Source organism: Numenius arquata, chromosome 16, assembly GCF_964106895.1.
Source record: "Numenius arquata chromosome 16, bNumArq3.hap1.1, whole genome shotgun sequence".
NCBI classification, from domain to species: Eukaryota; Metazoa; Chordata; class Aves; order Charadriiformes; family Scolopacidae; genus Numenius; species Numenius arquata.
This window is the reverse complement of record NC_133591.1, coordinates 14,352,339-14,421,843: the sequence shown is the minus strand read 5'-3', so window position 1 is coordinate 14,421,843 and position 69,505 is coordinate 14,352,339. Positions and strand designations below refer to the sequence as shown.

The 69,505-nt window shown below is 53.9% G+C and overlaps 1 protein-coding gene across 1 annotated transcript; it reads left to right on the top strand.

Annotated features, from left to right (window-relative positions):
- The first annotated feature begins 27,289 nt into the window (after nt 1-27,289).
- NOS1 (nitric oxide synthase 1) lies at nt 27,290-67,514 on the top strand. The gene is made up of 29 exons (XM_074159751.1): nt 27,290-28,017; nt 34,995-35,013; nt 35,531-35,533; nt 37,718-37,804; nt 43,451-43,588; nt 44,038-44,183; nt 44,555-44,717; nt 45,939-46,030; nt 46,686-46,827; nt 47,391-47,530; nt 47,968-48,142; nt 49,054-49,155; nt 49,930-50,124; nt 51,344-51,429; nt 54,398-54,542; nt 55,402-55,506; nt 55,956-56,014; nt 59,113-59,229; nt 59,481-59,655; nt 60,176-60,314; nt 61,102-61,180; nt 61,698-61,891; nt 62,532-62,701; nt 62,969-63,179; nt 63,935-64,022; nt 64,324-64,445; nt 64,990-65,138; nt 66,321-66,515; nt 67,392-67,514. Exons 1-29 carry the CDS (start codon nt 27,290-27,292, stop codon nt 67,512-67,514), a joined length of 4,287 nt encoding a protein of 1,428 aa, XP_074015852.1.
- The last annotated feature ends 1,991 nt before the right edge of the window (nt 67,515-69,505 follow it).

The following is a 69,505-nucleotide window of genomic DNA, read 5'->3' as shown; positions in this document are numbered from 1 at the left end:
CCGCCCCTCACACATCTGGGTCCCCACCCCTGCATCTCCCAGCCCTGTCCTGGCCTCCCCTCCACTCTCCCTGCCCTCCCCCTCCAGCCACATCCCATCTCCTGCCCCCGGAGGGGCTGGGAAATTGGGAAATGGCCAAAATGAAACAAGTTCTCCCCTCCCCTCCTGGGTGACAATTTCAACCCCGCAGGAGCTCGGTGGCCGCCAGCCGGCTCCCGCATCCACACCGGCCCCCAGGAGCCCCCCCAGCAGGGACCTCCAGCCCCTGCCTCCCATTGTAATTAGCGCAAGCGTTTCCCTTATTATTGTTATTATTGTATTTTATTTTTTTTTTTTTAATTCTGTTTTTTCTCTGCGAGGAAAAGGCTGGTGCTATTTATTCGCAGGAATTGCAGTCGGTTGCCTTGTTTCAGTAGCGCTGCAGCTCTCTCCGAGTTAATAAGAGCATCTCTGGAAGAGAAAAATTGAGCAACTCGGTAGCAGGCAGTGTCTTCCTCGCCCAGCGAGGGTGTTTATCCTCCTCGTGTTGTTTCAGAGGAATAAATTTGCCAGACAGCAATGATATTAGCCTCGTCTCAAAGACTTTATCAATTTGCAGTTGTCTCTTCGATGATAGTTTTTTATTGAACTGTCTGAGATGATTTCCAAAGAGAGGACTGCAATTTAAACTATTAAGTAATTTGGGAGAGCAATTAGTGTTAATCTGGAAACTCCCTGTGTTGCTCCCGAATAAATCAACCTCTCTGTGAGAGCCATGCTGAAAGAGCCTGGGCTGATTTATGTAAAGGGAGGGGGTGGTGGGACTTTTGGCCAGGAAAACAACAAGTTTCTTGCCTGGAAAACTTTAATAATTTAATAGGATGGTTCAGGGGGCAGAGAAGACACCCCCACCCCCGCTTCCTCCCTTGCTGCACCCTCCCATGGGATCGGACCCGACCTACGTCTGCCCAGAGCACCACGCTGCATGTTCTACCACCTGTAGAAACACTGTGTGGTCCCATCAGGTGGAGCTGGTGGAGATGAAGCCTCTTCCTCCTCTGTCTTGTTCTCTGTTGGCTTCTGCTCAAAACCAACCCGCAAAAAAAAAAAAGAAAAAAAGTGTGAGGTCTCCAAATTACCTGTACAAGCAGCCCCTGTGCTCTGCCTTGCACCCTGCCTACTCTGCCTCCACCATGGGTGCTCTTGCTCAAGGCAGGGCCAGTCAGAGGTGGTCCCTCAGGGCCATGACCCCGCCAAGTTTCAAATAAATCCAAGGATGAAAAATCCCTCATGTTTGACCACCTTTGTGGGGCACATTTTTCCCTCCCTAATAGCAAGTTGGAATTTCACATGTTCCAGCTTGTGCTGTTGCATCTCATCCTGCCTCTGGTGACCTCCCACTGACTTCTCCCCACCTTCCAGTTAGGTGATTGCAGACAGCCATTAGGGCTCTTCTTCCCCTCTTCTTCTTCGGGTTAAGCCCAATTCTTGCAGCCTCCCCTTGTGCATTGTGTGCTCCTGCTCTGGTCCTTGGTCAGGTTGGTGGGCTCCACTGGACTTCCAGGTGTGTCCGTGTCTATCTTATCCTGGGGACCCCAGAACTGGGCACCCTCCAGACTTACAAGTATCAAATAGAGGGGAATAATACAGCCCAGGGAAGCAGTTGGCTTTAGCCAAGCTGAACCATGGTTCTTCTTGTCCACCAGCATCTCCAGACCCTTTTCTCCAAAGCTGCTTTGCAGCTATTTGGACCCAACCTGTCCTGTTACTTGGGGTTATCCCATTCCAGGGGCAGGACTTGGTGTTTGACTTTGAATTCCCTGAGCTCCCTTCGGGCTGTTTCTCCAGCACATCGTGGTCCCTCTGGATAGCAGCCCTGCCTTCCAGCATGTCAACTGCTCCCCCCTATCTGATATCATCTGAAAATGAGCTGAGAGTGCACCCTGTCCTCAATTGACCTGCTTATCCACAATTTGGCCACAAGGACACTACAGGAGACTCTGTGAAAGGTCTTGCTCAAGTGAAGTTACAGAGCTTGCACTGCTCTGCCTTGATCCACAGAGCCCATGATCTCACCCTGGAAGGTGGTCTGGTCCATTGGCTGTGATTTACGCCCGACAAATCCTTGCTGGCAGTTCCCAGTGACTTTCTTGTCCATCATGAGTGGAAACAGCTTCCAGGAGGGTTTGCTCCATCCCCTTCTCAGTCAAGCTGAGCAGCCTGTGGTTCCCTAGATAATCGGTGGGTAATGATGGGTGGACAATGGGTGACATCTGTCTTTTTCCTGTCCTCAGAAAACTCCTGCTGTCATTCAGCGACAGAAGCAGCCTCGGGGAAGGGCAGACCCAGAGGGCAAAAGGCAGCTCTGCCAGAGAGGAGAGGACATCACAGTCCTCCTTTCCCTGTCCTTGCCTTTCTCCTCAAGGTGATCCCAGGGAAGATATTTCTGTTTGCAGGGAGCATGAGGACAGGTTGTGAACGGCATCTTGGAGAGCCTCCACCTCTCCTGGCAGTTGCTTCTGTTTGGAGATACTGCTATTTTCTGGTGGCTACCGTTTCCCCAGTCAAATACCTTCGTAATCCACTAAGGGACCTCACATCTCCCTTTCTTTCTTCTTTTTTTTTCTTTTTCTAAAACAATTAGCTTGGCTCAAGCCCTCTGCAATACATCAATTAATACAAGCTGCGGCAGTAAATTAAAGGGAAACAGGAACAACTATGCTGGGATTAGGTCACTGAAACTATAAACTTTGGAACAAATCAGATTTCCTTGGGAAGGGAAATGGACAGCGGTGATATGTCAAGACGTGAGATGAGACAGGCTCAGAAACAACTTTCCAGAGTCTCCTGACTTGGCCGCTGGATGCCAGAACTTCTTCCCTAGGGGGAAGTTTTGGGCTGCCAGACCCAGTTGCTGCTGATAAATGCTTGGATTGCCAAACAAACAAACAAGAGGAGAGAGAAGATGGAAAAAGAGGGTGTGGGGGAAGCTGCACAGCCGCTTTGGGCGGTGTATGGTGTGTAGTTGTATCACGACTTGCTGGCAGCCAGGTTTCCTGGGTCAGGCCCCGTATCCCCTCCTCTGATGCTCTCGGACGTTGTACATGGCTGTTAGAAGGTGAGGTTTCTTCATTCCCAGCTCACCAAGGAACGTCTCTGTCCTGCTCAGCGGTGATGGGGAGGGAGCAGGGTGGGAAGGGTGATGGTGCTCAGGGGTCCCTGCAGAATGACTAGAGGAAGGCAGAGCACTCGCACCTCAGTGCCAGCTCAGCCTGCAGTCAAAAGGGGCCAAAAAATCCTCCCAAAAGCCAAGGTGATTGGTACAACAGCAACTTCTGCACGGAGGGAGTGAGACCATCCTTGTGCGGGTGCTCAGGCAAGGCATCAGCAGTCTCTTCCCCTGCCCATCCTCTGCATCCCCCTGCCGGTACCTGGGACAGACAGACTGCCAGACACAGGTCATCTGTCATCCCCCTCTCCAGGGAGGATCCACTTGTGTTCCCAGCGACCTGAGGTTGGTGGAAGGCCAGAAGCGGGGGTTCACGTCCTCCTGGGGTGCTCTCACCAGCAGGGATGATCACAGCCCGTATGTTCTCATTAGCCGCATAAACGCCTCATCCCTGTCAGCCTCTTACTCAGTTCTTGGCTTCAGCGAGATGCTGCAAACTGAATTACACGCTGCATGCGTGAGCGAAACTTTTCCTACTCTCAGCTCTGCATCATCCCTCCCTTCTCTCTTCTCACAGCGTCTCCCTTCACCCCGTGCTTTGTCCCCCCCCCCGGGGCTGGTCGTGCAAAACCCCATGAGGTCCCCACCGCCTTCGCAGGAACGTCCCTCTCGCCCTGTGAGCACAAACCCCCGCTCGCTGCCGCTGTTTGAGCACCCCAGCACTTAACCCCTGCCCACGCAGCTTCGTTAGCAGCGGTGTGAAGGCCACTGCATCCCTTCACCTCCAGACGAAAGTCTTGCTAATGGTGGAAACATCTGCTGGTGGAGTTGGAGCGGCGTGGGAGCTGCGGGGACAGGGACACAGTGCTCACTCTGGAAAAAATAACCCCCCGTGGCCTTTTATTTCCTCCAGCACTAATGATGTTTCTCAGCCATCCTGGTTCGCTTGGAACATCAAAGTCGAGAGCCAACGCTTTGGGCTCCTCGTGGTGTCAGAGAGGAGAGGTTTGTCTGGAGGTGTGGCTGTGGGTGGGATCCAACACCTTCCAGGGCTCCCACCCCTCTCTGGAGAAGGACCATAGGGGGCTATGGTCCCAGGGGACCATGGGCCATCTGGACATTTCCAGTACTCCCACCCCTCTCCGGAGAAGGACTGTAGGGGGTGAAGGTTGCAGGGGATCACGGAGCACCTGGACATCTTCAAGGCTGCACCCTAGAGGAGTCGGCTGCCTGGGCAAGAGCTCCTTGTAGCAGATGTATGATGGAGTAAGGTCGAGTAGATGGTGTGTGATGGAGTAAGGTAATGGTGAGAGTCTTGCCAAACTTAACCAAATTTCTTGCTTTTGGTTAAACCAAAGCTGTGCCACCTCCCCCTGCTCTAAGGGAAGGCAAACCAGGCAACTCCTGCCCGTCTTTTGCACTCCTCCTTCCCGAGGTAGCACCTGGAGGGATGCCACTGAGACAATCCCTGTCCTCTTCATCAGTCATTGGAGGCTTTAGTGTGTTTTGCAATGCTCCTGCTTGCCTCCCTGCCTGGGGCCAGGCTGCCCTGCCAAGCACGATGCCAGCTCCAGGCGGTGTGGGAAAAGCTGGCTTGGCCATCCTCAGCCTCTCATCTCTGCCGGCTGCTGTTGGGGACAGCATTTGGTTTCTCTCCATGTGTGAACTGCTGCAGTAATGAAAGGCTGGGAGTGGATTTGTGGCAAGAGGCAGATGTTCATCCATGTGAACTCACAGAGGTAGTTTCATACACAGGGTTGCACCCAGTTCAGTGCCTTTTCACCCTTCCTTCTACTGACTGGGGACAGGGGTGGAAGAATCAACAAGATTTCAGCATCACTGAAAGCAAAACGTGGTCTTAGCTGTTCTGGTGGCCCCTCATAACTTCTCTTCTTTCTTGATCTTCTCCTCTTCCGAGTTATTTTTCTCCTAAGCCCTCTACCCTCTTAATGATCCCACAAAACATGTTACCATGTAACGTGATGCCAATCAAAAACCTCCATGTTCATGTAGACTCCAAGACTGATGTCAGGAGGACCTTCAGCCAACGTACATGAGCATCTTGGTACTGGTTCAGGTGCAGCAGGCAGTGTACGTCCCATTAAGGCTGTAGCAGAACTTGCATCACTCCAGTGTCTCAGTTGTGTTTCTGAAGGTAATATCCCCAGTCCCCTCGTGGGAACCAACACGAACCATTGAGTGAGAATGAATCAGGGTGGAAGAGGTCAAGACAGCAAAGGAAAGTGGGATTTGTAGCTGGAGAGCCTGGGATAATGTCTGTTGAAACATCTGCCAGCAGTGCCCACGTTCACACCAATGAAGCCTCAATCTTTGGCTCCCCTCGATCTTTCCTTCTCCGTGTCCACCTGTACCTTGGGTTTCTGCGGCTGCTCGGGGTTTTCTGGGGTCCTCGAGCCTGTTGTGGGGAGTGGAGACGACTGCGGCGAGAGAGGGAGGTTCAGACACTGGCTAATCCTGTTAGGAAGCCAGTGGTTATTGCAGGGCTTCCAATGGGACTTGCTAAATGAACCATAATTCTGTAATGAGATTTCCTTTTCCCGGCCAGACTAAATGTTCTCGGGCACTGGGAATAAAAGGTCGGGGGCGGGGGGGAAGAAAAAAATCAAGAGAGAGAAAGGAAAAAAAGGGGAGGGGGAAGCCTGTCTCAGGCTCCATCTATCTTGATCCTATCAAAGATTTGAAGAGCTCTCAGATGTGCCCGGTTATTGCAGCTCACTTCTGGGCCCCGTGAGTGCAGCTCAGGGCAACAGGCTGCCCTGGCCTCCTCTGCAGGGGGTTGATAGGACCCCGAAAGCCAGAAAAACACATTTGAGGTTGTGATATCGCTCCGAAATTCAGAGAAGGCGAGAGAGACTTCTTTACAAACCAGCAGGACGCTGGGGAGGGAAGGGGAAACAGGCTGCGGGGCTGGCGAGGAGAAAACAGACCCTAGAAAGACAGCGATTTCTCGGTAGGAAGCTGAATTACACCAAGAAACGTCAACAGGGTGTTTTTTGCTCTGACTTCTGGCTACAAGGGGGAAAACCCAGCAGTCTCTGGGGTATATTTGCCGGCAGAGTCTGCAGGGGAGGGATGCTTTGGGCTGGGGCATCTCAGCACTGGTCCCATCCCAGTTCAGGAGTGGGACACCAGTGTCACTGTGGCCCCCGTGCTTTGGTGGGGTGAAATCAGGGCAGAGATGAGTCTGGCCCATGGTCTTTGCAATCAGCAGGGTCTTGAGGTGAAAACCTGTGGTGGAAGCTGCCATTAGCTCAAAGACCGTCCACTGTTCATGCTGGACCATTGGCCCCATGGGGACAGCTGCTCCTCCCAGGCCAGCCTGGCAGGGACAGCCATGTTAAACACCCCCTCACCCCCCCAAATCCATAGGACAACATGTTTCTGATTCAAACGACTCCTCTTGCTCCCGGTGAGGGGCTTTGGGAAGCACTGGTGTGACTCCTCGCCCCCCCCCACAAGGCTGCTGAGCCCCGAGGGGTAACATCGGTGGCAGAAGTGACGTTTGGGTCACACAGGGGACATCCCTGGGTGTGAGGTTGGTGCCATCTCACAGGCAGGGTCAGCCACCGGTAATGCACTGGGTGCAATCACAGCTTCTGCTAATGCCCCATCCCTCTCCTCCTCCTCCACCAGCTTGCTTGCAGGCCTTCCCAAATTCCCCAAACAGGCCTCATTCCACCCTGGGATGAGAAGCCAGGCCCCCCCCAAGGAAGGGCTGGGCTCTTTGCCCCGCTGTGGTCCCTCTGCTGGGGAGCAGTTTGGGACTGGGAGCTTTTGATGCAGCCCAAGGAGCAGGGAGAGATCTGCCTGCTGCGACGCGGTGTCTTGCAACAGCTCTTTTCTTGCTTGATCTTGCTTGTTTTGGGTTTGTTTTTTTTTTTTCTTTTCTTTCTGGTCTTTCTTTTTTTTAAGCGTCTGAGTCCCTAATTTATTGCTGTCTAAATGGCAAACAGAAGGTTTGGGTTTGCCAAGTCCCGGCCTGGGCTTCTCCGGCCATGGCTGGTGCTTTGGGGCAAGCATTTTCCAGCCTTTCCCTGCTTGAGGGATTCCTGACGGTCCTTTAACCTCGCGGTGAAACCCCTCAGCCCCGTCTCTCGCCTGGCAGGCAGGTGAGAAAAAAGAGAAGTGATTTTTATTTTGCTTTGAAATTTGGTCCCAGGGGTGCTGCAAATGCCTTGGCTGACACTGGCCCCTTCCGTGCCTCGGTTTCCCCATTTGTAAAACGGGGATTGGTGGGATGGGTGGTTGTTTTCCAGCGTTTCACGGGGTAGTGTTTCACAGGGCCAAAGTGGCCTCTTTATTCGTTAGGCTGTTTTTCTTGTTTACTATGTTTTTAAACTCAAAGCCCTCCCTCGGGCTGCGTGGATGGGTGCCTCCCGCTCCTAACGCGGAGCCTGTTTCCAGGACATCAGCTGCTCTTGCTGCGAACACCCTCAAAAGAGGACGGGAAAATAACATTATTAAAAAATAATATAAAAATCCCAGTCTTTTGGATGCCAGCTCTCCTGGTGTCTTCCGAGCACCTCTCCTCCCTCCCAGCCCACAACCGTTCCATACTGGTCGCAGCAGGAAATGTTGCGGGGCTGGAGATGAGTGTGATGGGGCTGGGTCTGTCCTGCTCCACCAGCCGTGGGGGTAAAGCCCGTGGGTCTCCATCCTCCTGCCTGGGCTCTTCTCCAGTATTTACTGGAGTATTTACTCCAGTATTTACTGCGGGGGTGAGAGAGGGATTCAACCCATCTGACAGCGGTGACAGCCTTCTTTGGGGAAGTCTGGAGGAGTTGCAGCCACAACCCAACTTCCTTCACCAAAGGGCTTCTGCCAGTGGCCTGACGGCAAAGGGACCATTCCCTGTGCTGAAGTGGCCGGTGAAGGACCCCGAGGGTGGTGCCGCTCCTGCTGGGACCTCCCTTCCCACCTCGCAAGGTGGGGGGGGACCCATCACCCGCAGGTTCGGAGCTGGGCTGGGAGCAAAAGCTCAACCAGATGGAGCTGGAGAGCTGCAGAGAGGCGAGTCCCACAGCCGTGACCCCCCCGGGGCCAGCAGACGGATTACCAACCGGCTCTGCACAAAGCGCTAGGGAAAGGCGAGGATATCCGCAAGCTTGTTAGGAAAAGCCCGAAAGCCCACAGCTCCGGCAAAACCCTAGGTCAGATGTTAATGTCGCAGCAATCAATTTAATCCAGACTTAACCGAGTCGTCTCACAAGAGCCAAAGCGCGTTAAGACACAGCAGGGAATGCAGGAGCCTGGAAATAACAGCAGTTGGGGCCCCTCCAGCTTTTCCCTGGCATGGAGAGACAGGATTTCCTGGGATTTTACCTCCTCCCTCTACAAACGGGGCTGGGCGGTGGGACTAGAAAGGTCTTTCCCATCAGGAAACCTCTCCTTGCCTGGGACTTAACCATGGCCCAGCCCGGGAGAGTAACTCCAGCGAGAGAGTGAGAAAAACATATTTTAGCCTCCAAAGCAGCTGGTTTGGGGGTTTGTGGGCAGCGATGCCACCCTTGGTGGAGTTACCATCACCCGCCAGAGGTATGGAGAAGTGGAAATCCTCCAGCTTTTAAACACAGCCACAATTTCCCTTCTCCAACAGCAACCAAACGCTAGAAGGTTTGGGGGGGTTGGTTTTCTTTTTGAGGGTACTTTTGGTACCACTTTCCTAAGGAAACAGGGTTCACCCGGCTAGGATCTGGTTTATCCATCCACCTCATCCTAACAAATCCAGCTGATTTCAACCAAATTTAAATTTAATTTAATTTTAATGAGGCTGAGACCTCAAATATAGGATGGTTTTGTGAGTTGCATGAAAAGGGGTCCCAGGTGGCTGGAATGAGCGGGATGCTGAGCAGGGGGCTGGGATTTGGGCTGAAATCCATGCGGAACCGGTGATCCCACAAGGAAACGTCAGGGATATTCTCAACCCCAGGCAAAGTCTCCATCAAATGTATTAGAGCTGACATCAGCCCCGCTCGGGGATGGGGTCCTCGGTGCTAATGAAGCTCTCACAGGTGACGCCCTTGAGCTGCTCAGCCCCGGTTCCCTCTCATTAGTGGGGTCAGCCCCCTGTGAGCCAGGATTCGGCCATGGGGAGCCTCCTGCAGCCTGGAGGTAGGTGACTCACCAAGGTTGAGCTGCCTCTGGAGGTAGTCAAAAAGCTGTAAATTGCTTTTTTTAAAAACAAAACCGAACCAAAAAGCTGTGAACTCAGGGCCTGGCATGTTCAGTCCTGCTGTTGAAGCTCTCCCAGCCCCGGCCGTACTCGCTGGCTCAAAGCAAAGTGGTTTGGGGAAGGGTTTGCTTCACTGTGGTTTAGCCAGGAGAAGCTGTTTAATACCTTTAAATTACAGCAGCGTTTCAATATCCCATTAAAGTCACTCCAGAAATAAATCTAAATTCCTGGCATAGCTTTTGCAAACTTCTCCCCAGTCGGTGGGAAGGCTGAGTGCCGTCTTTCTTTTGTTTGGTTTGTGGAAGAAAAGGGAGGGGGGGTGCGTGGTGGAAACAGAGCTCTGTCTCTCGACTTCTTGTTTTTCTCCCATTTTTTTTTTGGGGGGGGGAGCTGCTGACTCACACATTTGGGCTGGGAGAAATCCTCGGTCACCGTTTGGCTGGGGCCAAAGGGTGCTGATTCAGAGGTGGGTGACCGACATCTTTGTGTCCCCCTACACTTGCACATCCCCCAAGGGGTTGTTTTTGTTTTTTGGGGGGGGGTGGGGGTGGTGTTGCTGGGGCTGTGAGTAATTCGGGGGCTGTGAGTAATTTGGGGGCTGGGATCAGCCTTCTGTGTTATCGCCTCCCCCTTGGTCTTGCAGCTGGGGCTGTGTCGCTTTGCTGCTCCTTCCAGGCTGGAAGAAGCCGGGGTCGATGTGATGGAGGGGCTGCACGGCTCGTGGCGTGCCCCAAATATTCATTTAAGTGGGTTTGGAGTGGGGGGGGAACCAGGGATGCTGTAGCATCCCTCCCCACCCATGCTGCAGGGAGGCACACGAGGGGCTTTGCTGGTGGGTAGCAGAGTATTTCTGGTGGTGGGTCGGTGGGGTTTTTTTTTTTCTTCCTTTTTTTTTTTTTTTTTAGAAATTAAGAACTCGACAGCAGCTGTTTCTCTGCTTTTGGGTTTGCTTTGTGTTCTTTTTTGCTGTGAATGCTTTGCAGATTTGCCTTATCAGGCTTCTCAGCCTGCTCCAAGCCCTCCGCTCTCCTCCCCGGCCCTATTTACCCAGGGCGCCGCCTGACGCAGGGCCCTTTCCTGTGTTTGTCACCACCCACCCCAAGGTCCTCCGGTGATAACTTCTCATTTAAGATTAGGGATCTGGGTCTTTTCGAAAGAGTCTTTAACCTACGGTGCTCTGAAATGTGTCACTTAATAGGGGAAAAAAAAAAAAAGTCAAATCTCTAAATATACTGTTTAAGGTTGACGCAAAAGTGATTTTTCTAGTTTGTAATTACCCCAATAATTGATCCAAAGGTGAAAAGGTACCATTCGGGGGCCGGATCCCACTAGAAAGGAATGGGCTTGAAATAGGGACTCAGATGGCATAAAATCCTGAGAACTGGCTGGTTTTAGCTGGCTTTAATGATGTCGATTCTGCTGATTTCAGTGGAGTCGTGTAGCTCTGCCGCTGCCGAGCATCTGCCCCCAAACTTACAGCTGCGGGTGGATGGCTCAGGCACTTGTGTTTCAAAACAGTGTTTGCATCTGAATAACCCAGAAGTGACTCGAACCCCTTTCAGCTTGTGAAGCAAGGTCTTAAATCAGAGTTCTTTTAACTCTGTCTAAATTAGAACCTGGATTTGCAAAAAAAAGTCCTTGAACTTTGGTGTGTTTCTTAGCTCTCCAACATGCCCTTAAAATGATAATGAAAGCAATTTTGATTTTGATGGAAAGGTGGAAGGGCTTGGGCTGGAGGAAACATGCTACCGTGACTTTTTAAAAGTAGGGGGTTCACATTTTGAAGTACAAGCTAAAAGCAATGCAAAGGAAGACAGACAGGTGCTTCTCTGCCCTGTAATAGCGATGAAACATTAATTCATCCCCCTGGAATTTCTTGTTTGTGTGCTCCCATAATTTCATTTCTTTGGTGTCTGTATGAAGCTTGAGTTAGTTGAATGCCAGAAGCCAAATACTCGTCGACTAATATCTTTTTATTAGATTTTGTGTGTGTGTGCGTGCCCACGCGTACGTGTGAGAGAGATATCACCCTTTATAACCCACTTTATACCCTTGGAGGCTGTGAGATCTGCTCCGAAAGAATGTTTCCAGCAGCATGTTTCGAATTCTAACCCCCGGTGTAAGGAGGTTTAAGACATATATTTGGCTTTTGGTGTGATTTACAGGTGTCTTGTTGGAAGGGAGGGTGGTTTTGGGGAAAAGCTGAGGTTGGTGTTTGTGCTGGAAGATTTCATGTTGCAGTTCTCTGCCTGGTAGCTCAGGACTCGTTACAGCTCCTGAAAGCGAGGAGCAAAGTGTCTCCCCCCAAATATGTCCTGGAGCTTGTGGGCTGGTGGGGCTGGGAGCTGGCACGGGGATGCTTCTGAAAGCGAGCTCCCTTGGCCGTGTCCTCACAGGTTTTAAAGACACTTTGGATTTGATCACACCTAAATCTTTTCCCCGTGCACCTTGCAGAGGGGAACATGCCAAGGAGCCCGTGGTGTGGGTGTACTTGACACACAGGGAGGACGGAGGCAGTGGGACTCCTTGCAGGTCCCACCCGGGGTCTGCCATGGGCCATACGGGCACGGGTCCCTCTATTTGTGCCCCCAGCAAACACTTCGCCTGCGGCCAACCCAGCAGAGAGTGCAAAGCTCCAGCTCAGCTGGGGACTTCCCAGGCCCTCCTGCTCTGCTCGGGGAGAGGACAAGAGTGAAGGCTCACTGCCACCTCTAGGCAAGCACCAGCATCAGCACTCGCTCTAAACTGGAGCACAGACAGACAATCCTGGGATTTGTCCCAAATCACCGCAGTCTCTGTGCCAGACCCCCCTATCAGCTGGTGTGTGTGTGTGTGTGCAGTTACATAGCCTCCTTAAGCTTTAGTATAAATATGTTTAGCCGTTTCTTTATTCCCCGGGCAGTAATCCCTCGAACACATTTCGAGTTGCATAGAAATAGCAGCCGAATAACTCCCGAGCCACGGCTGCCGGGGATATTGTGAGTGTGTGTGTGTGTGTGTGTGATCTCTGCCGAGGCCACGGTTTCCTAAGGATCTTAGAGAGCCGAGCATCCTGAGCGGCACGTTCCCGCCGGCGGGCTGCGAGCCCCAGCAGCAGAGCCGGCTACTGGCCACCCACCCCTCCGAGAGAGACCCATTGCCAGCTCCTGACCTCCCCGCTGGAGCCCACGGAGCCGGTGGCTCCCCGAAAGAGAGGTGGGTGAGGATGAACAGCAGCAGGAGAGAGGGGGAAAAGAACCCAGATTCGGAGCCCGGGGGTTTGGGGAGGGAAAGGAAACTTGGGTGAGCATTAGCTGCTGTGTTTATATTTATATATCTAGCATATGGCCAGGAGCAAGCAGCGCTGAGCTGATTTCAGAAGAGAGGGGGAACCGGGGAGCAGCTGTGCAAGGGGCAGGGAGGAGGATATTCCCTCTCCCAAGCAGTTTTGGGGGATAACTTGCTCGGTAGCGCCGCTTGCATTTGCTCCCGGCTGTGAGAAGTGGGGGAAAAGCAACTTCCATGGACGAGGCTGGCTCAGAAGGGCATGGGGGGGTCGCTTCTCCAGAGCTGGGGTGTCTTCTCCAGGGCTCTCGGCTACCCGAGTAGGATGAGGCAGGATTACAGGAACGTGCTCCCTATGGAGAAATCCTGGCCACAAATGCTCTTTGCTGGAGGATTGGTGCAAATGTCTGGTGTCGCACCAGGAGCTGAGTGGGGACGGGCTCCCTGAGCTGGAGAGGGTCTCGCTCCACCTTCCCCACTCGCAGACCAACATCTACCTGTCTCAGTAGTTGTTTATGAACCTCCGAGCCTTCCTCTCCAGCTGGCTTATGGCTACCAGCCAGAGGGAAAGGCTACCTGGGGCTCAGGGGGATGCATAGGACAGGCCAGCAGCTCCCTTCTCATGCTGACACTTTGTTTCTGGCTTGCCCGGATTTACGGGCTCCAGCAAAATGAACATTGTCCCATTAAGTTTTCTGCAGGTGGGGAAGGTGCTGCCGTGTCCTGGTGAGGACGTGGCCCCCCCGGGTGCGCACAGCTCATCAGGTTGTCTTAAGCTCTGGGCTAGTGGAGAGGGCTGGGGTCCAGCCAAGGGTGGTGGGGTGGGTGAGGTGCCCTGGAAAGCTGTGTCCCCGAGTCGTGCAGGGACTCCCACTCATCAGCACCCCACCAGTCAGGGCTTGGCTTCCCCAGGTTGGTTTTGCCTCCTGCAGCTCTGCCTCGCCAGCAGGAGGGGAGAAGAGCAGCGAGGTGCTGGTGGCCGGAGCTCGTGTCCTTTGTCAGGGTGGCTTTGGCACTGTAGAGTCCCCCCTAACACCACGCGAGTTCCATTACACCCACCAGCCTGGTGTGAGCCAGACCCCCAACTCACCCCCGTCCATCTGCACCCCCGAACAAGGGGGGACTGGACCAGTTTCGCTGATAATCACCAGCACGCACGGCCCTGCAGCACTGAGGCCGTGCTCGGAGATGTGAGCCCTAAAAAGAGAAGGGTTTGGACTTTTCTTGGCACAGGCTGAGGCTGACGATTTTCCACCTGCGACTGGGTCATGAAGCCCTTCTTTGCTGGTGTGCACCTACTCATCCCTCCACGGGGCAGGTTTCCCTGCCCAACGGATCACAGCAGATGTCGTTGGGTAGCTAACTGTTAGATTATTCCTCCTGCATCTAAATAGGCATAATTATGTCTTCATTAGCCCCAGACGGTGCGCTACAGCTTGATGTATGAGTAGTGTGAGGAGGGGGGGAGTGCGGGGAAAGCAGCCCCAGCCCCAATTCCGCTGCTGCGTTTGCCTGTCCTCTCCCCTTCGCCACCTCTGCAAAACTCCCCGCGTGCCGGGGAGGAACAGGGCTGCTCGGTTTCCTCTTCCCTGTGGGAAGTTTTGTAATTGAATCTCCTGCTGTGCTGTGCTTTATTTGCCTGCCTCCGGAGAGGCAGCGGGGCAGGCGGCCGGGGCTGCCCGGGGCGGTGGGCTCCCGGAGCTGCCGGGCATCCGCGGGCTGCACATGGTCACCGGGCTGAAGCCACCTCTCCGTGCTCCTGTGGGAGCTGCCTCCCGGGCTCCGGAGGAGGCTGTGAGCAGGTGAACCTCGCGCTCCTGCCCGAGAACCCGCTTGGTTTTATATAATATTATATATCTATAATTGTGTGTTTGTTGTTGCCATGGGAATGAGCACAATTGCAAAGGCTGGAGACTGATGTCAAGCCTCGGTCTGCACTGGGCCTTACTGGGGGCAAGTAAAGAGTCAGAAGGGGAAGTGGGCTGAGGGGGAGCCCCTTTGCTCTCTTCCCCACTCTGCAGGCCGGGCTGGGCTCTGCCAGAGAGGTACAGGCAGCTGGGAGAGGGGCAGGGATGTCCCAACCTGCAGCATTGCCTGGGGGCACTGGGGGGATGCTGGGGGCACTGGGGGATCCCAGTGGAACTGGTGCCGTCTGCCCTGGGCACAGAGAGGGCAGCAGGAGGGGGTCGTCTGCTGTCAGGGAAAGAGGGGGGCTTTTCTGCAGCCCTCAGAGCACAACCCAGCTGGGAGCAGAAATGTGGGGGGCTGCAGCTTTGGGGGTACAGAAGCAGTTGCCACTGGAGCGGGGCTGGGCAAGGGGACTGGGGCAGGCAGAGCCCCCGCTCCCTCGGGGCAAGCTGAGGAGCTTCTCAGCAACAAGTGGGGGCCGGGGGGGTGTCTCTCGGCTCTTTAATTGGTAGGGGAGCTGGGGGGGTGGGGTGGGGGTGATGCTCCCCGGCAAAGGGAGGGAGGGGGAAGAAAAGCCAGGCTGGAAATGAGGTTATATAAAAGATGTATGATTTGGAGAGCAGAGTGTCTCCTAATGAGGGCTGCACCGGCTCGCTCCACACCCATAAAAACCCTGGTTGGACGTCAAAGCGGATTCGTTTCGGTGATGCTGGGATAAAGGGGCGCAGCGAGGACTGGCTCCCTCCCTGCCAGCCCAGCCGAGCCCGGAGCCGCCGGGAGGGATGGGGACAGGGACGGGGACGGCTCCTCTCCGCCGCACGGTAAGTGAGGCGGCAGACGGGTTGTCCTTCCCCCCGCTACTTCCCGCCTCCCCCCACCCCACCCCCCCCACCCCCCCATCCCAGCCCCGCTTCTCCGGGAAACTTTGCGGCGGGGCAGGGGGTGCGGGACCGGCCGCGGAGCGCGGAGCCCCGCGGGACCGTGCGCTCCCTCGGGCGCTCGTCGGAAGAGCTTCCCGCCGCCGCGGGGCACCGGGGCTGAGCCGCTCCGCCGTGCCCTTGGCCGGGGTGGAGGCGGGGGTGACGGCAACGGCGGATTCTCAGCAACGGCGGATTCTCAGCCCCGCCGGTGCGGGCAGCCGGGCTCTGCCTCCCGGCTGCGGGAGCCCGGGGCTCGGCGGAGGTGGCCGAGCGGGGAGGGGAGCGAAGGACACGCGTGGGATCTGCCGGGCTAAAGCCGCTTTGCTGGAGCGGCCAGCGAGGCCGTGGGTGGCCGCGGGTCCCACCCGGTGTCGTCGTCCCCGTGTGTGTCCCGTCCCCCCCACCCCGGGCCGTGCTGTCCGCCGGGTCGCCGCGGTCGGTGTGTCGCCCCCCCCCCCCCCCCTTGCTCCACCCGCCCCTCCGCGCCCCGGGGGTCCGCTGCAAACTTCCTCCGCCGCCTCCGTGCTCGGCTTCCCCCCCGCGTCCCTCGGGCTGGGGGGGCGCTGAGCCAGCTGCGGGGAGCGGAGCGAAGCTGGCTGTTATCTCCCTCCCCCGCAACTCTTTGCAGCAAGTTTGTATGGGGGGGGTGGGGGGGGTGTGGTGTCGGGGGGCTGCTTGCACGGGCGGGCAGTTTACCGGAGGGGGGTTTGGAACAGCGTGCCCGGGGAGGGGGGCAGTTTGCCGGTGTGCTCCGGGGAGGGCAGGGGGCCAATTTGTCCAGGGAAGGCAGGCGGGCGGCGTGCCCGGGACAGCCGGCAGTTTGCCCGGGGAGGGAAGGGACAGGGGCTGGGGCAGGGCGGGGGGGGGGGGCCGGATGAAATCTCTCCGGGGAGGGGAAGGGGCGGGGGATCGGGGAGGGGGCAGTTTGCCCAGGGAGGGGGCGGTTTTCCCCGGGGAGGGGGCGGTTTTTCCCGGGTGTGGGGGGTAGCTTCCCGGGGGGGGCGGGCAGGGCAGGGCTGCCCCCCCTCGTGTGCCCCCCCCCGCCAGCAGCGGGCGGTGCTGGAGCTGTCCCAGGTGCTGAACACCGCCCGACCGGAGCCCCGGGGTCCCCCCCCCCGCGACAGCTCGGGCACCGGCGGGGGGGCTCGGGGCTGCAGGGGACGCCACCGCCACTCCAGTGCAGGGTTTAGGAGGTGACCCCTGTGATCCCTGCTGCTTCCCTTGTCCCACGGGGTCGGGATGTCCCTGGGGTGTCCCCGGGCTACCGGGGTGGGGGCAAGATCCCCACCCAGCCCAGGGTGGGGAAGAGACACCCCGGCGCGGCTCCAGCCCCCGAGTGAAGCCCTGGGATGTCCCGCTTACGGCCGGTTCCTGTCCTTCAGGGAGAGCCGGGGGTCAGGCCGGATCGTGCCCCTTCCCTCTCCCCACCCAAGCACCAAGGACCTCGACAGACCCCTCCGGAGGCGCCTGAAACGCAGGCGGGAGTTGCTGTCGCAGGGATCAAAGGAGATGAACCCTCCTTGCCCTGCCTGTGGTCTTGGTTTGCAGTAGATAGTAGAAATCTTTTGGTTTTTACCGGCAAAGCAGAAGAAAAGAGACCTCTGTACGTGCACATCTGGAGTGTCTGGTGCTGGGGTGGGTGTGTGTGACCCCCATCCAGCTCCAGTCCCGCAGAGCTTCTCCTTGCCTCGGCTCTGCGCTCCCTGAGCATGCTGACTCCACAGCCCAGGTGCAGACATTTTCTTCCAACGCTTCCAAGTTATGACTGTCAGGAGGAAATTCTGGCAGGCAACTTGACAATTATCGGCTGAGCCCCCGAGGAGCTGATCCGCCTCTCGCTGAAATGGAAGGGAAGTGTCTCCTTCCTTCCCGTGGGAGCCCAGGCTGGCTGGACTGGGAGACAGGGGGAGATTTCAGGGGGACAGTGGCAGTGGTTGAGGGGTTGGATTGCTTTAAATGCTTTAAACACCAGCTCCTCTTCCTCTTCTACGGCCCCAAATGCTGATGGCTGAGGCAGACAGCAGAACAGGATCTGCAGGGCTGATCACACAAAAGCTGTGGGGAGGCTTTAGGGGCTGGGGGGGGGGGGGGGCTGTTCAAAATACCGCTCTCCCAGAGATTTCTACCTGCCCATCTTGGCTGGCTCTGCTTTTTCTGTTAAAGGTCTTAGGTAGGGAAGTCTTATTTTAAAGAGTGTGGGGTTGCAGCAGCAATTTCTTCCTCCCTCTATTTTCTTCAGGCTCCTGTTACCCAGAATATTGTCTTAAAGATGCTACAAACTCAGCCAGATACTCCCCAGCTCTAAAATGTGCGTATGTTTGCAAACAAACTCCCTGTACAGAGTCTGTTCTTACGCAGACATGGGTTTTGGGGGCAATATTTCTCTAATCAGATACCTGCACTTGGAGAAGCATTACGTTCCCTCGTGAGCAAAGGAGAGTGACAAGTCCTTGTGCCCTTTGAATTCTGTTTATTCCCTCCGTCTGGCGATCGGGAGCGAGTACCGGAGAGGCCATTTTAGGCAGAGGGGTTTGGGCTGAATCCTCACTTGCAATTGATGTTGTGTGTCTGCTGACGGAAGGGCTCAGTCCTCCCTGACCCTCAAGGATATTTTGGCCCTGGCAGATGTGTTTTCTTTTTTTTTCCCTGCTTTGCTCGTGTATTTTGTGTTTTAGTGTATCTGTACAAAGGCTTAGGAAATCTGCCAGATTGCCTAAATCAGTGCCTGAAAACAACTATATATAGTAACTGATAAGTCACGTGAGCTCGGCTCACATAGATTAGCATTTACCTTTCCTGAGTAAATGAGAATATTGTTTGATACTTGTTGATACCATCAATTTTTACTAGAGAAATAAAACCCTGATAGCAAGGGACTGGTTTTGAGAGGAGGCTCCAAATGAAGCTAAAATGCCTTTGCTCTATTCACGCTGTTCTGATTGTGCATTAAATCCAATCTATATATGTGACCTGATCTCTTGTACGTAGCCAAAAATAAACATATTGTGTCCCGAAGAGGGAAGGATCTGTAAGCCACTGTCTGGCTGAAGCCGGATGAAAGCGTGTTTGCTTCCAGCCGCTTATTCCAAATTAACTCGGCGATGGGCTGTGTGCGGTACCTGACCCCGTGTACCTCGGGCAGCCACCCTACAGGGCAGCCAGCGGAGCGAAGTACCAAGGGGATGCCAAAAAGTGCTGGGGATCTGGCTGTGGGCCCGCGGAACACGCGGTCTGGAGAGCCCATATGTTATCAATATGTTGGCTCTATACGCAGAGCGCAGAAACCTGCTAGTGCTGTGTGTGTGTGTACAAACCCGGAGGTATTTATGCTAAGGCAACTCTTTCCATAGCCTTTCTTTTACATGGCAATTCAGAAATGCTTAACGAGATCCTGCCATGCCCTTCTAGGGTAGGCTTGTCTTAATCCCATTTTGCAGAGTCTCAGGCTTATGTTTTCACACATGCTGAAAACGTGCTGAGGGAGCTGGGGTTGTTCAGGCTGGAGAAAAGGAGGTTGAGGGGAGACCTTCTCGCTCTCTCCAACTCCCTGAAAGGAGGGTGTAGCCAGGGGGGGTTGGTCTCTTCTCCCAAGGAACAGGCGATGGGACAAGAGGCAATGGCCTCAAGTTGTGCCAGGGGAGGTTCAGATTGGATATTAGGAAAAATGTTTACACTAGAAGGGTTCTTAAGCCTTGGAATGGGCTGCCCAGGGAAGTAGTTGAGGCACCATCCCTGGAGGTATTTAAAAGACGGGTTGACATAGAGCTTAGAGACATGGGTTAGTGATGGGTTTTATCAGGTTTAGGTTAGGTGTTTGGACTCGATCTGAAAGATCCCTTCCAACCTAGACAATTCTATGATTCTATGATTCCTTGCTTTTAAAGTCATGAAAGCTCAGTCTTTTCAGAGCGGGACCCATCCTTCCTCCCCAAAAGCCATCAAAATGATCATGTCCTTGGAAATACCAATGGCACGTCTTAGCCAAGGGCTCCAGTCCCGCTGCAGTGCAGTGGGACCAGTGGCCCTGGTGTGACAGCCTGCCCCACTGCTGTCTCTCCCCATGATGCCAGTACTGAGGAGCGGGGTCTTGGGAAGCCTAAATCCTCTCCTCTGGTGCAGAGAAAAATTCTCTGTTTTCAAGATAGGGGCTGGGGCTGTGTTAGCCAAGGACAGCATCACCAGAATTGGACTGTCCCATGGGGAAAGGGGAAAAGCCCCAGGAATTGAAGAGTATCTAGGCCCATTTCTCTTCCTCTCTCGCATGCACTCATGGCTTTCTTGCCGCAGTTCTCTATACCCAGCCCCATGTCCAGGGATGCTGGCAGAGCAAGGATGATGTGGCTGATGCTGCTTCTAAGGAACAGCCTCGTTCTTGCCGGCAGCACCTTCAGCAAAAATTAGGAAGCAGAAAATTCCACACACCCCCACCCCAATCCTGCCCAAATTAGAGCCAGAGCCCTCCGTGGGACAAGGAACGGGTCCCCAGAGAACTTTGCTGCTGCCGTTGATACTATGGCAACAAGTGCTAATGCAAAACCCTAAGAAAAGCGTGGACAGAAACTCGGGGGAACAAATTATCTCAGCTTTTTGCCTTGTGCAGTCAGCGAGGATGCTGGTGTAAAGAGGGCGAGAGTCTGCTTTGACTCCCCGTACCGGATTCAAGGGTGGGGAATCGCACCTCTGGTCCTCCTGGGCCTTTCGGTGTTGAACAGAGGTGGTGCTGGGGGATAGGGAAAATCCCACAGCCTTTTCAGCATCAGGGACCGGGCAAGAGGCTCGTACCTCCAGACCGAGGAAGCCAGGCTTGTGCCGTGAGGAGCCCGATGTGTTCCCGAGGTTTTTAAATAGTGACATGAGTCACTCTTTCTGCAAGTCAGTGACAATAAGGTTTATTGCTATTTAGTGTTCTAATTGGGCTACTTCCCCCACTGGCTTGATAGAGGAGGAAAATTTAATGCCGCACTGGAAGGATTTGGGGGAGTCAGCAGCGAAGGAGGGGATGAGAACGTGAGCCGCTGAAATGAGCCGGGAGTTTAATTCCTGGACCGACTCTGAGCCGAGAGCTCTGCCGCTGACTTTATTGATGCCGGCTGGTGGCTCTGGAGCTATTACAGCTCCAGCCAACCTGCTGCGATTTTTAAATTCCCTTTTTCTTTCTTTCTAAATGGAGCCACGATTCCCCTCTCGTGCTGCGATTGGATTTCAAGACCATCCATCAAGTGGCATTTTCTCATTTATTTCCTATCTACCTATTTTGTCATTTAGGACAAAGTGGTGGTGTGTTAACACGGGTCCCATTTGTCAAACCGGAGTCGCTGGTGTAATTCCAGTCCTCTCGGCGAATTGATGGTGGTGAAATTTATGTTTTACAGATGGGCCAAGCCCTAATAAGAACATCAGTTTTAGATGGGGTTAGCGGCAGAATTGACGGTTTTATCTAAACTCCGTTTCAGCCGCACTCTGCAGGCGCCAAGAAAATATTGTACGAAACAGTAAAAGAGAAATGGCAGGCATGTTACTGAAATATGCTAAGCCTTGAACTCCAAATTAAAACAAAACCTTGTTTCTGTCATCTAAAAAAAAAAAAGGGAGTTTTGTCAACACAGTTGTCTTGGCAACGTTGAAATGCATTGCCTGCGGTCGGCTTGGAGCATCGGGGTTCGTATCGGATGGGGTGAAGGGAAGAGGTACGAGGGACTTCATTAAATTACAGCAAACTTTCTCTGTGGTTCTGCCTCCTCCAGGGTTGTTGTTCCGTGATTAGAATTATAGAATCATAGAATGGTTTGGGTTGGAAGGGACCTTAAAGCCCGTCGAATGCCACCCCCTGCCCTGGGCAGGGACACCTCCCACCACACCAGGTTGCTCCAAGCCCCCTCCAACCTGGCCTTGAACCCCTCCAGGGATGGGGCAGCCACAGCTTCTCTGGGTAACCTGGGCCAGGCTCTCACCACCCTCACAGCAAAGAAGTTCTTCCCCAGATCTCATCTCAATCTCCCCTCTTTTAGTGTCAAACCCTTCCCCCTCCTCCTATCGATCCACTCCCTCATAGGATAGGAGTGTGCAGGATGCTGGCTGGAATGCAATGGAATAGAATAGAATAGAACAGAATAGAATAGAACAGAACAGAAGAGTCCAACTGCCTAGAAGGCTGCTTGCTCAGGCAGGTCCAGGCTTTTCTCAGGCATTTAATTCCCCGGAGAGGGACGCTTGGGATGAAGGCAAAAGCAAGTGCCAGGAGTTGGATAAATGGGCAGGTCGTGGGGCTTTGGGGCAGCTTCAGCCCGATGATATGGCCATGAACAAATGTGTATTGCTTTGCTTTCCGGAAAAATGACCCCCTGATTAGAGGCAAATGAACCCTCTCCGGGAATGGATGTAGATTTCTTTGTATCAGAAAGCAAGTATTTATTTTATTAACTGTTTTTTAGTAGTGATAGACATATTTTCAATGCAAACACCCGTGCCCTGCTGACGTGGGGGGAGGCGAGGGGGTCTCCAAGGCTGAGACCTCGACACTTCATCCCTTTGGCTGCATCTTCTTCCTCGAGCCCATTGGTTCCTGTGGCTGCACGGAGCGGTCCAACAGCACTGCAGCATCACTGGATGCTGGGCGATGGCACCAGGCTGTGGGACAGATGGCAAAGTGCCTCTGATTTCATTCACTCCTAGGTGTAAATCAGGTTTATCGGGGGTGAAGAAAATGTCATGGCCCAGGTGAAATCACCTCTTCCCGGCCTCGTGCGCTAGGGATGGGAAGGGAGAAGCAGAGCGTGTCGTTTGGCTGTGAAGGAAAAAGGGCTCGCTCCTTCCCGGGTGGATTTTGGCAAGGTTGATGGGAGGTGGATAATTAGAGATAGCTGGGGGAACATTGTCTATATATTCTCAGGATTAAAAGGCCACGTATGTGGATACAGCTCGGCGTCGGGCTGAGCCGAGCGGGAGTTGAGCGCAGAACTGCTGGCACGAGCGAGCTGGCTGCCAGTGAATCACTTTAATGCTCCATTTTCAAATGCACAAACACGCAGGTTTACAGTAACTGTGCATATGTTGCGTCCCATTGCTCCTCATCAGATTCACTGACGCTCCGTGGGTCGTAAAAATTAAATGGGCATAAATCCATCAGCCCTGGGGTTCTTCATCGAACGCTATAAATCCCACGAAAACTAATTAAATAAGACAATGGTGTCCATTTAAAGCTGGCACGTAGAAATGTAAGCCATTACCCCAGCCAAGACAAGGCTCAAAAATCAATTTGCGAGGGCGAGGGCAACCCGAGTGCCCCCCGCCGAAGGGCTGATGTCGGGAGGTACAAGCTCACCGCAGCCTCCAGCAGCCGGCCGGGAGAGTTCAGAGATTGCGTTAAGCTCCTAAGATTTATTTCTCCCTCCGCTTTGCTTCCTAAATCAAATCACCCAATTAACATATGTACGGGCGTTTGTTGCTTGCAATGTTATCTGGCGACTCGGAAAGCTTTTCGTCACTGCTTTTCGTCGGGGTTGTTTGTTAAAGCGAATGCCTCGGCCGCTGCCGTAGGGAAGCCTGTTCTGCTGCTCTTCCCTGCGCTGATTAAAGCCTCCAAACAAGCCATGTCAGCGCGGATCGGTGTCGGGATCAGAGCTAACGCTTCTCGTAACGCTTGTCTGGAGGGCTCAAAGTTTGCAGCTCTGCGGGGTTTGTTGCTCTTCTGTAAATCGAGTTGGTTTTTACGCTTTGGAAAGGGGAGGGAAAGCGAGGCAGGGAGTGGGAGGGCACCCTCCGTGGGTGTTTATCTAAGCGGGGTGGCTCAGCGGGGAGCTGAGCCCGGCTTTCCCACAGCATCAACCATCTCCCGCTGTCCTTCGAGGGTGAAGGAAGCGTTTCCACCTGAGTAGTCCCCACCCCAGTGAAACCCTGCTCCCCACGCCGCTCTCGCTGGTTTTAAAGAGTTAGACGTGACACCTCCAGTAGCTTTAGATATACGACCTGGCGAACGTACTACTGCTCTTGGGTTCATAAATCAGGCTGTTAATGATGCTCGTAGGGAGAAGGGAACTCGGCAGAGCGGAGCACAGCTCAGCCATCCGTGCCGCAGCCCGCGTCTCCACGTCGTTTCGCAGGGGGTTGAATGATTCAACCGAAACGTGTCCCCTCTGGGAATAGATGTCCCAGGACACCCTGGGAGCTGGGCACGGGGTAAGCCCTGACCCGTGCTGGGGAAGTCTTCTAGGTGTCTGCCGCTGCCTTCTCGTGCCCTGAACTTCTCCCTCTCCCTCCCATCTTCATTCTGAGTTTGTGCAAGATTTTGTAGATGGAAAACGGTTGGGCTCAATGATCTTAAGGCTATTTTCCAACCTAAACGATTCTATGATTCTATGAAAATGCTTGTCCAACTCTTCTCCAAAGGAACAGAAAGGTCAGGGGCTTAGAGACAGGTTGCCCTCAATCTCTTTGCCTGCCCCTCTGCTGTCTGGCTGTTTTCTGACCCTCCTTACTCTGGGAAGCAGCTGAGAAATAGGAAAGAAAAGGCTTGAGTTTGAGGGAGGGAGAAAAAAATCCTGAACAGGCAAATAATGTCGTTCCCTGTCTTCCAGCCAGTCCCCAGCTGCTGCTGCAGAGCCCGAAGCTGAGGCAGGGGGAGATACCGGCCACCGATCACCCACGGGCGAGAGGGTGCAAGGGCAGGAGCAAGTCACTCTCTTGTCTGTAGGGTACACGCTGGTGCTCACCCCTGTCTTGGAGAAATCCCTGGCTGGGTGCTTAGACATCTCCTATCTACTTTTTTCTTTTTTTCCCTCTTGTAAGGAATGCCGAGGCATCGGCAGGTTTCGGGGATAGGGAACGATGCGCACCCAGCAATAATGTTGTTCCCTGGGATCTCGCAGGCTGGAGCTGCACATGTGACAAATTATAACCTTTGCTATAAGCTTTTTGGAGGAAAGGACTGGAAATTGGTCTGGTGGGAGAGGAGTGAGGGACTGTAAACATTTTGGGGTTTCTCAGCTTTTCGGGGCGGGTGAGGGCCCTTTCCAGTGAGCTCAGCATCGCCCCGCTCCCCTGGAAGAGCTGCAGTGAGTGGTTGAGCGGGGCTGAAAGGCATCATCTCCTCTGGCTGTTGAGCATCTGCCTGTCAGAGGGACATGCCTGAGGGTGACAGGGGCTCGTGCCGGGCAGTCTCCAAGATGGCCTTGGCCCTGCCAAGATGGGCACGATGCAAACACAGACTTCAGTGGCCGTGAGGAGTTCACGAGGACCGCGGAGCCAGTGACTAATCCAGAGCAAACAACAGGGCTGTCCCCTGGCCAGGGAAGCTGAGAGTCCCGCACAACATGGTACTTACACTGATTTCAAAGTCTCGTTTGTCCTTACGGCGTCAGCTAATGCATTAGAAATGAGTCCTGCATTAATGGGTGGCTTGCCCAGACATCAGGGTGATGGTGACCTCTTTGGCAGGGGACCAGCGGAGGCACTGGGGGATGCAGGGTCTGCGCTGGTGGGCTGCTGGGCTGAGGAAAAGACAGATCCTAGGCAAGGAGAAGGAAGCGGGTCCTGTGCTTTGGCACCAGCACCAAAGAGCCTGTGAAAGAGGGGTAAGACTGGTCCGGGGTCTTGCTGTGTGCAGTGCTGCCGGTGAAAGCAAAGTCTGGCTGGGAAAGGGATGGAGGGGCTGGAAAGGAAGGAGGAGAGGGGCAGGACCTTCCCTGCAGAAGCAGATCCAAATATGTGACCTTCCCTCCCCAGGTGGCCTTGGAGGAGATGTCCCGCTCCGCCGCCCCGAGCCCTGCGAGGTGGCACAGACCAGCACGGCTGGCCCAGGTCCTGCTCCAGTGACCTCTGGCCAGGGCCACTTGCGGGAAGTCACCCAGCAATTAGGGCTTAAGTCACCCGGGTTAATTAGCCCATGAGGAGGTGACTCCCCACTGACCTGTTCGGGTGGCATTTAACTCTTTGTGTGCTGCTACTGCTCCACAGGGCTCAGTAATGGCAGCAGAAGGGCAACAGGGTTTAAATCCATCTGCTTGTGTTATTGGGCTTTAATTGCTTTATTCTTTATTTGCCTGTAAAGAGCCAGTCTGGGGTCAGTGGCCTTCATCGAATGAGGATTAAAATGCTCAAGTGAGTTGATGCCGAGGCTGGTGTCACTGTCCTGCCACTCAGATCCCTGTTTTTCCCATCCGGGTGCTGGAGGGAGCTCCTGGCAGGAGCCGGAGGGATGGAGGGGGGCTCAGGGCTCTGGGCCTGAAGGTGCAAGCGCTGCCCTGAATGTGCTGCCTCTGGGAGACAGAAGAGTGTTTTCTTTGGCACATCACGTCAACCCAAGCCTGCAGATCTAGTACCCTCTGTTCTCTCCCCAAAAATTCAGATTTAAAAAAGGCGGCATCTGCATTTCAGCGTGCTGCTAAATGTCAGGGCACAGTCACAGGGAGAAATGTTCTCCAGAGCCTCTAAGAAACGCAAAGGGAACATGGAGAGGGTTTGGGAGCCGAACTTCTCGAACACAAGCGTAAACACACGAGAACCGGGGTGCCATCAGCAGTCAATGAGACATGGCTCCCCACGCCACGCGAGGGCCGTAGAAAGTCATGCCCAGCTGCACGAGGTTCCCCCCGAGAACCTCCGAGAACTCCTCTAGATGGTTTTCCATCAGCTAAAGCGGTTTGTTTGGGAACTGTTGGGAGCTGGATGGCAGGGCTGGGCACGGGGGAGCGTTAGATTTGCCTCCTGGATCCCCGTGAAATACGGGGAGAGGAGGAGCCGAGTCAGGCTGAGGCTGTGATCCCTATAGCCAGGATTAAAAGCACTTGCCATTATAAGTGCTTCACTGGAACTCAGGGTAAGGGGAGCTGAGTGTCCTCTTCTACCACCTCATTTTGCTTGTGGCTGCTACTCTTCCTCCTGAAGCATCGAAACAGCCTTGGCGTGAACGCGTTTCATCCCGGGCAGGGCCATACGTCCCCTGTCTGGTTGCCCCAATCCATCTCGGCCATCAGGTTGTTGGATACTCTGGAAAACGCATGGAGACAAGGTCCTCAGCCGGCAGAAATTGCCGCCGAGCTCCGTGTGGCTCTGCCCGTTTGCACCACTCGCTCACACGGGGGGTGTTTTTCTTGCGACCCAAGGACGAACCGGGGAGGGTCCAAGCAAGACTGCCCGGCAGCCCCCTCCCAGGGCTCCCCCACTGCCCCCCCCTGCGCTTCCCCGGCCCCCGCCGAACAGATGGTGCTGATTTTCACAGGGGGAGCGGAGGAAACAAAAGCCCAGAGCGATGGGAGGCTGCAGCCTGTCTCCCAAATGCAGCCCGGGGGATGACATCTGTGGGGACGGGCTGATGCATGTGGGTGTCTGTGGCGTGCCGAGCCCCGTGCCGAGCCTCCACTTACGCCTGCCCTTCCTCACTTTTCTTCTTCCTTTTGTGTTTTTTTGTGTTTTTGTTTTTTTTTTTTCTCCCTCCTCTCTAGATAAAGAAGCCCGTGGACCGTTTGCGGGGATGCCGGTGAAGCAAGCGGGCTGCCTCCCCCTCTCTGCCCAGCGCGGGACCAGAGGCTGACTGGAAGCTGGCATGTTGCCCCCTCCAGCCCCTGCTTGGCCACACGATGCCCAGCCCTGCCCGCCCTGCCCCTAGACTTGCTTTCCACCCGTGATATACCCCTGCCTTCCCCAGGACATCGCTCTGGGAGAGAGGCAGCAGGGAGCATGCTGCAGAAAGCCAGCCCCCGGCCGAAGCCCAGAGGAGCTTTGCAGTGAGGCCACTTGCTTAAAAGCCCCAAAAGTTGGCCCTTTCCCCCTCCCTCCCGAAAAGCATCTCAGGCAGTGAATTTCTCTGCTCTCAGTGCGTGTCGAGGTCCTGGTCTGCAGGCTCGAAGAGGGGGGGCTGCCATGGAAGAGAATGTGTTCAGCGTGCAGCAGATACAGCCCAACGTCATCTCGGTGAGGCTCTTCAAGCGCAAGGTGGGCGGCCTCGGCTTTCTGGTGAAGGAGCGCGTCAGCAAGCCGCCCGTCATCATCTCAGACCTGATCCGGGGAGGGGCTGCAGAGCAGAGTGGCCTCATCCAGGCTGGGGACATCATTTTAGCAGTCAATGGCAAGCCCCTGGTGGACATGAGCTATGAGACTGCGCTGGAGATACTGAGAAGCATTGCCTCCGAGACCTACGTGGTCCTCATCCTGCGGGGCCCCGAGGGCTTCACCACTCACCTGGAGACCACTTTTGCAGGCGACGGGACGCCAAAAACCATCCGTGTCACCAGACCCCTCTGCCCGACTCCGAAGGTGGTTGACTTGTCCAACCCAAGCCTGCACAGCAAAGAGCAGCCGCTGCCAGCAGCCGACCGCACCATGGGCTCCCTGTGGACAAGAGAGATCGGGCGAGAGGTGGAGCCGATGGTCCACGTTAACGGCGTCGTTACCAGCAGCAAAGGGCAGGACGCTGGGAAGGGGAAGGAGGGTGCTTGTGGTCACCCTTGCCTCAACGGTGGTGTGGAAGACAATGAACTGCTCAAAGAAATCGAGCCCGTCCTGGATCTCCTGAAGGGCAGCAGTAAGGACAGCAATGGAGATGCACCCGCCAAGGTAGAGACAAGAGATATAGAAGTCCAGGTGGACTGGTAGGTCCCTAACTACATTTTTTACATTTGGTGACGTGTGCTGGGTTTGGCTACCCAATGCGGCCGGTTTAGGTGTCGGTGGGCACCTCTCCAGAAAGGGCTGCTGTCTGACCCAGCAGGATGGAGGGGGAGAGGAAGGGATGCGAAAAGAAAAAGGGGGAAGTGATTGATGAGAGGAAGATAAAAGGAATGAAAAATTTGGAATGGGTGGTGGAAGACAGGGAGAAAGATGTAAGCGCGGGAAACGGGGGAGACAGCAGGAGTAACGTGTCACGGAAAGCTGAGATACAGGATGGAGTGGATCACGGGCTGGGCTGGGAGTTGTTTCTGTTCTGTGGTCTCCATCTAATTTATTGTAAGCTTTAAACAAAATCCCGTGCCTCAGTTTCCCCACCTGCCAAATAAGATTCATGGTGTTGTCTGTCCTTGCTCTTCTGCTTTGGAGCGCTCCCCTTGAAATCTGCTGTTGATTAACTGCCGGAGAGGGAGCGGGAAGGTCAGACCAGCAGGGTACGGTGCTTCCCAGGAGTTTCAAAACCTTCCGTGCTTTTGGCAAACAGGCTCTGGCTTTGGGGAGCGGAGAGGGGGACCCCCCCAAGTCCAGCTCCAGCTGAAGCCAAAGGGACCTGTGTGCAAGGGCAGTGGGACCTGCTTTGGGTGGTCCTGTCTTCTGGGAAGGGGGGAAATGTTTCCCGTCAAGAGAAATGCCCATCCCTTGTTGAAATGCAACAGCGGAGCTGCCTGTTCATCCTCTCCGCTCTTTCTAGATCAAGCTAATTATTTCAATATGTATCTGCATGTCTAACAAGGGTGGGGACATAGAGGTGCTTGCCCCACGGCTTCTTGAGGAGGGTGAAGTCCCATCGGGCGGATGGAACAGCTTTGTTTCAGGTATCTGCTTCTGCAAGAGGCCACGTGTGTGGTGTTGCCCTCTTAATCCTCCTCGGCATTTCCCTGAGATACAGACCATCGCTCCGGAGCCAAAAGCAGCTCCCGGTGGTCCTTCATGCTTTGCAAATGTGTTGTTAGTAGCTATTTTTATATTTTTTTTTTTTCTCGGTACCAGCTCTCTCGCCTCCTGGCCGTTTATTAGCAGTGATAGGTTGCCTTTGCCTGTTGCCTTTCCCCAAGTCCCCGAACGCGTTTTAGCACTGTCAAGTGCTGCAGCAGGTTGTGGCTGCCCTCGGTTATCGACCGGCTGTAAAAAGCCAAGAGGCTTTTTCAGGAGGATTGACTGAAGCCGGCGATCTCGGCTCTGTGACAGAGGGATTTGTAACTTCAAGTTCCCTTCGCTGCACCTGCTTCCTTAGGGGAGGGGGTTGGGGGGGAGAGGGGGGGGGGGGGGGGAATGGTATTTATTTGTTTTATCCAAAACAACCAGAGATGAAAGGCAGAGCTGTTGGCTGCAGAGGAGCGGGTTCCCTGGGGTGGGATCGCTCCCAATCACTCCCATCACAAGCCAACACTCACATCCTGTGTTTTCCACCTTTTTTTTTTTTTTTTTTAATTTTCGGCTGCTTTCGCGCCATTATCTCTGCTCTCCCAAATCATGCCTTTTTTCTGCAGAGGACACGGTTACTCAAAGCCCTTTAGGGTGGTCACACTGAGTCAGAGGGAAATAAAGAAATCCGCTCGGTGCCGGCGGCGGGTGGTGGACGTCTGGGGGGGAGCGGTGGGACAGGGCGTGCTCAGGAACATCCTTCCCTGCCATCCCCTCCCCACACACCCCCCCAGGTCCCAAAACACTGCTTTTTTGTTTGGCTGCTTTCAGAAACTGTTGGTTTTGGTCTCTGCTGTGTGACAGGAGGCAATTTAACCCCCTGAGCTCCCTGAAAAGTCGAGGGCTACCTGTCCGGACTGCACATCCTTTAATCCATCACCGACCCATCCCTGGGGGAACCTGATTTAAGCACCCAAAGAATTGAGACCTTGAAGGGGTTGTGCTTGACTACAGGTCCAACAAAACGTGCTTAAAAACCCCTTCTGTCCCTCTGTTTTTGCTATGACTGCTGCGATGGAGCTGGGGGTCATGACCCGGTGAAGCCCCCGGAGGGCACAATCCAAGCATTGATACAAGGTACAGCTTCACCTTTCAAACCCTGTCCCCCAGTGTCCCTGTCCTGTCCCACCAGCTGCAGGTTTTCTGAAGAAATTCTGCTCTGGCTGGGGGGAAAGATGAAAAATGTGTTTTTTTTTTTCTTTGAGCAGTCTCTTCTCCTCATAAAGAGATTAAACCAAAACACTTTGAATTCACTTAAACTGAAGGACCTCAAACCAGCAAGAATATTAGTGAAGTGGGTACTTCACCAAAACTCCACTCACTTTATTTCTCAATGTCCTTTAAAAAAATGATCTATGAAATCTATGTACCCTGGGACTGAAAAATCCACTTTTCGTTCAAAATTAGTCTTCAATCTTCCGCTTGATGAAAAGCCGCAGCCTCACTCTTGTGAGGTAGGACTCTGTACGAGTGAGAAGACCTGGGCTCACCTGGAGAAGTGGGAAAGGAGATATACCGCAGGGAAAACTTGTCGAGAGCTGCTCTGCAGGCTAAAGGGCACTTCTCCTCCCACTCCTGCGACGTGCTGGAGATGATTCATCTCCTCTGCCTGGTCTCAGACAGAGCTGGGGCACGGTGAAGGTCTTCTACAGTGAGAGTTTTCTTGGTCCGCAGGAGAAGTGCGGAGAGGTCAGGCAACGACAGGGAGTGGAGAACCATGGAGACTGCGTTGATTGATGTCAAAGAAATGCCCCCAAAAATAAGCAAGTCTTAAGAGACTGATGCTGCTTTCGTGCTGTAGGCTATGACTTCTCCAGGCTGGGGGGGAACAAGCAAAGCTGGCGTTAGTCAAAACAGGAGTAGAGCTCTACCTAGACACCAGGAGGGTGCAAAACCTCACTCAAGGTTGAGCTCGACACCTACAGCCTTGGACAACTTGACCATCGATCCAGCTGGAGATGTTGGTGTCGGGACTAATCCTGTTCTGTCTCTGTCTTCTCCTGGTGCTGACCTTCAGAGCCTGCAGCACTTTGTCAAAGCCAGAGCATCTCACAGAGCTGTGACAGCTTCCCGAGGGTGAAGAAGGAATGGTAGAACTTGTAGGTTATTCCTAAGGAGCCAAATGCTTCTTGTTCAAGGTGGGCTTTGCCAAAAGCAATTCCAATTACACCTGATGCTCTGGGTTTCCAGCCCATGTTTCTAACGTTATTTGCCAGGAAAACTGGGAACTGGGAAGGTTGCGCTTGGGGGGAAAAATCAGTTCATCTCCATCCCTTGCACCTGTGGTCTGCACTCCCCGGGGGAGATGTCCATGCGATGACCTGGCCTTTGCTCCCTGCTGATTTCCAGCTGTAAGGTGGCCTGGGTCCATGGTGCGTGCCGAGGCGATGGGCTGCAGCCATGGGCTGAATGTCTGTGACTTGGCTCAAGCCGGCTGCGGTGAAGTCGATCATAAAACAGAGCATGGAAGTGGGGCGCAAGGTATGATGAGAGCTGGCATTTCTGCCATGAGGCTCACCGTGGGCTAGAAAACAAAAATAGAGTTTGATTCACTCTCTGCCAGCTAACCTAGGTCTGTTTTTCCCTCTGAGCTCTAGGAAGATTGTCATGTCCCATCTTCCCCCCACCGAGTTGCCAGTATTTATTTTTCCTCTCAGGTCTATTCCATAACATGAACAGCATGATGGAAACATGGCAGTTTCGGTCCAAAAAGCAGCATCAGCAGCCCTGAGAGGGAGAAGTGTGCTGAGAGCAGGAATCCTGTTTATGAAGGGTATCAAGGTTTCAGGCTCCATCCTGCATTGGAACAAACCCCGTAATTTTGCAGTTCTCGAAGAGAAAATTCTCTTCCTCCCACCTCCTTCACTGCCGCCAAAATCTCTTTGTGTTGCTCAAAACATTTCATTTGCATTTCTGATGTCTTCATTATTCTGTACTTGGACACGAAAACTTTAAAACCTCTGAAATGAAAAGGTTCCCTGAAACTATCATGCTATTGCCATTCTGCAGAACGGTGAAGTAGGAAGCTTTGGCAGTGAATAACCCTCCCCTTCTCCCTCAGCGGATTCTTCCTCATCACTCTGACTGCATCAGTCTAATCCAGAGAGGCATTTTGTGCCTGCAAAATAACAAATTCCACCCGAATGTGCCCCCATGGAGCCCTTCCGACCAGGCTCCGAAGCACCCTTCACCCGCTCAGCCCCCTGGGCTGGTGCTGCTTCTCACATCCCATGGGGCGGCCGTTCTCGTTGTAGGTGGTCCCAGCAGACAAACCCATGGCCCAAGTATGAGCCCGCGCTTCCCCAGCAGACCTGATCTGCATTTGGGCTCCAGATGAGATGCTGGGGCTGGAATCCACAGCTCTTTGAGCTCTTTGGGCTCTTTGGCACAGCCGGGAAAGGACGAGCATGGCAGTTGCAGGTTGCATCTGATGCTGGCTGAATCTCCAACAGTGCCGGCGGGAAGACTTTGGGATCATTTGGATCTGTTCCCAGGTCTTTATCTGTCAATGCCTACTCAACGGCATCTACCAACTTTGTATTTCATTGGCCTCGCTCCAAAACTGCTCTGTGCAGCTTCCTCAGCTCATTAGTCCCTAATCCCAGCACTGGGCACAGCCCAGCGATGCTCTGACCTTCTGATGGAGCAAGACCTTCTTCAAGCCATGCCATGTGCTTGTGGGTGAGGCTTTTCTCTTCCTTCAGTGCCGTCCAAGCTCCCCTTTCTCATTTAGGAAGTGGTTTCTTGCTTTGATCATCCTGCAATCACCCACTCTGGCCACGCTGCCTCTCCGGGGAGCGCATCCTACCTTGTGGAGTTATTCCTTCTGCTTCCAATGTTCCCACTTCCTTCTGAGCTCTCTGCACCCTGAAGATCCCAGCCCCTGTCCCACCCCTGCTCCTGCAGATCCCTCTAACTTGTGCTGTTGCACCAGCCCTTTCCTTAAACCTCGAGGCGAGGAGTCTGCAGCCAGACTTTGCCAATGTTGCAGACTCTGAGCTGCCCCAAGGGCATGATAGCAAAAAGATATTAACTTCTGAGGGTGCAATGCCCTCTGGAGTGCGGTTTTCCATGAGACAAGAACCATTTATCCTGGCCTCTAGCGCTGGAAGGAGGAGCAATGTGCAGCACAGCCTTGGAGCCCTCCCCGAGGACATGCCAGGAGAGGGGAAGAAAGGAAAATAGAATCACAGAATGATAGGAGTTGGAAAGGACCTCTGGAGATCATCTAGTTCAACCTCCTTGCCAGAGCACGTCCACCTACAGCAGGTTGCACAGGAACGTGTCCAGGTGGGTTTTGAATGTCTCCAGAGACGGAGACTCCACCACCTCCCTGGGCAGCCTGTATTTCTCGAAGGTATTTCTCTCCTGCAGCTCAGAGAAAGCGGTGTGTGCCCACGTGAGCTTCACACGCAGGTCCCAAGCACCAGCGTAGGGTTTTCAGCTGCTGGGACAAGGGCCTGGAAGGAGTTCACGCCTTGTGGTCACTGCTATCAGCATCTCGGCATGAGAGCCATCATCAGGAGCATGGACATCCATGTCCTTATCGGTTCATCCAAATCAGCCCCTGGGCACTGCAGCAGCTAACGGTACCTCGCATCTCCGCCCGGGAAATCAGAGAAATCCTTCTGCCAAGCAAATTCAAAGGAGCCAAGTGACAAACTTTCTTTTTGCTCTTTTTTTTTTTTTCTCTCTCTTTTTGGAAAAGCTTTGGAAAAATTTCTCAAAGGGCTGTCTCAGCAACTTCCCTTCTGCCTCATCACTCTGAGCACTGCAACATCATCAAATTAGTCAAAAGAAAACAGTGGTGCCTCTCATTTCTCCAAACAGCCAGATGCTCTTTCCGAGGTGAGGCAGCATCCCAGGCTCTGCCTGTGTGCCAGTGGGGGAGGGCAGGATTCCTCTTTCTTTTTTTAAGTACCAGATTTTTGCTTTCAGTCCAAAAAAACAACATCAAAAGGTGTCCCTCCCCCAGAACTGGCTCTGGATCCAAAAGATTTTTTTAGTGCTGAAATGGTGTCTAATGGGTCTGGCAGAGGGACCCAGGTCAGAAGGATCTCTGGATCCTGGATCTGGCCTTTGAGGGGGTTCAGCCAAACAAGTGCCTCCGAGGACAGATCTTCAGCATGGCTTCCAGTTCTTCAAAGACACTAAAGTGGTGAAATCCTCCTGTTCAATGCCCCAAAGCACCCAGGTTGGGTATGATGGTGAGTCGTGAGGATTTCTCCAAAGGCTGCCGGGAGCCAAGGGAAGCCCCCCTCTCCCCTGCTCCCACGGCAGCTCCCTGGAGGTGCCCAGCCTGGATGCCTCAAAACCCACCTTGGGGGACCAGAACCCCCCGCATCGCCCAGTGGGAACCCCTGTTCTTAGGGATCCCTGTCCATAAAATGCTTTTGGAAGCTCAGGCACAGTGTTCTGGACATCCTGTCACTCCCCTTGAGCGTGTGAGTGGCATCCTTATGTGAATACGGCAGGTCACCCCGCATCTCTGCTGATGGCTGGGGGAGCCAAGTCGAGAGTGGAAAATAACTGACCCAAAAGACCCCGTTCCTGTCCTGAGCTCACAAACAAGGCAGTTGCAAGAAACAGGCAGGAAATATTTGTAAAATGAAGCAATTGATTTTTTTTGTTAACTTTTCTTTCGCCCCATCTGGGGTGAGGCCGTGGCTGCTCTGAATGGGCTTTTCTCTCTCTGTCTCTCTCCAAAAGACAGAGCCGGATACTTCTGGGCAGCCTCATCCGGGAGAGGTCTGCGTTGGCTCAGGGCAGGGGCAGACACCCGCAGCCCTGCGAGGGATGAGGGACAGTCCTTCTCGCCCGACACCGAGCAAACTGCAGCACAACACCACCCCGGGGATGAGAGACACTGCCACCAGTTCAGTCTAATGGCTTTGTGACAGCCACGCTTGACTGGGCTTTTATCGCAGAGGCGAAGGGTGAGGGCAGCGCCTTTCTCATGCAGCCGTAAATCCATCAGGAATAGCAATACGCAACCCGTTCCTGCCCCGGCGGCCAACAGGCGATGGGAAGTGGAGAATTTGCTGCTGAGCATCCATCCCTCAATGCCCACCTCGACCTCACTGCTCCTCAGGACGGGGCATCTCGCTGTCAGGTGATGCTCGAGGCCAGTGAACAGGACCAGGTCCCCCCTCCAGCAAGACACAAAGTAGCCAACTACAGCGGTGACTTAATTCAAGCATCTGGTCTTTTTTCCGTGCCGTTAGCACAGGTATCAACGTTTATGGCTTTGCTGGTGTGCAGACAATGAAATTACTCCTCCAGCCTCCTGGTCGAGACCTCTGGCTGCTGCTGCTGACTGATAGATTCCTCTCCGAGGTTCCCTTGTGCCGGCAGATGCCCCTTTAGACAGGCTTGCAAACACCTTCCTGGAAGCAGTGGATCATGCCAGGCACCTGCAGGCATGTGCTCAGTGTCATTTCAGAGGCACCTGCGGGATATCTGGCACGCTGGGGTCTGTCTGCCCAAGCCTCTCCTGTCTGCATCAAGGCAAAGTCTGTGCCCCTGGAGAGGCACCGTGGTCCCCCAGCCAGGCAGGTTCCCTCTGCCAACCCCCAGGTTCCAGTAAAGTCAAGGGATTTCTCCCATTGCCTTATGGATTTAGTGCTTGTGTCTTGATTTTGGGCCAGTTGTGGGGAGCAGCACGTTGGGGCTCATCAGCTACAGGAGATGGCTTGTGTTTGCCTATCATTTCATGTGCTCAGTGGCTCTGCATGGACCTGCCTCCACCCTCCCTGATGTAATGAGACTCAGGTCTGAGGGCAGGGATGCTCAGCCGTGGAAATGAGTATTCTCCGAGAGGTTTAACAGCCGGCCTTGTCTTAGAGGAAGAGCTAGATTTGCTGGATGTTCATCCTGCTAACTCCCTGCCTTGCTGCTTGGAATTCTCTAGATGAATTCTCTGGATGTGTCAGGAGACCCTGAGCTTCCCCTGTGGGTGGGCTGGTAGAGGGCAGGGTGGGTACTGAATGGTCCATGGTTGTCCCCAGCCCTGGGACCTCTGTGGCTGCTGAGTGCTCCTGGCAGCAGCAGCACCACCACCACCACATGTAGCAGAGAGCTGGGACCTGTTGTCTTTGGCCGCGGCTGTGCAGTGGGGAGGGTGAGGTTTCTTGTGTTTTATCTGATTGAAACCCTTTCACATACTGGTAGGAGCCAAGTCACAAAAGAACAGCTTTCTTTTCCCGGGGGAAGGGGGGGGGACGACATAGGAAAGCCAGTAAGAACTGCCCCTATGGCACCTGTACCTCCTCGCTTGCACCAAGCTGGCTGCTTTCACCCTAAGGCAGCCAAGGTTTGGAAGGTGTCCAGGAGCCTGGTGTCATATTTTGGCAGCTGAACATTGCTCTGTAAAGGCAGAAAAATGACAGAAAATTTAGAGCACAGGGACATCATCTTTAAGTGAAGTATTTTCCTTAAGGATAGGAGCTGGGGGGCAAGGAAGATTGTGAAACTGAATTTGTTTGTGTGTACGCATCTTCCCGAGACGGTGTCAAGAGCACTGTGTTGGTGTGAATTATGCCCTGAGAGCGAGTGTCCTACTTTGGTTGGTGCCCAAAGCCCACCGTTGTTAATGGGAAGGCTCATTATTGACTTTAGTGGGCATCTGGAAGACTTTTAAGGACTGACGGCAGGAGCAAAACAGTTGCCAGAGCACATTACCTCGACGGTCTGTCGAGCAAGGGCGAAGGCTGCCGATCCTGGCCCGTGGTCCCATGCAGCTCAACCCGTGGGTCTCCTTCCCACCCGTGGTGGTCAGTGCATGTGCCACACAGCCTGCCTTCTCTGAACGTCACCTCCCTAAACCCCATTTGTTTTTCTCCTGCGCAAGGGCTCGTATGGCAGTGGTTTTCCATCGCTGCTCAGATGGCATTTAACAGCCTCGCCGACATTCCGATGTACGTTCCCCCAGGCAAAACATGTGTGCACCAAGAGCTACACCAGCCTCACCACGCAGGCTAGGGCAGTGGCGCTGGGGACATCCTCAGTCCCTAGCCTTCCAATCTCCCCAGCTCCGTGGAGGCAATCCGTCAGTTTGCCTGAGTAAAATTGCTTGAACTCACCGGCATTTGCAGCATCCGTAAAGGTCAGGAAAGAGGAGAGAGATCTGTCTCTCCCTCCTGGGAGCCACCTATTTTTCCTTGGGTTTTTTTTTTTCTCCTCTCCTCTGCTCATAAACACCAAGCTGCTCTGCAGACCCAGCTGGTTTTGCTGTGAGGTTTTGCAAGGAGGTTTTTCATGAGGTTCTGCAGCTGGAAGTGCGTGGGGCTCTCCTTTCCCCAGCTCTGCGCTTGTTTTTGCCGGGCTCCAGCCTGGGTTTTGGGGTGCAGAGGGTCTGGCGTGTAGCCTCGCCAGAGCCAGTGTCGGGGCAGGGGTTTCCTGTTGATTTGCAGGCACGGCGCTGGCCCACACGGTGAAATTTATATTGTATTTGGGTTGCCCTCACTGCGGTGATTCATGGCCTCGGCCGAGGCAGAGCATTTCCTCCCCTCCCGCAGGGAGACGCGTGAGTTTTCGCTCCTGCGGGAAGCAGCCGGAGCAGGTCCTGGAGCCATTGCTTGGGGACCTGAGCCTCTGTGGTCCCATCACCCATCCGCCCTCCCACCCGCTGACCCAAATGGTTTTTAACCCTTCAGTTTCAGGGAAGGGGAAAACAAGCCACAGAAAGCCTTACCGGCTCAGATGGAGAACGACCGTGTCTTTGGCAACCTGTGGGGAAAGAGCAACGCGCCCGTGGTCCTGAACAACCCCTATTCCGAAGCCGAGCAGGTAAGAACCCATGGATTGTGCTGCTTTGGGTGGGAAGGTGGCCTGGGGGTACACGACCCATCCTGGTGGGCTCTCACACCACAGAGAACCCGCAAGGCCTACAGGCACTACCCTGAAGACCTTTGATCCCACCAGCTGGAGGAGTTGATGGGGCGTAGAGCCCATTTGGTCCAGAAGCCGAATTTTCCGTGGTTCGGGCAGTGTAAAAGTTACTGGAGAACAATGCTCTCTATCCAAGGGGCCAGACTGGGATGGGAGCCCAGCCAGGGACCAGGACTCTGAAACCTCCCTCGGGACTGGCGTCCCTTTCTGTGGCAAAAAGCCGAGTTGCATCGTTAAAGTCGTTTTGATTCATATGATGGTAATTCAATAGAGCACTTCAGATAATAAGTTGTACGGTGCCTTTTCATCTCCTCACACTCCACGGACATAAATTCTCAGGCTTCCTTGCCAAAAGTGGATTAACTCCACGTTTGTAGCAAAGCCAGCGACGTAAGGCAGACCCTGCCAGGCCAGAAAGATCACCTTGGGGAAAACATGACGTGCGTGAGCACTGCCAAGCCTGTCCGGGCAAATGTGTCTCCCTGATGGGATTAACCAGCAGCAGGGCAGGACACACGGGGCACCAGCCTGGGGACCATTTGGTCTCCTTGCCCCACCGTGTTTCTCAGGGTGACATAGTAGGGCCTGTTTTCCAAAGGAGAGGAGAAAAGTGATTTAGCGGTCCTATGAAGACTTCCAAGAAAAATCAGTATTTCCTCAGCTCAGGAATGTCCTCAGTCTGGCTGATGCCTCTTCCCAGCTCCAACGAGCTGCAATGACACGCTCCTCGCTGACATGCCACCTGCAGACTGCCATAGGGTGGGTGTCCCTCGTGGTGTGGTTGACACCCGGATGTCCAGCAGCACCTCCCAGGCTGTGGCTCTGCCAGGGGATGCTTCCCCATTTCACATTTTTTTTTGGCAAGATGCAAAGCCAGAAGCCGGGGGTGAGGTCACATGAGGTGACACGCTCCCTCCATGCCCATGGAGGTGACATGGTCTTGGTGGCTGGGGAATAAGGGCTACCCACGCCGTTTCTCCTGGAACTCCTGAGCAGAAGGATATTCACATGAACTTCTGCAGCATGCACAGTGTCAGAGGCTCATGGGACATGCAAGACCCGCTGCGCAGGTGCTGATGCTGAGATACTTCTGACCGTGCTGGACTTGCTGCATGGTTTCAACCAATCTGTTTGGGTGCTCAGACGTGTTTGGGAAAGATTTCCATCCTCCCCTCACCTGGCTGCAGCTCAGGATTGTGGCCAGGTCTCCCAGCAGCATAGACAACCGTACGGTGGGTATGATTCTACATCGGCACACACAAATGGGTGCATCCAAGACCTGTGACACGCTTTGTTCAGCTGCTGGAGAGACGTTCCCAGGCAGCCCCATGTCCCACCGTGCGGTTAATGCATTTTGGCAGGTATCACGAGCCCGTCTCGCCCAAGGACAGGTCACTGCTCTGGTCCCTTTGCCCCAGCTCTGGACAGACACTGTCTTTCTGCCTCCTTTGCTAAGCTCCTTGCATTTATGTGTCTGTAACTATAAGCACTTTATAACCTTCTGTGTTCGGAGCTTAATTTCTCTCTGTGTTAGGGCTGCCAAAACCCCCAGTCTTAAGCTGTTATTAAACTCTTTAATATTTTTTTTTTCCACTAGATGTGCAGCTTTCTTTTTATCCTTCTTATCCCCAAGTCGGTGCGCCTGCTTTTCTGGGGGCAGTTTGGCTTTTCCCCCACACTCCCCACAGCCGTTCCCCCCCGGGCTGGATGCGGTTAAGGCAACTGAACTTCTTGCAAGCTGCAATAAATAGTGTTAAGGCAGGGGCAAGTCAAGCCAAGTGTGAGCTTTTTATACACGTTGTTCCTTAAAGCCGGATTTGGAGGATTCACTTGGCCAGGTGGGGAATGCTCACTGAGGCTTGTAATAAGGTGCTGAAAGACCCGTTGGGCATCGATCCCTATCCCTCTTTTTTTTTTCTTCTTTTTTTTTTGCAAAATCACGCAGTGTATTTTGCTTGTTTCCCAGGAGCCCAACAATCCCCCTGGCCCCAAACCTGACCCATGGAAAGATGCTGTGACTGCACCAGCCCGGGTCCTGTGTGAGTCGTATTTCAGTCCGCACGGATTGATTTGTTGGGAGCTCCAGGGCAACCAGGGAGAGCGTGTGTCCGTGTAGCTAAGCAGAGGAAGGGAGTCATATCAGCTCCACGCTCATACGGATGATTTACAGCTTTATAAAAGCGAAAAAACACACTTTCAGCTGGCGGGGTTAATGCAGTCTGGAAGGAAATGTCAGGATGCCAATATATCTGCGACCCGGGCTAACGCTGCAGCCCTCGTCCTCCCACAGCCCATGCATTTCAGCAGGGCAATACGTGCCATCGTCGCAGGGGCTCCCGAAGCCCGGCTGGGATGCAGGGGGAAGGTTGAGGACTTGTAGACCTCACTTGGGTTTGCAAAAAGGGAGGTGGTCCCTGCGGTCCTGGCCCCAGGAAGCCCCCGGGGCTGGGTGCATCCCTCCCCTGCTCCTGTAAGCGCGGCAGACAGCTCGCAAGCTGCACGCTGACGATAAGTGCCAACACGCTCCCTCTAAAAGATGTTTGCATAATGCATCCGCGCCCCGACTGCTACGTTAGTCTCTCCGTTTGTCCCGCTCCTGAGTCACTAATATCGCAGCTGCCTAATTAAAACATGAAAGGATCTCGCACAACCTCGCTGACAGAAGCAGGGGTAATATTTGGCTTCAGCTTTGCCATGCAGGGAAGACACACACACACACACACACACACACACACACGCACACAGAGCTCTTTCCCAGTCTCTTCTGGGTGTCGCTCTCTCCACAGCTGCTCTGCGACGCCGTTGCCAGACCTGGCACCTCTCGCTTCTTGTAGGTGGTGTCTCCTCGGCTGCTCCCAGGGATTCATCGTGCCTCTGCACCGTGGCCGCCTTTCAGCAAAGGTTCAGACTTTTCCGGTTCTTGCAGGGAAAAGACAAAAAAGGGAAAGGGATCAGCTTTGAGAGAGGCTTAAGGTAGAACATCTGTAGGCAGATGTTAAGTAGCCAATGTCCACCAACTTGGACCATGAGCTTGCTTGCTCCAAGGATGGGCTCATCTGGATTCACAACGTGCTCTTGGGTCATTCTTGCTCTAGCAAGATGTTGTTCACCTCCTAAGCTGCACTGAAACCCCATCAGCAAATCAAAACTAACTCAGAATAAAAGAAGTGGTGCTGGATACAACCAACACCTTCTGCTTGGTACTTCTAATTTCTGTCTGGACAGGTGAGGATTGTTTTTTGTTTGCATTCTTGAGCAGCATTTTTCAGCTATATTTTACCGGTCTCATGAGCAATCACGCTCAGAAGGAAGGTGGCAGATTGTCCCCCTTGGTCCTAAGGGTGGCCCAGGTTGGTCCAGAGAGCACAGCATCCTGTTAGTGGTTCAGAGTCATGGAATCATAGAATGGTTTAGGTTGGAAGGGACCTTAAAGATCATTTAGTTCCAACCCCCCTGCCCTGGGCAGGGACACCTCCCACTAGACCAGGTTGCTCAAAGCCCCATCCAGCCTGGCCTTGTAACTCAGGAATGGGTTAATTCTCTTGAAAGAGAAACAAGCAAAAAAAAAAAAATGACCAGGAACTGCCACTGCCGTAATTCAGGTCAGATTCCCCAAAATTGAAAAAAAACCAAACTTAAAAATAGTGCTTTTCCAGGACTATGTTTAGGAGGTTCTTTTCATTTGCTGCTGGTTTTGAGCTCTGTATGAAGTCTTAGATTTGTTTTCTGCAGCGTGGAAAGGGGAAGCTGGGATCCGCTGTGTGTTTATCTGCCTTCAGGGGCCAGGACTTCAAAATGCTCCTTGGGGAGATCACAGGATTTGTGACACGAGGAATGTCACAGAGACCTGTGACAGCATTAGCCTGAGGGGGTGCAGAGATGGGTTTTCAGAAACTGCGAGGACCAAAGAGGGTCCTATCGAGGGGTCAGGTTGTGAAGCTCTCCCTTCCCCTCCATCCTCTGCCTCTTGCCCCCAGCACTTGCTTTCAGTGCGTGGTATCACGCTGTGAGCCGCAGGCTGCTCGACAGCAAAATCCCTATTTTCCAGGAAAAAAAAAAAAAAAAAGTGTGGAGAATATGGTAAAAATAAGCACTAGGCAAAAAATATGGCCAACATCGCCACCAGGGCAATGCAGTGGTGTCTGCTCAGTCTGTCATCAGTCTCGCAATAATCAGGCATCAATCTCTCTGCTTTGGAAAAGCAAAGCAATCCTCTGCCTGGCAAAGGAAAAACAAGTTAGATCTGGAGTCTCATCTGCTCTTGTCATCCTTGTGGCCCCCCGTTGCTTTCCCTCCTGGGTTTGCTCATCAGCAGAAGTGCTTGTTCTGAAACAAGAGCTTCTTCCACCAGAAGAGCTGGCTCTTCTTCAGTGGGTCCTTCAGGCTGTCATGCTGGATTTCTACTCTTGCTGCTGGTCCGTGGGCTGCGACATGAGCCCAGAGCCCCCAAAAAGGAGGGTGAGACTCCGCGCAGCTCTGCTGGAGGTAGTGCCGACTTTAAAAAACCTTGGGGATGGATTAGAAAGGGACGCAAGCTACAGGACTCACGTAGGAGGGCTACATCAAAACTCGGTCTAAGCCCTGCTTTGCAGAGATGACAAATATAAGCGGGTTTTGACAGGACGCTCTGGTGCGGGACCAGGTCTCCCCTTGGAACCTGCAGCAACACTGTTGTGGTTGCAGTGATGGAATTGCACTCTACTGTAAGATCTGATTCCCAGAGGAAACGTCTCTTCTTCCCAGGGCCACTGCGGATCTCGCTGTCCCATGATACACTGGCAGACACTGATTGCTCTCCAAGTTTTTAAGTGCTTGGGGCGAATAAGGGTCACGGTAGAAATACTAGATAATATTTGTGAAAACACGTGCAAACACCAGTCCTTGCAGCCAGCTCTTCCCCTTACAAGCTCTCTGCTGGCTGAGGCTCTTCCTCATGCTGGCATCTAGCTCAAGATGTGCTGGATGAGCGGAGTTTCAGGGAGGGCTGGAGACGCAGAGCTGAGACGTAAGTAATCCAACTATGCATAATTCAGCAGCCCTCCCACTTGCATAATTTATCCCTCCGTATTCCCATGATCTTCCAGCATGGATATCAAAGGAGATGTGCCTTTGGCTTGCTTGGAGGACCGATCGGCTCTGTCTCGCAGTGCTCGTATTAACGAGGCAGAGCTTGGCAGGTGTAAAACCTGAGCAGGTGATGCTCCTTAAAAAGAAACATCTAATATATTTTAGAGAGGTAAGTCTTCCACTGGGAAACTTGAACACAACAGTCCCCTAAGTCACTTCTGTCTGTGTTTTTTAACTCCTACAGGTCTGGCTGCTCTGTAAACAGTGATGACTTCTCAGTCGCATTGAGAGCTGGTTGCTCCTTTGTAGGATCCCAAATGCTGCCAGTATTTGGATCATACACCCTCTCTCGCTATATTATCACTAGGATTTAAGCACGGGCATCCACTAACACAAGATGCTGCGTGTTGTTGTGGCCTTTTTCCTGTATCTCGTTGATGAATACTGACCTTGTGCCTGGTCTTCACTGTTGTCCAGCCACCGCCGTCCGGGCGGCAGTCCCCAACGAAGAACACAGTGAATGGAAGCCCTTCCAAATGCCCACGGTTTGTCAAAATCAAGAACTGGGAGACAGGCTCCGTGCTTCACGACACCCTGCACCTCAAGACAGCGATGGTGAGTAGAGTTGATAGGACTGGCCAAAAGTTGTCTGAGCATAATTGAGTGGATCACAGTGGCTTTACCTGGAAATGCAGAACTGGATGAATTCAGGCCAATCTTCTTGTCTCTGGTAGTGTCTGAATTTCAAACCTCTGGTGCTGGATGAGAGGGAAGCCCATCTGGGATAAATCAGGAAAAGCATATGACTTTATGCCAAGCTGGGGCAAGAATCTAGTGAGCCCTAATTGTCCATACCAAGTGGGACAAGAGATGACTGCACATGTTCAAGTTGTCTCACAAAATGTCACCTATAGATATGAAAACAATTAAGTTGGAAATGTCCCTGTTGGTCAAAGATGCTACTAACTTCTGCGCAGCTAATTGTTGACTTCCCCCAGCCCAGCTCATGTACCCTGAAGTGCCGCAGTAACCCAAGACACGCTTGTCTCCTCCTGTCTCATCAGGCCACCGCATGCACCGAGCAGATCTGCATGGGCTCAGTAATGACCCCTAGCCAGCACGTCCGCAAGTCAGAAGATACCAGGACAAAAGAGGAGGTGCTCCTGCTGGCTAAGGACTTCATTGACCAGTACTATTCCTCCATAAAGAGGTAAGTGTTAGCTGGAGAACATTGCAGGTCCTGGCTGCTGCTTGTGCTGAGATGTCACATATGATCTGATCTTTCACACTCGTGAGTCAAAGCAGGATGAGACTGTGGTGCTCCACGTTCAGCTGCTTCTTCAGGGGGGTGTCATTCCTAGCACTTGTTGTCTGCCTCTGTGCAGACACCGTGCAGCACTTGTACTGACCTCTCCCATCTGCGCTTGGTCATCTGTCACCTGAAAGCACACACGTGTGTGTGTATATGTGCACACGTGTGCTTAAGAAAGAATGAGCTCGTGCCCGGGTGGAGAGCAGCAGGATTCCCTGCCCTTCACTAGGGTTGGTGACCGCCATCTCCTCCCTTCCCCACACACGCAGATCTGGCTCCAAAGCCCACATGGAAAGGCTGGAGGAAGTGACCAAGGAGATTGAGGCCACTGACACCTACCAGCTGCGGGACACGGAGCTGATCTACGGAGCCAAGCACGCCTGGAGAAATGCGGCCCGCTGCGTGGGCAGGATTCAGTGGTCCAAGCTGCAGGTGAGCACCAGCACAGCTGGGATGCACTGGGGTTTTGGAGAGTCAAAACCTGCTCTTCAAACACACGGGGAAGCACGGCACGGCTACAGTTTGTGTTCAGCACACAGCAGCCACATTCTCCTTGACAGCTTTGGGGATGCACAGGCTGGGAAGTCAGCAGGAGCTGGAAAAGCATCTGTGGGGTAGGTGTAGCCGAGGTGTCTGTGCCTGAAACAGGGCCAGCTGGAAGCTGGTGCTCTGGAGAAGTTTTTCCAAAACCAGATACTGCTCCGATACCTTACATGCTGCCTCCAAAACTATTGCTCTGCCCGGAGAGAGGCAGCAGGACACACTCATCCTTGGTACAGAGATACTATGGCAGGAGAAGGTTTGGCTCAGTGCCCTTTTGAGTAGCTGGAAGCGTAGGGTAGGAACTGAATTAGTGATCTCTAGTGGAATCCCTTAGTACGGAGATGACGTCTCCCTCTGTAACCTGGAGCACAGGCTGGGGCTGAGCAATTCCTGGGACTGCTTCACACAGAGTATAGGCACTGCCTAGGGCCAGGAGGCTGGGCCTCCTTCACTCCCAGCTCAGCATTTGGCTCTTCTCTTCCGCTGTTTCTTTTGGTATATCTGAACCTTGGGAGGAGCTGTTCCTGGAAGAAGTTGTCGTCAAGCCTCCTGTTGACCCTCTTTCCTAGTTTCCCCATTCTTTTGTAGATGCCCCACCCCTGGAAACATTCAAGGTCAGGTTGGACAAGGCTCTGAGCAACCTGATCTAGTTGAAGATGTCCCTGCTGATTGCAGAAGGGTTGGACTAGATGGCCTTTAAAGACCCCTTCCAACCCAAACCAGGCTATGATTCTATGAGTCCCCATCCTTTCAGTGGATCTCAGGCCTGACTGATCCCTGTCCTATTTCAGCTTTGAGTCTTGATCTACAACAAAGAGCAGAAACCAAAGCTGTTGGTGAATAAACCAGGAACAGAAGCAGGTTGAAAGCACTGGATTCAGGAAGTTTTTGCCTGAGCAGCAGATGACTCACCTCTCCAAAGCAGAAAGGGCAGCTGGATTAGACATCCACGTGTTGTAAAGGCAGGGAACACATAATTACGGAGCTTTACATACCTGTCAAGTCACGGTGACCTCTAGGGCTTTCCCTGTGCTGTGTTTCTTCTGCTTGGCTCTGCCCTGGGAGTTGGAGCATCTTGTAGCATCACCACAATTGCTTCCACTGTTTCAGGTGTTTGATGCCCGTGACTGCACCACAGCCCATGGGATGTTCAATTATATCTGCAACCACATCAAATATGCCACCAACAAAGGGAATCTCAGGTAAGCCACCACCAGGAGGTCACCAGGGTTTATAACCCAAGGCCTCTGGATGTGTGTCAGCCCAACTCTGGGCCCTGCTAATGTTGTCTCCTTCAGCAGCCACTGCGCAATAGGATGGTTGTAGCCAGCACCTGAATTGGAGAGCGTTAGAGGGACCTTGAGCAACCTGGTGTGGTGGGAGGTGTCCCTGCCCATGGCAGGGGGGTTGGAACTCGATGATCTTTAAGGTCCCTTCCAACTCTAACCATTCTATGATATCAGGGGAAGGTGTCCTGCTGGCCCAAGTATATCTCTTGCTCTTTGTGGGACCTCAAAGGGCAGGTTTTCCAATTATTTCTCTTTTCCTATATTCTGCATCAAAAGTAGAGCACGGGCTGCTCTCCAGATCTATCTGAAACCCCGTGTTAGCAGCCAGCTTCTGCCTGGAGCTGAGTAGCTGGAAACACCCCAAATTCCAGAGCTGGAGTGCACCTGGCCATGACTTCTTCTGGTGAAGGAAACATAATAAAAGTCTGGGACTTGTCCAGGGCATAAGCAGAGGTGGTCCACAGGGTGGTGGCAGGCAGGGGCAGCACCTTTGCCATTCCTCTGATGACCCCCGTCCTGTGCCCTTGTGACATTCTCGGCATTCACCAGCACTGCCTCTTCCTTCCAGATCCGCTATTACCATCTTCCCACAGCGGACGGACAGCAAGCACGACTTCCGCATCTGGAATGCCCAGCTCATCCGCTACGCCGGCTACAAGCAGCCTGACGGCACTATCCTGGGAGATCCCGCAAACGTGGAGTTGACGGAGGTACTGGCTGGAGCCAGCCTTCCTGGGCACCATGGGCATGGGGCTGGTGGGGACATGCAGAAGGTCTGACCACCCCAGGAGTGAGGAGGGGGCTGGGTCAGGCAGGGTTCATTGCACAGTGAAGATGGATTTGTCTCACCCTCGGATATTTTCCCAGGAATAAAAATGGTTTCCACACACGCAGGGGTTGGCCATAGCTGCGCCGAAAGACTCTTACCTCCTTTTGCTTTTGCTGAGAAAGGGTCACTTAGTGGTGCTGGGGGACCTGTTGCAGGAGGACTTGCATGCCCACTGCTGACCTGGGTCAGTGGGAATCAGAAATTCCTACCTGGAGTAGGACCTGGAGTTCTAGGCTCCTTGTCAGCCCAAATCCCCCTTACACGGCCGTAGGTTGGCTGTGACAGTCAACCTCGTGTTGTAGCTCCCTTGGGTGGAGGTTATTACTTGTCCGTAAGAGCTGAGCAGAGATGCTGTTAGGAGACACTGCTCAGTGCCATGCCATAATGTTTGAAGAGCAGGTGATCTTCTGGGACTTCTCAACCCCATCTTTGCTTCACCTGTAGATCTGCATTCAGCAAGGGTGGAAGGCACCACACGGGCGCTTCGATATCCTGCCTCTGCTCCTCCAAGCCAACGGCAACGATCCAGAGCTCTTCGAAATCCCCCCAGAGCTTGTGCTGGAAGTGCCCATCAGGCACCCCAAGTAAGTCAGAGTAGGCTCCGAAACTGCTTGAGGGCATCAGCAGGACTTAGGAACTCTGATTTCACCCCAAACCACCTTGTGTGCTTGGCCTTTTCTTGCCATGGCTTGGGTTCTTTACCCAAAACCCTCTTCCAGATCTTCCTTCCACTCTGATGTAAAGCTGGCAGAGCCTCAAGGTGGAAAGCAAGTTGTGTCCTTGTCTCAAGGCTGGTTTCCCTTTCCTTGAAGTCTCCCAGGACTTACACCACTCTGAAATGCTCCTGATATATCACTTTCTCCCCATAAACAACCCCTAAGGGAGATATTGCCTCCAGGAACCGTCCTGCTCGCGTGTCCTTCAGCCTGGTGGCTGGTAGCAAAGTAACCTCCTCCCTTCCCCTGCCTGCACTGGGCAGGGGAGGACTCACTGGTTGCCTGACCCTGTTGTATCCTGGCAGGTTTGAGTGGTTTAAGGACCTGGGCCTGAAGTGGTATGGTTTGCCAGCAGTTTCCAACATGCTCCTCGAGATCGGTGGCTTGGAGTTTTCCGCCTGCCCCTTCAGTGGCTGGTACATGGGCACAGAGATCGGGGTCCGGGACTATTGTGACAACTCTCGCTACAACATACTGGAGGTAATTCCCCCTCCTCAAGGAGGCTAGGTGCTCCTGGGGAGCAGGCAGGACACTGGGACAGTGTTGCCTTGAGTGGTAGAGGACAGGAGCTCCAAGTCTCCCTTAGATAGGGCAGTTACATTCTCCTGGAGCCACATAGCCAAGGGTTTGATGGGATGCCAAGTGGTTTTGTGTCCTGTGGGGCCAGCTGGTATCTAACACAGCGAGTGTGATGCCTATTGAGCTCGCCATAGACTTCTCAAAGCATCTGATGGATCAGCAGACACCTGGTCATGTGCTTGGTTGAGGTTAAGTGCAAAGGTGTAGTGTGTCTGAGAAGGTGCTGAGGCACTTGGTGACTCCCCAGGGACATGCCTGCTCATGGGGACCCTCCAGCAGGCTCCTCTGGAGCACTCTGCCATGGCTCGGGGCTTTCTACACTGGGGACAGGGTGAGTCAGAGACAAAGTCAAGCCATGAGGAGGTGCTGGTGCAGGGGATCTGCACTTACCAAAGGTGACTCCTTGGCCCTTCCATGGGGCACGCTGTGTTACTTGGAGGGCTTGCAGGGGTCTGTTCCTCCCAGCACATGGATCACCACCACCTCCTGCTGTCTCACGGACCCACCCGTTTCCTCTCCTCCCACAAAGAACAAATGGCCTTGATGGCCCTTTTCAGGAGCATTTAGTCATCTTCCTGTGCTGGGTGGAAGGAGGAAGGCCAGACTGGCCTTGCTCCTGTCATGGAGAGGAAAAGGCTGGACCATAACTTCTCAAAGGAAGGCAAAACATCAGCCCTTCGTTGCAACTGTGCTGCCTTGCCCTGCAGGTGCCTTGTGTGAGCCTCCTCTGGGTTCCTCTCCCCAAGCAGGGATCTTCAGTCCATGGTCCTTGGCCATTAAAAGCATTCACCTTCTACCATCTGTTGTTACAGCAAGTGGCCAAGAAAATGAATCTGGATATGAGGAAAACCTCCTCACTGTGGAAGGACCAGGCCCTGGTGGAGATCAACATTGCTGTGCTGTACAGCTTCCAGGTATAGCAGGACTCTGTTGTGTTTGGGTCAGGCTTGAGGGACACAAGAATTGGATGGGACAAGGATGGAGACATCTGCCCAAGGACAATGGCAGCAGCCGATACACTTAGCTGAAATTGTACTGTGCCTTCCTAGTTTCAGGCTGTTCCAGAAGCCTGCAGTGAAATTTAATAATCTCTGTGCCCTGGATGTTGCAAAGACATCACTAACAGCATCTGAGCTTTGCCCGTCCAGAGGGATTGACCCGAGGGGGCAAGATCCAGCTCTTCTGTCCCGTCCATGAGGCAAGAATTGGCCCAGGTTTTCCTCCCACTTGCACTTAAAGGTTGAGCAGCAAAACTAGTCCTTGGCAACCCAACTTCAGAGGGTAGAAGTCCTTCCCAGAGCTGGATCAGGACTTCTCTTTGAGTTGTGCAAGCCATGAGAGAGTTCCCCAAGGGGCTGAGCAGGGGATGCTTCACCCCGTTTATGCCATCTTAGTCTTTGCTTGGCCCATGACAAATAACAGGAGGAACAGCCACCCCATAGTGCATCTACTCGGGAAGGACAAGGGCAGCTTCTCAGCCCTGGAAGAGGGCATTGCTCAGTGACTGTGCTTCTTGGGAAGACCGAGGTCAGCAGCCACCTCATGTCATCTCCAAAGGGACAGTCCTGTAAGACCATGGGAGTGAGGCGTATTTGGGTCAAACAGCTGAAAATGTAAAATTTTGGCTTTCGCCTTCTGGGGGGTATTAACCCACAGTTGTTGGCTCTGCTCTCTTCTCCCTCCAACAGAGCGACAAGGTGACCATTGTGGATCACCACTCAGCCACCGAGTCCTTCATCAAGCACATGGAGAATGAGTACCGATGCCGTGGAGGCTGTCCTGCTGACTGGGTGTGGATTGTCCCGCCAATGTCTGGCAGCATCACCCCAGTGTTCCACCAGGAAATGCTCAACTACCGTCTCACACCCTCCTTTGAGTACCAGGTACTGTCTGCACCTCACCTTCCACCAGCGCTGCGTGCCCAAAGGTACAGCCAAGAGGAGGGTGGGAGCTGGAGCTCAGAAGACACAGGGAGGAGAGGGACACCATCTAATCCCTTCAACAAGCTGTCCCTCAAGGCAATTAAGTCAATGAACAAGTTCATGGACTTCATAATTCCCTCTAATGTTCATGACTCCACCCTGAAGTTCATGATTACCCCTAATGCGGTGTAATGACCCCCTGCATGTTCCGCCTTTTCCCATGGCAATGGCTTTTTGCCCCACTGTGGGGACATGGGAACATGCTGAGGCCCCAACTTTTACCCTTGGAAGTGGAACTAAGCAGAGCTCCTCCCTTCGGAAGTGCCTAATTTTGCACTTTGATAGCTAGATGTGGAAATAGCCTGGTAGTCACCGTATCCCTCCTCCCCCCAGCCTGCAGGTTTGAGTGGATGGCTCCTGCCAGCTTGGAGAGCCAACAATTTGATGGCGGGGGGGGGCGGGTTCTCCCCAGCAGGCCCAGCAGTGGGCTGAAATGCCGGTGCTGGAGTATTTAACACTTCAGACCATGGGAAAAAGGGCCCTGAGCAAACACATCCTCATTAGCCAACCATCCCTGCTCCGGTGGTTTTCACACAATGTGACCTTTAGTCAAGAGCCCTTAAGGAACAATCACAAACCAGGAGCAGTCTGTTCGTTTCTATAACCAATCCAGCAGGAACCCCGATGGTTCCTGGCCCTGATTACAGACAGCCGCCTGCGAGGGACCTGAATTAGCTTCTGTGTGCTTGTTCCTCGCTTCAGCTGCCTCCCCTTCCCAAAGGGCTTCTTAGGAAAAAAAGCAAACCTGTGGGCTGAGGAGGAGGAAGGTTGTGTTTCCACCACTCCTCCCCTTCTGGCGTTGCTTGCCTTCTAAATGCTCGTGGTCTATTGACGCCCTTCTCAAGAGGTGAGAAGGCATTTGGCCAGATGCTTGTTATAAGCCAGCGAGGTTTTATTCTATTGCAATTTTTCTGTGCGTATGCACATTGCCCAACTGCCCCCAAGAAATCCATGGGTTTCCAAGGATCGGGGACCTACACAAGAGATCAAGAGCTGGGCAGAGGTCAGCTAGTCCTCCCCACGGTGACCAGAGGAATTCAATGCTCAGAGCTGTGGACACAGCACTTTCTAGAAGCTCTGAGCACTGCCCATCCACCACTGCTGCTCTTCTCTCTCCTAGCCGGACCCCTGGAACACCCACGTCTGGAAAGGGGTCAACGGGACGCCTACCAAGAAGAGGGCCATTGGCTTTAAGAAGTTAGCAAAGTAAGTGCCAGTGGGCTCTGAAAAGCCCTGGAGTGCTTGGGGCTGGTCCTGATTTTGGGCAGTTATGTTTGCTGAGCTGTTCGATGGCACTACCCTACGGATGTGTGCAAACTGATGGGTTCTCAGGCCTCTGAAGGCTTTAGCTGCCAAGAGCAACATTTGGCAAAACAGGCAGTCCTTTGGACACCCCATTGGGCCACCAAGAGGTGTGTGACCAGTTGAATACTGGATGTTGTGTATAGTCTCTTTTCCCAAGCTGGTTCATTCTCCAGTAAAATTGTCTTCAATGCCGAGGAGTGATATTCTCACTTCTTGGGGTTATATATTGCCTGTTTCTCCTGCGTAGCCTCCTGGGGCAGAGAGATCACCCATCACTGTTCAGGGCCGTGCTGGCACAAGCGAGATGAAACCCGTGTCCATATTTCTTTTTTTTCTCCCCGATTCTTTAACTCCTTGAGGAGCACGTGTCTCCAGTGCGTGTCTAAACCTCTGAACACCCACTTTGCAAAGGAGGGGGGAGATAGGAATGAGGAATCTCCCTACAGGCGATGGATCAGGGCCAAGCTGAGGTTTGCACTTCGTGGCCAGTTGACCCCGAGTAACGGGCCATGTGAGTCCTTCTCCCCTGCCAAAGCTCCTAGTCAGCAGGAGTGTAGGAATGAAGGGTAATTTGGACCCTTTGGCTGCTCCTGGACTGAATTCCTCCCCCGTGGGCCATTGGCAGGGAGCTTCTTGTAGGAGCTGCTGGCTCTGCGGCAGCAGAGCACTGGACCAAGACTGGGGAGGGCTGGGTCTGCCCCGGTATCTGTGGCCAGGCTGCCAGGTGGCCTTGTGCTGCTCACAGCATCTCCCCACGCTTCAGTCTCCCTGAGTCCCTACTCTCAGTTTGTTCCCGCTCCTCAGCTGTCACCTCCTGGAAGCGGTTTTCCACGGCGCATCCATAAAGGTGACCAGCAGCTGATGAATGTGCTCCTCAGGCGGTGCCTGGGTCTGGGCTCCGGCCCGGAGCTGGTGGAGAGCACAGGAAGATTAATTGAGCCATTGAGTTAGAAAAAACAATGCTTTCATTTGTGTGTGTGTGTGATTGATAAATGATTTTATAAAACTGTGAGCGTGGCAGGTAATTAAAAAAAAAAACAAAAATAATCTCTATTGTTCCCAACATAGGGGGAGGAATTATTTCTGTAATTCTCCGTTAATCCTGCCTGGATCTGAGCTAATCAGCTGAACAAGTGGTGGACCAAGCCCAGCAGTCCCCAGCGCTGCCCTTGGCACTGTTTGCAGGGTGATTTTGATGCCTGTTGGGACAGGCTGTGCCAGTTCTGGCCAAATCAGAGCCTTCAAACCTGCAGTCCCTGCCCGTCCTGCCCTTTCCTTCCCCCGGGGCCAGTGTAAGCCCTGGGGCCAGGGGACACCACCATCATGGGAAAGTACAGGGGTAACTTTAATACGCAGAACTACACTGAGGAGTGATTGTATCACAGCAAATATAAATGCTCCTGAGGCTGACTTCAACATGGGGAGACAGGACATCCCAGGCTGGTGGGGTTTCTACCTCCTCTTTCCTCCCCCGTTTCCCGCCCCCTCGCTCCCCCCAGTGGATTTCCCAAACCTAAAGCATTCCTCCCCTCCTTGGCAGGAGGGGCAGGACAAAGCTGGGCTTCTCTTCTCCCGCCAGTGTAACCAGTCCAGCTGCAATCTCCATTCCCTGCAGGGGACGCAGGGGTCCTGCTGCACTTGATCACCCGGGGCAGGGGCTGATCACCCTGTGGAACTGAATCAAGCAGCCCTTATTCTTGTCACCGAGATGCTTTGTGCTCCCTCAGCCCCCCCCAAAACTGCCCCTTCCTTATTGCAACCCACCAGGCTAAATCCAGACCTGCCTTTCTGGTGGCCCCATTTAAAGACTTGATGGTCCATTTAGAGAAGGTGAAGATATTCTGCACTTAGGAAAATGTTGATGTCCAAATTCTGTGATTATGAATGGCCTTAAAATAATAAACTGGACACACTGGGCTCGGTGCCCCACTGTGCAACCCAAAGCCTCCCTTGTCCCCCACTGCTGTGATCCCACTGATGCCAACCCACCCAGCAGCGTTAGTGTAGATAAGGAGCCAGTGTCTCTGGTGCTGCATCACCTTGGCCAGGATTCAAGAGGCTGGTGACCTCTCGGGGCCCCTCTGCCCTGCTGTCAGAGCTGAGCTGGTGGGGAAAACTGGAGGAAATGCATCCAGTCACGACTGCAGCCACGGGAGGCAGCCGGCTAGACACAGCCCTGCAAACGCTCAGAGAGTTGTGCAGCCTCTCAGCCTCAGGAGGGCTTTTCCTCTGGGTAAAGTTCATAGCGTTGCTAGAGTGCAAATCAAAGGGACTACAGACAGCCTTGCCTGACCTTCTCGGTGTCTCAGGGCTTTGTGTGTGATGTGTGGAGCCCAAGCGCTTCTGCTCCGCTAGGACACCTCCTGTAGAAAGGCAGCCAGACAGGATTTAAAGACACAAAGACTTGGAGAAGCTACTGTTCCTCCCGTAGCTGGGGCTTTGGTTGGTCTCCAGCTTTTCCTTTGAGGTTATCTGGTTGCCTCTTTCAGCAAACTGCTGCCTCTGATTCTTCTTCTTCCTCTTCTTCTTCTTCTTCTTCTTCTTCTTCTTCTTCTTCTTCTTCTTCTTCTTCCCTGTCCCTGCAGAAAGACCACCTCCAAACTTGGTTTAGCATTTTCCTCCTTATACCCATCCAGGTATTTCAGCTCTATGGTCAAGCTCCCCCATCCAGTCTTGCTCTCTGACAGTCAAGACAAACACGTTCTTCCATAGTTTCCCTGTTTGGCCTGTAACAGCAAAAAGAAAGTGAAGCTGCAAGCTTTTAAGGCAGTCTTTTCATCAACAATAAATAAAACAGTGTGAATAGTCCCGGCTAGAGGCACCAACAAGGAAGCAAGCTCTCTTACCGTGATTTATTCTTGCTTCCTAGGGCTGTGAAGTTCTCAGCCAAGCTGATGGGACAGGCTATGGCCAAGAGGGTCAAAGCGACCATCCTGTATGCCACTGAAACAGGGAAGTCGCAGGTCTATGCGAAAACTCTGTGTGAAATCTTCAAGCACGCTTTCGATGCCAAGGTATTGTACTAGCTCCCAGCCCCTGCAAGATCATGTGTGCAGTTGGTGGCTCAAGGAAATATATGGAATACTGTTGGAAAATACATGGCTCAACTCATGTGGAGCTTCCCAGCTGCCAAGGGTCTTCAGAAGCTCCCAGAATGTGACTTTGTGGGTCTGGATTGAAGCCTGTACATGAATAGCATTTCCAGCTAATGTTCCTGCAGGCATTGTGGCATATATTTGTCTTTTGCCCTCAGGGAGTAGCCCCATGGGTTGTCCACGTCCCCTAAGGCTCTTGTTCTCATCCTTCCTGTGTGGAGATCATAGAATCACAGAATGGTTCGGGTTGGAAGGGACCTTAAAGACCATCTCCGGTCCCACCCCCTGCCCTGGGCAGGGACACCTCCCACCACACCAGGTTGCTCCAAGCCCCATCCAACCTGTCCTTGAACCCCTCCAGGGATGGGGCAGCCACGGCTTCTCTGGGCAACCTGGGCCACGCTCTCACCACCCTCACAGCAAAGAATTTCTTCCCAATATCTCACCTCAATCCCCCCTCTTTCAGTGTCAAACCCTTCCCCCTCCTCCTATGGCTCCCCTCCCTGCTCAAGAGTCCCTCCCCAGCTTTCCTGGAGCCCCTTTATGGACTAGAAGGGGCTCTAAGGTCTCCCTGGAGCTCCTTTATGGACTAGAAGGGGCTCTAAGGTCTCCCTGGAGCTTTCTCTTCTCCAGGCTGAGATCTCTGCCAGTGCACTGGCATGGAGTCAGCAAGGAGATGCTGCTCCCATCCCAAGTGGACTGGGCTCTATCCCAGGAGACTGGCTGGTGGTAGAGCTCCCCACTGGGGCCCTCTTGCTAACATCTCTGTTGCTCCCAGGTGATGTCCATGGATGAGTACGACATCGTGCACCTAGAGCATGAAACCATGGTCCTGGTGGTCACAAGCACATTTGGCAATGGAGACCCACCTGAGAATGGAGAGGTAGGACAGAGCACCGGGATGGGTGACTAGGGCAGGGACATGGGCAGGGACATGGGCAGGAGAGACGTGGGACAGTGTCCTCTTTTTGCTCAGTTGGAGCTCGAATGGCCCAAAACAGGTCCTGGTGCTGTGTGATACCTAGTGCTGTGCCTGCCTGCTCTGAAATGGCAGGTATGTACTTATTCCCTGCTGTGAGACAAGTAACTAATCTGTTGTTAAATTCATCCTGTACAACTGATGTCAGTGTCACAAAAAAGGTGCCAGATCCTTGGCTGGGGACCTACCACCTCATCCTGCCCGGTCCAACAGCCTTGCAGGCTGCTGGGAACAGCAGAGCCACAGTCCAGGCTCTGGTCCCAGCTTCGTTTCCTGCAGAGAGTGGCAAAACTGATGGCTTTTTTTTTTTTTTGGTGTTTTTTTTTGTTTGTTTGTTTGTTTCTTCTCTGTAGAAATTCGGCTGTGCATTAATGGAGATGAAGAATCCCAACTCCAACCTGGAGGAGAGGAAGTAAGAGCATCCCAAAACCCTCCCTTCCCACTCACAACCCCAGCAAGCAGGCAGCCCCCCAGCCCCTGCAGCTTTCCCCCTCTTAGAAGAGAGTGTGAAATCCTCATGCAGATTTCAAATTTGCAAAGGTCCAAGGGATGGGACCTGCCTGGAGAACCAGGGGATGGAGCAGATGGAGGTCCCAGGGAGGACAAAAGCATGGAGTCAGGCATCCCTGTGGACTCCAGCTTGTAACTCCATGGGCTGGCATTTTAAAGCTTCTCTCTTCAGCTGTAAGAGGAAGGCATCTATGAAAAACAAAACAAAACAAAACAAAGCAGGAATTCCCCCCAAATGATCGAATCTTAGAGCTGAGTCTGTCCAGGAGACGCCAAAATAGGAAAAGTTGGAGGTAGAAGGGAGTTCCCAGCCATGTGAATGTAGGTGGGAAAGGGTTTAAGAACCAAATTTAACTTCTTGCATCATGTGAAAATATTTCTAGGGGAAAATAAGAGCTTTTATAAATTCTGGCTGTGATGTGTTGTAACAGTGAGTCTGGAACCGGTACCTTGGAGACAGGGTTGGTGTTTTTAGAAAATCCCCCATCAGTGGAAGATGAGCCTCGAGCATTTTGTTGCACGTCCCAGAGGCTGGGAAGTGAGGGCAGCCGGGAAAGTGTTAATCATTTGGGGCCTCCTCTTGTTTTAGCTATTAAGTACAATATATTTTGCTTAACTGAGACACTGCTCTGCTCTGGAGTCTCTCCTGAGTGAACACACTGGCAAAAGGCTGCTCCTTAATTAAGGAAGAATTAGAGCTGGTCGGTGGTGCGGTGCCATTTACCCACCCTGACTTTGAGCAGCACAGAGAAGTGCCAGTGGGGCTGCAGAGCGGTGGGGAACACCACGGGGCAGGGCAGGGACTGATTTTGTACCGATTTTATACCTCCCCACTGCTGGCAACGCGGCAGCCCTGAAGTGGCCTCCTTGCTGTGCAGCCAAGTCATCGGATGGATCCCCAAGGGGCTCACCAGCCAAAAACCCATTAGGTTTCTAATGGCCTGGCTGCCTTAACGGGGACAACTGACAAAACCTGGAGGTGTCTGGATGGAGAAGTGGCATTCCCACATCGTTCCCGCCCCAAGGACCTTCATCTTTTGGGGTTGGGTTGGTGGAACATGGAGTTGGGTGCCAAGGTGCCACCCATGGCAAGGCAGGCAGATTTGAGGAGGACAAAAAGCACCCAAGCTCGGTTGCTGGCTCACCATTTCAGGTGACTGTTGGTCCCAGTCACCTCAAAATGTAATTTAAGGGGCTGGCAGGAGTTTCTAAGAGCCAGGAGAGCCTGTGGCTTGGTTACCTGACAGCAAAAGTGGTCAGAGTGCTGGAAACTGTGACCTGCCAGGACAGATCAAAGGGGTGAGAGCTATTTTATCTGCAGAAGAGGAGACAGAAGTGCAGCGCGGTAGCAGACTTCACGTACAGAAAAGGTGACTGCAGAGGCGGAGGGAAGAAATTGCTCCCCCGTGGTCCCCCCCAGGACAGGACAAGAGGTCATGGCTTTGGACAGTAGGAAGAGATGCTGACGTTATGCATGAAAAAAAGCTTTTGCAATGAGAAAAGACAGCCTGAAGGAGACTGTCTGGGGAAGAAGGGCAGTAGGAAAGGGCTGGATAGAGCAGCTCCTGCTCGTGCACCCCACGGACCCCCAGGGGTCCAGGAGGGGATGCTGAGGGTGGCTGAGACCCCTGAGAGCAGGGATCGGTGGCTTCTCTAAGACACAGTGTCTCAAGGAGCCTGCCAGGCACTGTGGCTGTAGCTCTCTGACCACAGCCCAGGGGTTTTGCTATGGTTGTAAATTTGGTTCCTTCTGTCTCGCAGCAAGGGTTTTCCAAGGGTTTTCAGAGGCGTTCATAAGTTATTCCGATTTAAGGCGTTCAAATGCAGCCCATCCCTCAACAGCCCTCCCCTGCCACAAAGACCTATTCATTTCAGGAGAAGCTGATGGTGCCCCGACCTTGGTCCCAGCACCCCAGAGGGAAACTTGGGCTTCGTGCCCATGTAAACTGGTGGGCTGTCCTGTTGTGTCTTCACCACGTAACTGGCGGTGAGGACACAGCCCAGGGGCAGCAGAGAAAGAAGTGGCTTCATCCAGCCGGAGCGGAGCAGAAGAGCAGGAGAGGTCCAGGCAGAAAGGAGGAGGCTCTGGAGCCGAGGTGGAGCACGGGGATCTCTGACCCTGGCAGATATTCTGCTGTGGGGTTGTCTCCTCTGCATGGTGTGCAGGGTGCAGGAGGTCTGCTGTGACTCATCCACACACTACTGCTTCATTGCTCTGGTGGTATATTTAGAAACTCTTGTGTAGAGCAATTTTTGAAGATGGTTCAATTCAGAAAATTCAGAAATACTTCTGCTGTTGACAGATTTTTTCCTCCACGCCCCTTCCCCCTCCTCGTCCCCTCTGCTCTCACTCCCTTTTTTTTTTTTTTTTTTTTTTTTTTTGCTTCCTATGAATGAAAAAACCTTCAGAATGTCTGTTCAGACATGTGCCCGACCTTGTGTGCAACCAGGGAAGGACAGGTAGAGCCAAAGGTCCTGCCAGCTCTGCACTGCTGGGGACAGCGTGGTGGCCAACACCTGGGTCAACCCCCTGGGAGGAGACAGGAGGACCTGATGGAGCAGACCAGGTCCAGCTGGGGGGGTGCAATGTATGGGCTGCTATGGCTTACGCCCAGGAGGGAGCACATTTCTCTGATCGCAGTACCTGCTCATGAAATATTGAGCCCTGAGCTTGAGACCGCTCTGGTTTGGTCTCCTCCATAGTCTGGAGCCTGCAGCCTGGTGGGAACCCCATGCACATTTCATAGAATCACGGAATAGTTAGAGTTGGAAGGGACCTTAAAGACCATCTCCAGTCCCACCCCCTGCCCTGGGCAGGGACACCTCCCACCACACCAGGTTGCTCCAAGCCCCCTCCAACCTGGCCTTGAACCCCTCCAGGGATGGGGCAGCCACAGCTTCTCTGGGCAACCTGGGCCAGGCTCTCACCACCCTCAGAGGTGTCACCTGTTAATCGCCACTGTCACCACTGTTAATCCTTGGTGTTGTTCCCATTCACAGGAGCTACAAGGTCCGTTTCAACAGCGTCTCCTCTTACTCAGACGCGCGGAAATCCTCAAGCGACGGCCCTGACTCCAGGGACAACTTCGAAAGCACGGGGCCCCTGGCTAATGTCAGGTGAATAATCCTATTTATTTTATCATAGGGGAGGGAGGCAGCAATTTCTTGCTGCAGAAGGGACAGAGCAGGAGCTGGTGCTGCACAAGAGCCCCTTTCTCCGACCACAGCTCTTACCTAAAACATGCTGTATTTTTGCAATGTGCAGATCCCTCCATGCTCCTTCATGCTGATGTTGGCCGTGGGGTGGAGGAGGGAGATGTCGGTGTCCCTCCCAGCTCGCTAGCCACAGCTGTGCCACCTCTCCGCAGGTTCTCCGTGTTTGGGCTGGGGTCACGTGCTTACCCCCATTTCTGCGCCTTTGCCCGGGCGGTGGACACCCTCCTGGAGGAGCTGGGCGGAGAGAGGATCCTCCGCATGGGAGAAGGGGATGAACTCTGTGGCCAGGAAGAGTCCTTCAGGACCTGGGCCAAGAAGGTCTTCAAGGTAACCCGCTTCCCTTGTGCTCCAGGGAGGAGGAGCAGGGGGGAGAAGGACACAGGAGCAGAGCAAAGCTGCTGGTTGGAGCTGGATCAAAACCCAGCCTCTCCTTCCCTACACCGGGATACCCGACCATCACCCTGGCCCACAACAAAGAGGTTCTCCATATTTTGATGGAACCCAGCCTCTCCTTCCCTACACCAGGACACCCGACCATCACCCTGGCCCACAACAAAGAGGTTCTCCATATTTTGGTGGAGCTGATGCTCTGGTTTGTGCTGGCTGCCAGAGGGTGGGCACTATGTTGAATTCCTGCATTAATCCCAGATGCCAGGGGGAGGAGGGCACCACGAGAAATGCCCATAGCCACCGGTATAGCCCTATACCTATACCTTGGGGCTGCCTCCTCCATGTGTTGGCTGAGGTGGGGTGGGATGAGGTGGGGTGGGATAAGGTGGGTTGTGGGGCTCAGTGGGAAAGCCCAGGGGCAGCGGGGAGATGCCTGAGAGCCTGGTGCGTGCTGCAGGCAGCGTGCGACGTGTTCTGCGTGGGGGACGACGTCAACATCGAGAAAGCAAACAACTCCCTCATCAGCAACGACCGGAGCTGGAAGAGGAGCAAGTTTCGCCTGACCTACGTGGCTGAAGCCCCAGAACTCACACAAGGTACAAAGACGGGGTCCCCCCAGAGAGCTCTAGGTGTGGGGCAGGTGGAGGAGAAGACATAGTGGGCTCAAGCGGGGGAACAGGGACCAAATCTCCTTATTTATTTTGTGATAAAATCCCAGCAATTCAGTCTTGAAAGTCCCCTCCATCGCATGCCCCAGGAGCAGTTTGTGATGGTCCCAGGCCCCTCTGGCTGGTCCCTGTCTGTATCTGTAACGGAGGTGTTGGGCTCCGGTCTGATCTCCCTTCTCCTGACCCCGTTTTCTGAAGCAGAGAGCTGGAAACCTGGGAGCTTTCCAAGCTCGCTTTGTCCAAATGCCGCTCGGCCGAGCGCTGCGGAGCGATGGCAGGTCCAGCCCACCGACACCTGGCCCCTCAGCACGGCTCCTGCAGCTGATGAGCTGCCGCACCGGCTTTGCTCTTCCCAGATTCAGGCGCTTTGCTACCAGCCAGGTGGCACTGGCAGCAAGAGGTGCATGCCTGCACGTGAGGGCACGTCCCCAAGCCTCCTGTGGGTGGTTCCCAAGTCCTCCTCGGTCACCAACAGAAGGGACACGTGTCGGGTTCCCCCCTGGGGTTTCTGACCCCCCTAGGCTCGCTGAAGCTCTGCAGGAGATGGAGGCAGGAGGGTGGTGGAGCCCACAGTCCCATCGCTGCTGGTGGTGTCAGCCAGCTCCGGTCCAACGGGCTGGACCTGCAGCGGTGGCCAACAGCCCAGCAAAAGCCAGAAGCCGCCTGGCTTGGCCACGCTCCACTGCGTTGCTTCACTGACTCTTCTCCTCCGCAGGACTGTACAGCATCCACAAAAAACGCGTCTATGCAGCCCGGCTTATCGCACGCCAGAACCTGCAGAGCCCAAAGTCCAGGTAGGAGATGGCGCTGCCCCGGGACCTGCAGGAGCTGAAGGCACCCAAGCATCCCTGCACGCGGTGCCGCAAATACCCCTTGACCCCTGAATGTCCCGTGGGTACCGTCCTCGTGCCAATCATCACCCAGGCTGGAAGCCACCTTAACTCCCTGAAGGGTGTTTCCTGCCTCCTCATACAGTGAAATCTCTGGTGCTACATGAATCACCCTGCTGGCTGTGAGGATGAGGAGATGGCCCCACGTGTGGCGTGGCAGGGTGCACCCAAAGAAAGGATAAAATTGCTGAAGCAAGAGGTTAAACTGGTTTTCCCTTACAAAAAGTCCCTGAGGGGAGGTAGACACTGCAGTGTCCTTTCTAGCTCCCTCCTGTGATTTTGGTGACGTGATCAGTGGGGCTTCAGGGCTTGGACAGGCCACCACTGCCCAGCACACCCAGTGGCTCCTGAGGCCAGAGCTCAGTGACTCCCTGAAGGACTCCCCTCAAAACACATCCTGCTTTTTCTCCTTTCCCTCTAGTCGCTTGACAATTTTCCTGCGCCTCAACACCAACGGACACCAGGAACTGCAGTACCTGCCTGGGGACCACCTGGGGGTGTTTCCAGGGAACCATGAAGACTTGGTCAATGCCCTGATTGACAGGCTTGAAGATGCCCCTCCGGCCAACCAGCTGGTGAAGGTGGAACTCCTGGAAGAGAGGAACACAGCTCTAGGTAGCCAGGGCCACCTCTACCTAGAGGTGGCCTCTGTCCTCCTCACCCATCCCTTGTAGTGGTTCTTGTAGCTCCTCGGGGAGGTAGGTGGCCCCAGGAGAAACCATTTCCCATCTCACTGGTGCTTTTGCCTGGACTGGCAGCACCTCCTTCAACCTTCCTCTGCCCAGAACCATTGCTCATCTGCATTTGGGGTGTAGAGCAAGGGTTTGAAGGATGAGCAGGGCCCTGGAGAGAAGATGTTTCCTTGTTCTTCAGAAAAAGTAAAGGTGTTTATTTTCTCATGGAAATTACAATGTCTAGGACTGGAAAGAAGAGTTAAGGGGTCTTGATGGACTACCCCAACAGCGTATTTCATGGATAAGTCTGATACCCTACCACCATGCACAGTGTTACAGGAGATGGAAAACAGTCTTAACTCAGAGTGATCGATGCTGAAGGTGGTGGAGTATCAGACCCATATTTGTGACCATCGTAGAGCATCTCTCTTGTAGCATGAGGATATCTCACTGACTCTTCTTTACAGCTCTTCATCATTCACTGTCTCAGAGCTGATAAGGGGGAATGAAAGCAAGGATTTGTCCACCTTGGCTCTTAAGCTCATCTGATCCCACGGTTGTGCTGAATTCCTTCCTGGCAGGTGTCATCAGTAACTGGACAGATGAGAACCGGGTCCCACCATGCACCATCTTCCAGGCTTTTAAGTACTATTTGGACATCACCACCCCTCCCACACCCCTGCTGCTGCAGCAGTTTGCTTTGTTGGCCACCAGTGACAAGGAGAAGAAACGTCTGCAGGTCCTTAGCAAGGTAAAGCCTTAGACCCGAACCCCCAAGTTTCTCAAGGCCCTGGGGACAACCACAAGCCCAGGGCATTTTCAGCTCACGCTGTGGTTGGGCTGAGTCTCTACCCATGACAGCAGCGTTCCTCCTGCCTATCTTCACTGCCACCCACCCCAGCTTTGCCGTAGGCCTGGTGGGATATCAGTAAAGGCACCTGGCTTGGAAGAGGTTGATGCTGCAGCTCTCCCTTCCCTCCCTCTCTCCCTCTCTCCCTCCCTCTTTCCCTGGCTGCAGGGCTTGCAGGAATACGAGGAATGGAAGTGGTCCAAGAACCCCACCATCGTGGAGGTGCTGGAGGAGTTCCCCTCAGTGCAGATGCCCTCCACGCTGCTGCTGACTCAGCTCCCCCTCCTCCAACCACGCTACTACTCCATCAGTTCCTCCCCAGAGATGTACCCAGGCGAGGTCCACCTCACCGTGGCAGTGGTCTCCTATCGCACGAGAGGTATCATGCTCATGCAGGGGTCAGTGGAGACAGGCTTGGTGTGGGGAGCAGGGGAAAATCATTGGCACATGAGCAGCACCACAAGGTCTTTGGCAGAGATATGTTATTTTAAAGCCTTACTACCTGCTGCAGTGACTAGATTCCTTCAACCCATAACATGCTGTCCCATGTTATGAAGAATGGCCATCTACCAAAAGGGAGGGTATTGCAGAGATGCCAGATCTGGGTCAGGTACCAGCAACAGACCAGCCATGGTGGCTCCAAGCTCCACATGGGATCATTTGTTTGCCCACACCGAAGTCCACATTGCCACAACTCGCCAGATTTCTGTACCTGTGCAAGCACTGATGTGCCCTGGTCGTGGTGGAAATGGGCACAGCCCCATCACCCCTGCATCAGGCAGGACACAGAGGAAGACACTGGCAATCCATCTGGGGCTGCCATGGAGGGCTTGTGTCTAGAAGCACCACAGCATGATGCTGCTTCTACCAAAAAGGACCAAGGAGAAGTTGGGTGCTTCCTAAGTGTTGTGGAGGTGCAGCTATCCCAGGGCTGGGTCCTGGGTGAACTTGGGCAGCTCCGCAGAGGGATTCAAGGGCCAAACTTCTACCAAGTTCATGGAGAAGGGATGCAGAGATACTCAATATTTCAGTGTGGTGTTCATGTGGGATGTAGCAGGGAGGGTTTCGGAAAGGAAGGCAACTGGAGTAGGTGGTGGGTATGTCAAGTACAGACCTCCTTCCCTGCCCTTCTAGATGGAGAAGGACCAATCCACCACGGAGTCTGCTCCTCTTGGCTCAATCGGATACAGACGGATGAAGTAGTGCCCTGTTTTGTAAGAGGGTAAGTGGTCTGCTGAAGGCAAGGGGTGAAAAAGATGGGGTGAGCCCCCTTGCAGGACGAGCTCTTTGCCCTCAATTCTTCTTTGCAAAGCACTAAGGGTGCAGAGAAAACAGGGCTGGGTTTGTGAGCAAATGGGTCCCTCTCGGGTGCAGATCTTTGCACTAAAATGTCGCTTTCTGGGGTTTCACCTCATTTTCTACCCCTGCCTCTGTGGGTAGAGGTGTCTCGTCTTGCTGTGGTGGGCAGAGGTGAGGGAGGGAGCATCCTGCTTGGGTGTAATTGGTGTCTCCAATGTGTGCAGTGCGCCCGGGTTCCACCTGCCCCAGGATCCCCAGGTGCCCTGCATCCTCATCGGCCCCGGCACCGGCATCGCCCCTTTCCGGAGCTTCTGGCAGCAGCGGCTTTTTGAAATCCAGCACAAAGGTGGGTCGACGTTTGTTCTTCCTATTTCTCATCCCAAGCGGCACTCAGGAACCCTGGATTGGTGGGGATGGGGGTCCAGTCTCCTGCCCGGCCTGTCCCAGCAGAGCCAAAGGGCTTCTTGACACAGCGGCTGTCCCAAGTGCGAGCACGGCGGTTGGCCTAAACTCCATGAAAATCCTCCTGTAAACCTTTACAAGTTGTTTATGGCAGTACTATAGTGCTGGTGTTGGGTTTTAAAGGTCATTTAATCTAAATAAATGTAAAAGATACATTTTTCATTGATCGTTTAGACCATTTAGGAAAGAAAATGTTTAATTCCTCCCCAAAACCTGGCAGAAGTACCCCTGCTGTGTGTCCCTGGACCATGCACCAGCTCAGGCAGTGTGTTACCTCCTCCTTGCTGGCTTTCCCTCCCTCCCAGTTTGGCCAGGGAAGGCTCCTGGCAGTCTTCTGCAGGCTGCTGGGGCTGCCGGCAGATCTGGAGGGAGATGGGTTGCAAAAAGGGGGTCCCTGGGCTAAATGCTTCTCCCATTTCCCCCCCCAGGTCTGAAGCCTTGTCCTATGGTCCTGGTATTTGGCTGCCGGCAATCCAGGATCGACCACATTTACAAAGAGGAGACGCTCTTTGCCAAAACCCAAGGTGTCTTCAGAGAGCTGTACACAGCCTACTCCCGGGAACCGGACAAACCAAAGGTGTGTTTCAGGCACCGCTCCAGTCCTGGTGTGCAGCCCTGGGTGGCCGTGGCCAGCCAGCGTGGCGTGGAGATGCCAGTTCCTTGGCACAGCCACAGTGGCTCATGCCCTGGGCACTCTGGTTGTGTGTGTGCAGGATCGTGCCCTTCCCAGGGCAGCCCCATTCCCAGGGCACATCTCCATCCCTGCGCCAGCCCGAAAGTGTGCCCACAGTGCTCACGTTTTGCCCTGGAGGGGCAAAACACAGAATCACAGAATGATTCAGGTTGCAAGGGACCTTAAAGACCATCCAGTGCCACCCCCTGCCCTGGGCAGGGACACCTCCCACCACACCAGGTTGCTCCAAGCCCCCTCCAACCTGGCCTTGTACCCCTCCAGGGATGGGGCAGCCACAGCTTCTCTGGGCAACCTGGGCCAGGCTCTCACCACCCTCACAGCAAAGAAGTTCTTCCCCAGATCTCATCTCCATCTCCCCTCTTTCAGTGTCAAACCCTTCCCCCTCCTCCTATGGCTCCCCTCCCTGATCCAGAGTCCCTCCCCAGCTTTCCTGGAGCCCCTTTAAGGACTGGAAGGGGCTCGAAGGTCTCCCTGGAGCCTTCTCTTCTCCAGGCTGAACCCCCCCAACTCTCTCAGCCTGTCCTCACAGCAGAGGGGCTCCAGCCCTCCCAGCATCTCCGTGGCCTCCTCTGGCCCCGCTCCAACAGCTCCATGTCCTTCTGCTGTTGGTGGCCCCAGAGCTGGAGGCAGCACTGGGGGGTGTCTCCCCAGAGCGGAGCAGAGGGGCAGAATCCCCCCCCCTCTCCCTGCTGGCCACGCTGCTGGGGATGCAGCCCAGGCTGCGGGGGGTTTCTGGGCTCCAGCGCACGTTGCTGGTTCATCTGCTCTAACTCCCCACCGCCACCTGAGCAGGCCTGGCAATGAGATATATGGTGAAGGCATGAAAATGCAAGAGCAAAATGATGCTTTCCCCATCATCATGGGGGCTGCAGGGTGCAGTCATGCTTCCCCAAAGAGGAGGTCGCGTTGCCCTGCTGTCCCCGAGGCAGCCAGTGCACACAAAGCTGGCCAGAGCGTGCAGGTAGATGGGGCTGGGATGCTGCAGTTAATCTCAGCTCCCACCTTCTCCTCCTCCTTCTCCTCCTCCTCCTTCTCCTTCTCCTCCTCCTCCTCCTCCTCCCTCAGAAATACGTGCAGGACGTGTTACAGGAGCAGCTGGCCCACACCGTGTTCAAAGCACTGAAGGAGCAGGGAGGCCACGTCTACGTCTGCGGAGATGTCACCATGGCCGGGGATGTCCTGAAGACCATCCAGCGCATCGTGAGGCAGCAGGGCCAGCTGTCGGTGGAGGAGGCGGGGGCTTTCATCAGCAAGCTGCGGGTGAGTGGCGTCCGTCCGCACCACCAGACACCGTGTCAGCTCCTGCCACCGGCGCTGCACCTGGTGCCTCCTCCCGCAGAACCGGCAGCACCCAGGAGAACGGTGCCTGGTGGGGGGGAAATGCGGCAAGATGCCCCCCTTGCAGCCAGGCAAGGTCGGGAGTGGGATCTTCTGAAGCTTTGGATGGAGGTGACCTCGCTTTGCAGGGGCTCTGCTCCAGGCACTAGGCTCCTGCCATGAGCCCGGTGCTGTGCTGAGCACCAGCAAGAGCTCTTTTGGGGACCCTTGGTGGCCCAGATAGGACTTGTTCACCTGGGTAAGTCCCCACTGGGGAATGCTGCCCCTGGGCAAACACATTGCTGCAGATGTTGCAGCTGAAGCAGAACTGAGCTTGGTTTGGGGCTCAGACCTGGGGACAGATGCTCAAACAGCTCTGCTTCTGCCCAGGAGGACAACTCATCCCAGTTCCTGTGGGACTACCCCTCCCCACCACTCCCTCCAGCAACCAAGGGAGCCCAGAGCCACGTTTTCAGCTGGTTGGCAAGCAAAAGCTCTGATACACAGGCTGGCCTTGGGCTACTTGCCCCCTGGTAGCCAGGCAGTCCCTGGGTTACCAGCAGTCGGGGAGGTCTAACCCACCCAGCAGCCCCACAGTGTGGCCTTGGGAAGGTCATTTCTCCTCCCTGCTCGTTCCTGCCCCTCTGCCCTCCCTGTCCCACCAGCTCTTGTGACAGACCCCAGAACACTTGCTGTGTGTTTGGTACCCACCCACAACTCGAGAGCTTTCTGGTGCCACAGGAACACCGACTGTTTGTAAATACTCCTTTTTTTTTTTTTTTTTTTTCCCCGCTGCCCCTCTCCCATCCTCTGTTTCAGGATGACAGCCGGTATCACGAGGATATTTTTGGAGTCACCCTGCGTACGTACGAAGTGACTAACCGCCTTAGATCCGAGTCTATTGCATTCATTGAGGAGAGCAAAAAAGATACGGATGAGTGAGTTGACGTGTTTATTTTAACCCCTGCAATCGTCTCCCAAGCGCGTGGGCTGCGGGATGGGGATGGGAGCTTTGACTTTTGCACACCCGGCCTTTCTTATAGCAGAGGGGGAGAAAAGATATTTGATTTTTGCACTGGAAGCAGAGGCTGCTGCCTGGCGGTCCCTCTGAAAAAGCTGTCGCCTCGTTAGGAACAAATCCCCCCCGGCCTTCCCAGGTTATTGCACCCGCCGTACTGATGTGCTCAGACCTGACGATCCCATCCAAACAGGGATGGAAAAAGCAGAAGTCCTGGCCCTGCTCCCCTGCCAGTGAGCTGGCGGGTGACGGGCTGGAAGGATGGCACTGGCCCAAGTTGCCCAGTTGTGGCTGCCCCATCTCTGGAGGCGTTCAAGGCCAGGCTGGAGGGGGCTTTGAGCAACCTGGTGTGGTGGGAGGTGTCCCTGCCCAGGGCAGGGGGGTTGGAACTCGGTGGTCTTTAAGGTCCCTTCCAACCTGAACCATTCTATGACTATGATTCCATGATCCCTGGTAAGGGGTGGCTGTCCCCAGCTCCAGCGCTGGCGGCGGGGGCACCTGGCTGGCTCCAGGGGTGGTACCCACTGGTGGGAGAGGTCTCCAGGCTGCTGCGTGCCCAGTTAGGAAAGATCTGGAGACTTTTCTTTCCACTGTTGTAAAAACAACCATAAGAAGTAAAAAAAAACAAAACCACCCTTGACATTTGCTGTGTTTGTTTCTTCTCCACCATGTCCTGCCATTTGCTCAGCTCTGCCTCGGTGGGATTTTCCCTGGATGAGCAGGAGGATTATTTAGGATAAAGGATGAGTGGATGCGTGGATCTTGTTCCTTGTCCTGGCCCTTGGCAGCCTGGGGTGCAATCCCTTCTCTGGGCTCCCAGCTGGGCCATGTAGGGCCTGGTTGACCCGCAGTGGGTTTCCCAACATCCCTGAGGTTTGATAGGAGTTTTTCTCCAATGCAGGGTGTACTCTGGGGTCTGCGCTGTGTACAGAGCACCTCAGTTTCCCATCCCTAGGTAGGGATAAGGGTTATACACCTGCCCACCTCACCCAGCTGCAAAGGGCTCTGTAAATTCCTGACCACGACACCATCCCTTGGGAAGTCCTTAGTCCCAGACGCTCCTCACTGCTCCTTCTAAGGCCAGCCTTTCTCCCCTTTCACTTGCAGGGTTTTCTGCTCCTAACTGGATCCTTCGCCCCAAGGGGATGCCAAACCAGTCCCAGCGCCTGCTGCCCCCTCCAGCCGGAGGGCACTGGGTTTTGTATTTCACGGACACGGTGGCTCCTTTTCCGCGGGGAACTGCCCATGGAAAGCGCTCTGTCTCTCGTCCTGTCGTTGTGTCCTGATGATGATGATGATGATTTTGATTTCCTTTTCTTCCTCTTTCTCTTGCTCTCTCTCTTGTCCTGTGGCAGTTTCTTTTCACCCCCTTTTCCTCCCCCGGATTTCCCCACTGAAGTACGATGGCTTTATAACCTGCAGTGGCTCTTAACAGAACTCCATATTTCTCCTTCTTCTCATGAGGGCATTTTGCAGCTGCATGAAATCACCACCTTTGTGATCATCTGCGTTTTTGGTGTTTTGGGGGAGAGCAGAGGTGGCGGGGGCTGACCAATAGCTAGGTCTTGTTGCTTGAATAGAGCTGGGGGACATTACCCCTAGGCTCCCCCTTTCCCCAGCTCGGGCCTTGGCTCAATCCTTGCATTTTTGTGGCTTTCCTTTGGAGTTGTTCAGACCTGGGTCGGGGGCAGATGATGTGCGATGCCCCTGTGCCGGTGAACTTTATTCATCCCCAAGCAGCGTGGGTACAAATGTCTCTGTTTTGATCCAAAGGGTGGGATGTCTCTGACTTGTGTGTCACGACTTCTAAACAGACGCTGCGCTATGTTTGCCTCCTTTTCTGCTCCCTGTTCTCTGTGACCCTCTCCTTTTGGTCAATCCCCACTTTTGCTGGCATGAAAGCCCTCCCCTAGGG

Bases quoted from the DNA above. Each gene is read 5' to 3' on its own strand.
- NOS1 (XM_074159751.1), top strand. From the start codon at position 27,290: ATGGAAGAGAATGTGTTCAGCGTGCAGCAGATACAGCCCAACGTCATC. The intron at 37,805-43,450 runs GTAAGAACCCAT...ACTGTTGTCCAG, and splicing joins CCTATTCCGAAGCCGAGCAG to CCACCGCCGTCCGGGCGGCA. The intron at 48,143-49,053 runs GTAATTCCCCCT...CTGTTGTTACAG, and splicing joins CTCGCTACAACATACTGGAG to CAAGTGGCCAAGAAAATGAA.